Source organism: Dunckerocampus dactyliophorus, chromosome 21 (genome assembly GCF_027744805.1).
Source record: "Dunckerocampus dactyliophorus isolate RoL2022-P2 chromosome 21, RoL_Ddac_1.1, whole genome shotgun sequence".
In the NCBI taxonomy this organism is placed as follows: domain Eukaryota; kingdom Metazoa; phylum Chordata; class Actinopteri; order Syngnathiformes; family Syngnathidae; genus Dunckerocampus; species Dunckerocampus dactyliophorus.
Window position 1 is genome coordinate 12,194,907 of NC_072839.1, and position 72,089 is coordinate 12,266,995.

The 72,089-nt window shown below is 41.2% G+C and overlaps 2 protein-coding genes across 11 annotated transcripts in view; one reads left to right on the plus strand and one right to left on the minus strand.

Annotated features, from left to right (window-relative positions):
* Positions 1–968: 968 nt before the first annotated feature.
* Positions 969–49,105, minus strand: eya1 (EYA transcriptional coactivator and phosphatase 1). 10 transcript variants are annotated; one of them, XM_054766027.1, is made up of 18 exons: positions 48,844–49,105; positions 40,244–40,371; positions 37,618–37,683; positions 35,261–35,338; positions 33,700–33,766; positions 33,253–33,395; positions 32,355–32,492; positions 27,701–27,783; positions 27,217–27,403; positions 25,152–25,294; positions 24,497–24,580; positions 20,090–20,179; positions 10,115–10,173; positions 8,485–8,645; positions 8,251–8,365; positions 6,524–6,645; positions 6,104–6,204; positions 969–3,098 (listed from the first exon to the last, which is right to left on the minus strand). In XM_054766027.1, exons 2-18 carry the CDS (start codon positions 40,365–40,367, stop codon positions 3,018–3,020), a joined length of 1,842 nt encoding a protein of 613 aa, XP_054622002.1. In that variant the 5' UTR covers positions 40,368–40,371; positions 48,844–49,105; the 3' UTR covers positions 969–3,017. The 10 variants fall into 10 exon arrangements, with proteins under 10 accessions (XP_054622002.1, XP_054622003.1, XP_054621999.1 ...); XM_054766028.1 differs by having other exon boundaries at positions 32,355–32,477; positions 33,253–33,398; XM_054766024.1 differs by having other exon boundaries at positions 33,253–33,398.
* Positions 49,106–66,382: 17,277 nt separating this feature from the next.
* kcnb2b (potassium voltage-gated channel subfamily B member 2b) overlaps positions 66,383–72,089 on the plus strand; it is a 154,145-nt gene continuing 148,438 nt past the window's right edge. The window contains exons 1-2 of the mRNA XM_054764964.1: positions 66,383–66,523; positions 70,003–71,568. The gene's annotated coding sequence lies outside the window, so the exon portion shown is untranslated. The remainder of the gene's footprint in view (positions 66,524–70,002; positions 71,569–72,089) is intronic.

The window sequence follows — 72,089 nt, forward strand, 5'->3', positions numbered from 1 at the left end:
ATGCACCTATTAACATCCAATCAGGTTTAAGAACAAATAACAAGGGTGCGGCTTACATTTCTGTGAGCGCCAGACTGCTGGAGAGTGGCAGTGATCAACAAGGGGGTGTCTCAACATGCGACCGAAAACAATTTCATTTGCATTCGCAAGTTCCGAGGTCATGGTGTTTAATTTTGTTTAATTATCATTTATTTACAAGTCATTAACACTGCTTATGACTTGTAAGGACTCGAAAACGTCTAACCTATGACTTTGGACCTGACTCCACCTCTCTTGTCTTGACACTTGACTTCTTGACTTGGACTTGCATGTCTTTACTTGAGATCTGACTCGAAAAGACTTGACTTACTTGAGACTTGCAAAACAACGGTTTTCTCCCACCTTCCTGTGCTACTAATATGAATTGGATTGAATGCATATTGTCAATCGACTAACACATTTCATTGCGATTAATCACATTTTTGTCCATAGTTAACTCAATTAATCTCAGCTAGAAAGTCTTTTGTTTTTTAATCTATAAGAAGTAGGGATGTAAATCTTTTTGTGGTACACGATTTGATACAATAAAACACGATTAAAAAAGGGTCTATTGAAAAAACAGAACAATTCGATACAGTGTCCAAACGAAACGATTAAAATTTCCGTTAAGGCATTAACTTTGACAGCCCTAATGCATATATATATATATATATATATATATGTAATAGTGACAAAATGCATTCAAAGGGTGCCTGTAATTCCAATTTAAAGCCACATTTCGGTGTGGATTTTAAAAGATGGGATCAGCATGCATGTGGCCCTTGCTGTTTGGTCTAGACGCAAACCAGCTCCAGTTTCGATGTGCTTCCTGGAGGGATTAGTTGACTTGTGACACGGCGGGCCACTTAATGGCCATATTAAATATAACAAAAGAATGTTTAGCATCCAAAATATGTGCACTGGCAGAAACAAACATTGTGTACTACTTCACAAATCTGTTTTTATTAATTTAAACACAAATAATAATGTCCAAAAAAAAAAAAACAACAAAAAAAACCAAAACATCTGTACACATATATTGCAGACACAACAATCCGTTTCACAATGAGGCCCGTGTCGCGTGACGCTTTTCCAGTTTGCAACATTTCAAACAAAAAAAAAGAAAAGAAAGTGGTGTTTCGCTATAAAACGTCGCTCTGATACCCTATTATTTTGATCTAGCAGCAACATGTGGTTGTTTCAGATCGCACAGATGGAGGGAGGGTAACACGTAAACATGTGCAAAAAGAAGAGAAAAAACTGTTTTAAGAAATTCACAGTGGGTAGCACATGTATGTTCACCGTAGCGGCTTTTCTCCCTGCGGTCCTTCGCTGGCCACAGAGGAGGAAGGTGGGGGGGGGCAGAATGTATTTATTATTACGCTACATCATACAAAAAAAGAGTGCTTGTATAAAAAAAAAATATTTTCGTCCAATTTGACAATTTAAGGTGTTGTTACGCTTGTCTCATCCGAACCAGATTACCGTGTTAAATGTTCGTTTCTTTCACTTTTTATGTGCTGGTTTTTCCCGTCAAATCCCTGCGAGGATGCAGTTCAAGAGCACACCAGGCCAGTTTTATCGCACCATGCTTGAGCAAGCGTACTGAGACCACTTATTCAATAGACTTTACACTAGCAGGGACATTGCACCAGTTTTTAAACGAAGCGTGGACACAGTTTAAGGGCCTGCATGTGCTGTGCTCCTGCTTCAGCAAGCCTTCAAGTGCTTGAATGACACTGGACCAAATAAACGGCACTAGCAGAAAAATCGCACCGGTTTTAGCCGAACCTTAGGGGCACACGAGGTCATACCGTACTTCAGCACAGCCCTTGCACGTGCTTGTCCTTGAGCAAGTGTGCTGGGACTGGCTCTATCAGGGTGTATTCGAGCACACTTGACCAAACGAACAGCACTAGCACAGAAATTGCACCAGTTTTAACCAAACCGTTCACGTGTGAAGACAGTTTAAGGGCCAGTTCTACCATACCGTGCTTCAACACGGCCCCTGCATGCGCTCGCACATGAGCACTGCTTGATCGGTGCTGCACCAGTGCTCCAGCGATAACCGCACTAGCGGAGAAATCGCACCTGAGCGCAGCCTGGGCCTGTTTTATGGTGCCGTGCTCGAGCATGTGCTGGAGCAAGCGTACAAAGACCACTTCTTCAAGTTCAGCGCTCGAATTGTAGTCTTTGCACCAGTCCAGTCCAGTCCTATCGTACCGGGGTTGACGGCATGTGCTCGTGCTCGAGCAAGCATACCACGAACCATGACTTTGACATCACTCTTAGCTGATCGTACTATGAGCTATGAGGTGGGAGGAGCGTCCGTGCTTGTGCTTATGCGTGAGCAAGCACACCAATTTTGGTCTTGACAAAACACGAAAAAGTCTCATTATCTACATTTTTTTTTTTCACTGAACAATCCTGGAACACATCAACACTTTGCAAGCTTTTTTTTTTTGTTCCATTAAAAAAGCCACCTTTGAAGAAGAGCACATGGATATAAGGAAGGAAGGAATAGTCCAGTGATTACAAACTTTTACACACGCACAAAAAAAAATCCTCTGTACACGATTGTCTCAGCTTTGTAAATAAAGTCTTAAATTATTAAAAAAAAAAGCCCCCCATTATTCCTCCAGCTGGAAATGTCTTGCCGCCGTGGAGGCTCCTTCTCACAAAGTCCATAAATAAGAAGCCATGGAGGAATCACCAGTAGTTGCCGTCAGTAGTCCAGCTCTCCTCACAGGTGTCCATTCACAGGTAGCATGGCTGGAAAATTCACCTCTCGTCGTCGACAACAACAAAAAAAGCGTTAAGACAAAGTGTGACCGGGTGTCAGCACGTTGGTTGTTCCTCTTCCTGGGAAGACAAGACGCCAGTGGGCCTTTTTTTTCGGAACCATCAGGGGGTGGAGGTTTGCGAGCAAGCGTGGTGGGACGGATTCTGGAAATAAACTGGAGCAGGTTTTTCGTTTTTTTTTTTCAATACGATGTTGGCTACAAGTACTCCAGGTCCAGAGCGTGGTGGAGGGCCATGAGGTCCGAATGGCTGGAGATCCTCCAAAAGGGCATGTTGTGCTGAAATCACACAGGAAATAATGTCACTTCCAGGGATCTCAAACATCCTATTCACAATGTAAACTCCTGTTGCGAGTTGAGCGTCCAGCTTGTACACCAAAGCCTGGTGGATGGAGTGAGGTTCCCCATGCATGAAAAGTTAGCGCATCAATACATCTGCCTCCTCTCCACTTTGGCACCTTGAGAGATGATATTTTATAGCAGCTGTCGCTTGTTTACGATGTCACATTGGACTTTAGCTCTGAGCCTCAGCTTCCTCTCTGCTGGCCTGCAGTTACCTGTGCATCCACAATAGGGAAACCTGAGTCGCCCCAGAATGAAAGGTGCTCGTCACAGGTGGATTGGTGATCTCCTCTCTCCCCTCCGTGGAGACCATTAAGCCCCCTAAGCTTTATCAGAGGTAAGGCCCCCTCTCAGGCACATGTTCCGCTTAAGAGAGCCTGCATTGACCCTTAAAAGCTCCTTGGCTTTTTTTCTTGTTTTGTAAATTGTCTTTGCTTTTAAAAGTTGAAAAGGCAGGAGATTTTATCTGGGCCGCCTTCTCCTGCGCCAATCGTGTTAAATGACGGCAAAAAATACCACGATTTAATGAAAGGTGTGCACTTTTTTCAACATTTTTTTTGTTATTATTATTATTATTATTTACATTTGTTGAATTTTCATACAAATGTTAATAATGATTTGATAAATTACTATTTTTTTATGCAAACAAAGTATTTAGAACAACTACTACTTAAAATAATAATAATAAATAATAATATAATAATAAAAATAATTTAAGAAATAGATAAAACATTATCAAATAGCACATACGTTATTATTATTAATATATATTATTTTTTATGTCACTATACCAATTTGATATCTATTTTATATCAATTTTAATAATCTTATAATGTTCTATTTTTATACAAACATGTACTACCACTACTATGACTACTACTATTACTACAAATTTATAAATAATATAATATTTTCAAGTATATAATAATAATATAATGATATAAATAAAAACAATATCTTAATAATCGTAATAAAAATGCAAAATTTGTCTATGTAAATACATTTTGCAGACAAATATGAATCATTCTTGTCATTTTCAGTTTTTATTCAAAAGAACAGTATTTGCTTCTATCACTATGAATAATCATAACAATAGTGCAGCTGAATAATAATAAAATAAACCCCCCCAACATGAAACAGGTTGAGTAAGACATGTCTGTCTTCATGCATGTTTTTCCTTCCAGTGATTGAAGTCTCCTTTATGTGGAGGCCTTCAACATGACTCAAAGGGGCCGGTCTAGCGTTACATGTGCAGCTTTCACACAGCTGAGGGTACGGAGCAGGAATATATAATTATGTCACCCCCCCGCCCCCCACTCCTCCCTCCACTACTCTGTAAACCTGAGATGGCGGAGGAAGAGCGCTGATTACACACTACAGACTTTCCCTCTTGTACTCGGATGCCCTGTAGGAGGATACATGAAGGGAAGTAATGGTGGAGGAGGAGTGTTGGCGACATCTGACAGCTATGGCTGCCGTCTAATCCTTCATGAAAAATTCCTACGTTATGGGCTGAGGTTTACTCGCCTTGTTTTAGGTTGGTCCTCCACTTTAAAACAACAAATGAGGAGAACGAGGATCTCCTATATTTACTTCTCGGCAAGCGCATACATTTTATCCAAGGGGAGATTGAGGGCAGCTTGAAAACGCAGCAAAGGGGAGATTGTGGAGTCTAGTACACCAGCATCCACAGTGTAAGCTAACATATTTATTTTGGGTTGCTTTGGTTATCCTCAAATGTTACAGCAAGGTGATACATTTTATTCAAAAGGACACTGAGGGCAGCTAGAAAAGGCAGCAAAGGGGAGACTGTGGAGTAGAAATTTGCAGCATCTACAGTGAAAGATAACATATTTATTTTGGGTTATTTTGGCTATCCTCAAATGTTTTGGCAATGAGAGATTTTATCCAAGAAGAGACCGAGGGCAGCTAGAAACCGCAGCATGGTGGAGACTGTGGAGTATAAAACTGCAACATCCACATAGTAAGTTAACGTGTTTATTTTGGGTTATTTTGGCTATCTTCAAATGTTACAACAAGGAGGTACATTCTATTCAAGAGGAAAATGAGGGCAGCTAGAAAACGCAGCAAAGCGGAGACTGTGGAGTATAAAACTGCCACATCCACATTGTAAACTAACATGTTTATTTTGGCTATCTTCAAATGTTATGGCAAGGAAGTACATTTTATTCAAGAGGAGACTGAGGGCAGCTAGAAAACGCAGCAAAGTGGAGACTGTGGAGTATAAAACTGCCACATCCACATCATGAACTAACATGTTTATTTTGGCTATCTTCAAATGTTATGGCAAGGAAGTACATTTTATTCAAGAGGAGACTGAGGGCAGCTAGAAAATGCAGCAAAGTAGAGACTGTGGAGTGTAAAACTGCCACATCCACATCATAAACTAACATGTTTATTTTGGCTATCTTCAAATGTTATAGCAAGGAAGTACATTTTATTAAAGAGGAGACTGAGGGCAGCTAGAAAATGCAGCAAAGTGGAGACTGTGGAGTGTAAAACTGCCACATCCACATAGTAAACTAACATGTTTATTTTGGCTATCTTCAAATGTTATGGCAAGGAAATACATTTTATTCAAGAGGAGACTGAGGGCAGCTGGAAAACACAGCAAAGTGGAGACTGCGAAGTCTAATCCTGCAGCATCCCACAGTGTAAGCTAACATGTTTATTTTGGTTATCCTCAAATGTTATGGCAAGGATACATTCTATCCAAAAGGAGACTGAGGGCAGCTTGAAAATGCAGCAAAGGATACTGTGGCATCAAGCACTGCAGCTTCCAGTTTATTTTGGATTATTTTGATTATCCTCAAATGTGACAATCTGCTCGACCAATGAGTGACGAGCAGTGGTCTCAAGCGACCTTATACGGTATTGGTACCATGCAGGGGAAAAGATGCTTCCATCTGAAAGTTTCTCACCTTTTTTGAGCCTTGCTCCTCCTCCACGCCGTCTCCGACCACGATGTAAACAACTTTCCTCCCGAATCGTTGAACGACTCTCTCGAAGCAGCTCTCTTTACCTGCAAGGGCAAAGCGGCGGATGAGCGCGACGTTGCAAAAGCAACGCAAATGGAGGGCAAGGGGTGCTGTTTATTTTGCATTTGAAACAGCGAAGCAGGGAGGATAGCGGAGGCGTGGGGGGGGGTGGAGGATTGTCGGGGTTGCGAGGGCTTTCTTGCTGCGGAATGACATAAATGTCTCCAAGTGGTTTCATATGCAGAGGCCTGAGGAGGCCCGGCTCCAAGAAAATAATCCCAGACTGATGAGGACGACTTCTTCCCAGACGAGCATCATCCCATCCATAAACTGCACAACACACCATCAGAGAAACAAACGTACCTATTTTGGTTGCGCTATAAATATTTTCGATAGGAAAGACGATGCCCAGGCCGTAGAGCAGGACCTTGGCCAGGGCGGGGATGAGCTGCGTGGTGGTCACCAGGATATTCACGCAATTCGACCTGCAAGAGAAGAGCGCAGATGTCAGCGCTACGGTTTGTTTGAAGAATGCTGGTGAGTATGGATTGATTTATGACAGGGGTGTCCAAATTGGGGCCTGGGGGCCATTTGCAGCCCGCAGCACATTCTAAGAATTTAATTTCACAAGAAATACAACAACAATAGTAAAATAGTAAAAATGGAAAAACAATACAACAATAACATCATTTTAGACAAAACAAAATACAGTGGTCATTTTTGGACAATTAGGTTGGGAAAAAAGTTCTAAAGTTCAAAATGTTATGGGAATAAAGTCATAATATTAGGAGATGAAAATTTACCAAAAGAAAGTTGACATAGTTGAAAAATAAAAAAAAAAACAGCAGAAATGGAAAAAAAAAAGCTGTAATTTTACGAGTCAAAATGTTAACAGAAAAAAAGTTGAAGCACAACTTTGAAATTTTAAAGAAAAAATATGTTTTTTTTAAGTCGTAATGTTATGAGAACCAAACAAAACCAAACCAAGTTGCCATTTTTGGAAAATTACATTGGGGGGAAAGTTATAATATTACGGGAATAAGGTCAAAAATATTCTCACAATGAAGTTTAATATTACAAGAAAAAAATGTACAAAAAGAAAGTTGAAATAGTTGGAAAATAAATTTTAAAAAAACAACAGCATAAATGGAAAAAACAGCTGTAATTTTATGGGAATAAAGTTAAAATATGAAGACAAAAATGTCAAATAGTAACGAGAAAAAAAGTCGCAATTTTCCGAGAACACACTCGGAATATTATGAAGAAAAATAATGTCATTTTAGTAGCATAAAGTTGAAACATTAAAGAAAGAGATTTTTAATTTTTTTTTAAGTTGGAATATTCCGAGAAACAAAACAAAATAAAGTTGTCATTTTTGGAAAATTAGCTTAGGGAAAAAGTTAACTAACAGTCAAAATATTATGGGAATAAAGTCATAATATTCCAAGAAGAGAATTTTCAAGCAGAAAGTTGAAATGGTTGGAAAATTTAAAAAAAACAACAACAGCAGAAATTTTGTAATTTTATGAGAATAAAGTTAAAATATTAAGAGAAAAAAGGTTAGTTTTACGAGAACAAACTCGTAATATTACGAGGAACAATAATGTCATTTTAGTAGTGTACACTTGAAATATTAAAGAAAAAATATGTTTTCAAAGTCCTAATATTATGACAAACACACAAAACTAAATAAAATTTAAATTTTTGGAAAATTAGGTTGGGGAAAAAGTTATAATATTATGAGGAATAAAGTCAAAATATTACGGGAATAAAGTTACAAAAAAACTGCAAATATTATTGAGAAAAAAAGTTGAAATATTTGGAAAAAAACCCCGCAAAAATGGGAATAAAGGGGCAAAGGCGGGTGTTGATAGTAATAATAAGCTTTTTTACGTACAGTGTATCACGAAGCTGAGATATAAAATACATACCGTATAAGTGCTTAGCAAATCTGCATGTGCTGCTTTAAAAAATATCAAAGTGGCCCTTGCATCCTTTCATTTTTTTCACGGTGGAAAAAGTTTGGACACCCCTGATTTCTGCCACATGTATGCGTGGTATGGCTACAATTTCCCTCAGTGGACTTTTACCTTGAGTGGATTAATGTTAGTGCTTTCAGTGCCAGTGTTAACCAGGAGTCCGTCAAGGCTTCAATTTCTGCTCGCAATTGCAACCAGGCTTCCCTCTTGGCCGGGCCCAGGAGACCTGAAACGTATAGGAACATTGTTTAGCTTGGACCGGCCCTTCAAATACCCCCAAAATGTTCAAAGTGTCCACAAATACACTGAAGGACGGCTCTTTTTCGACTTATTGGGGGGATTTACCTCCGACGTTATTTTTGTAGGTGGTGTAGATTTCTTTCACCCGTCTGTAGCGGAACGCCAGCTTTCTCATCCAGTCCACTCCGCCCCTCACACCTGTGGCCAGGCATAGGTTGGCGCTGGTCGCCGCTGCGTGGAAGCCGTCTGCGCCGAAGTTGTACGTACTGAGGGGAAAATTAGAGACAGGGTCTGTCAGCGCCATCTGGCTTATAGCGGAGCGATAAACACCGTCCGTTCTGTGAAGCTGGTTGACTTCTACGTTGTTCTAAAATACATTTTAGACACGAAATAATGTCACGTGAATTAAGTGTACCGTCAAAAACAATTTTTGAGTAACATTTTAACATTGCTAACTGTCATATAAGTGAAAAGAGCAGTTACATAACTAAAATACAGTAAAACTGCTCACCGTTTGGTGACACATGATACAAAATTAACGTAAAAAAATGTTCTCAACTAACAAATGTATATTCTAAAATCTGACATTATGCTTCTTAACATAAGAGAAATAAAATAGAAGTTAAATACTGTACAATAAAAGTAAAACTGCACACCCCTTGATGACACCTGAATCAACTATGCATTTTAAACTAACAATGTATAGTCTAAAATCTGAGATCGTACGTCTTAAAATAGGAGAAGAAAAAATAGAACAAACAAGTGACACCATTTAGTTTGTTTTCAGTGTAATTACTTTGCTTATTTTATGTAACATATTACTTAAGATGAGCAAATTGGTCTCACGTAGTCTGAAAAAAATACATTGTGAGCAAAAAAGCCCATATTAGCAGTTTTACTTTATTTTACTTTTATTTTACGATGTTTAACTTTCTTCTTCCATTATTTAAAAAAGTATATTTTCAGATTTTGGTCATACATTGTTGAAAATACGTATTTTTGACCTTAATTTTGTGTCAGCTATCATTAAAGGATGAGTAGTTTTACTTTTTAAAGTTTTATTTTAGAGTATTTCATTTCTCTAGTCTTCTTCCGTTACTTTAAGAAGTATAATATCAGATTTTAGTGTATACATTGTTGAAAATACGCATTTTTGACCTTAATTTTGTGTGAGGTGTTATTAAAGGGTGAGTAGTTTTACTTTATTTTACTGTAGTTTTATTTTACAGTATTTGATTTCTCTTTTCTTCTTCCGTTACTTTAAGGGGTATAATTTCAGATTTGAGTCTATACATTGTTGAACATACGTATTTTTGACTTTAATGTTGTGTAAGTTGTCATTGAAGGGTGAGTAGTTTTACTTTATTTTACTTTTATTGTACAATGCAGTGTTTCATTTCTCCTTTTTTCTTAAAATCGCAGATTTTAGCATATGACTTAATACACATGTTTTACCTTATTAAATATGCATTTTGAGGATTTTTGGTATTAAATCTGGCTCGGATTTCAGTGTTTGCAGTACAGGAAAGTAAAATGAGTTTATGTGTGTTATGTGGTGTAAACACAGCCAGACGCTGACCTATGAAGTCCTATGACGTTCCATTTGTGGTTCTATGGTTATCACCACACTTTTCTTCTATTGCAAAAAAAACCATGTCCTTTTCGGACATGTTGAATTGTGTAAGTGTAAATGTGATGTATTTTCTGTTGAAAGTAAACTAAAGCAGTGGTTTACCTGAGATCCTGGCCGTTGTCATCAGAGGAGACGTCGTCGATATGTACCTGGTCACATTCCTGGTTACATAAAACAACAAAAAAAAAACATACCATGTTTAGTGGGACTCCCCCTACAACCACACCCGACCGAAGCAGCGTTCTATTTTAAAATTTGCACAGGCTTCATTTTTGCGTGGAAGAAAATTGGCACTCCCGAGGACACATAAGTCATTTTTCAGCAGAGAAAACACAGCCTGGCATCGCTTGGACGCCTTCATGTTGAAAGGCCTCATCCAGCAACGTTCTGAATCAGCACATGCCGTAATTCTTCCCATGTGCCCTCCTCACCAGCGCCGTCTAAACAAAAACTAACCTCATCATCAGTCAGGACGGGCTGAAATGCAGCTGTCACTAGGGGGCGGTCTGGAGTCGACCGCAACTCTTAAGAGCATTTAAGCGCACTGATGTATATAAATAAAGCAGACTGTACGTATAAAGGGCCTTGGCTGTAATAGTCCAACATGTGTGCACTCTAGTCTTCCCTTTGGCTCTTCTTGGAAAGCTCCACGGATTCTTCAGCTCCTCGCTGATTCCGCCGGCACGCCGTAACACAATCCAGACTTTCTGGTAAATGTAACCTAGTAGAAAAATTGAACCTGATGCTAACCGCCAATGAAATTATGACCCCTGATTGCTGCCGCACCACACACCATCACAGCCCCCAGGGCCAGCCGGCCAGCCAGCCGGCCAGCCAGCCGGCAAAGGAGTGCAGGCTAAAAAATCTGCTATTAGTTTTCCATTTATAGGAGAGTGGTGTGCTAGGGCCTCAACTGGCCCCCCCATCATCTTCATATAAGTTGTTGTCTACCATCTAGAAGTGACACAGGAAGTGATCAGTAAGTGACGTGGAGTAAGGGGGGGATTAAATAAGCTCTGCTTCTTCCTACTCCTTTTCGGACATATTGAATTATGCAAGTGTAAAGATGTCATGTTTAAAAATATAATTTTGTTACTCATGCTCAAAAATAAACTGATCCATTACCATTAACTGCTGTAAATAAGCTCAGCTTCTTCCTACTCCTATTCAGACATGTTGAATTGTGCAACATGTGATGTTCCGCACGATAACTTGGTTAAGCATGTTCCAAAATAAACTATACTCACAGTAAATCAGCTCAGCTTCTTCCTACTCCTTTTTGGAAAGGGTGAATCGTGCAAGTGTAAACCTGTAATGTTAAGCATGTTCAAAAATAAAGTCAACCATAATTACCGTGAACAAGCTCGGCTTCTTCCTACGCCTTTTCGGACATGTTAGATTGTGCAAGTGTAAACGTGATGTAACTTTGTGAAGCACGTTCAAAAATAAACAAAAGCATTAGCATAGCCGTGAATTTACTGCAAATAAGCGATGCTTCTTCCTGCTCCTTTTCGGACATGCGATGTGCTTCCTTGTTCCAAATAAACTAAAAACCAAATATTTAATGCTTCCTTGGTCCACCTGTTTAAAGTTATGTGCAAAGTATTAATTTTGCATGTAATCCAGAAAGGAAGGCAAATCATTTCCTCCTGATTTTTTACGCTTTAAAAAAAAGAAAAAAAAAAGAAGTTTCACCCGGCTGTTAGGACACCCAAACACTTCCTTGTTTTCAGTCAATCTATGTGCGCCCCTACGCTGACGTTACTGCATTCCTCGCTAGTGCTAGAGCAGGGTAAGGGTAAAGGCTTTCGACCGTAAACCTTTTTTATTTTACTGGTTCCCCTCCGAACAAATTTTTCATCTCCCTGGATTTGCGGGGAGGAGGGGAGGGAGGGGGTAGCGAGGTGAGGAGAAACTCAAACCAGCTGTTCTTTTAACAGAATTAAAATCTTGACCCCCACCAACCCCTGCTCTAATGCAGCAGTTCTCTCGCCAAGCCTCTCCCCGGCAAGATCCAAAGAGGAAAAGACTTTGACCCTGTGACCCCTTCCCCCCCCCCTCCTCTCTGGGGCTCCCCGCACCCCGATAAGGTAAAGGGGTGGAAATGGAGGAGAGGAAAGCCAAAGTGACCTCACATGGAGCCTTGCGGTCCACAAGAAGGACTACCGATAGAGATACGTACATGGGGCGGACCTGTTTCCTTCTACCTGGCAACATTTGCATTAGAAATGAAGGGAAATGTTCCGGAAAAATAAGGGAAAATTAGGCGATTTTTTTTTTTTGGTGCTCGTACTGTGGTGCAACTGTGTTATTTTACTGGTTGAGAGGATTAAAGTTAAACTACGGGAACCTGTTAAAGCGGAAGGACGCCGAGGCAAAATTCGAGTAGTTTTCTGGTGAAAATGTGAGGGTTGATCGATTGATGCTTTCCTTAAACTAGGCAATTTTTGTTGTTGGAGTAATTGCTGGCATAAAGTACATTGCAGATATCCTCAAAGTTTTATAATCATTAGATAAATAAATAGTCATTTTACGGGCAATTAATTAGGTGCCTCTGCAAAGACGTTTTGCTTGATGGCGACCATGTTTTTCGACCAATCTTGCTCAGATTTTACATCCGCGTGCTTGTTGTTCCCCGGAAGAGGTGTACCAAATTTTGTGGTGATTCAACCAAACAACCCGAAGTTACAAGCGCATTATTCCGTGTGAGAAACTCCAACTCAATCCATCTCACGGGGTCAAACTTCGGGGGTTTTAAGCGTCGGAAAATAATAGCACAGGCACCACAGTAGGGGTACATCCAAGAGTTAGCTTTCACAAAGAATCCCAGCATACTAGTTAATGGTTTTAGCAGCAGATGCACGTTTAAGAAAAAAAAACAACAACAGCTCCTCAGGTTCAGCACCTCATAAAGCCTCCATTGAGAGACCTCCCGCTCCTTCTCGGACAACCGGAATGTCACAATTAGCCAGTAATTAGCTACTAATGAAGCAGGCCCAATCACAAGACCACTTATCTGGTCGGGGATGATTCTCAGTTTGGAGTGAGGAATGATTCCTACGTTGATTGGCTGACTTAGGATCATGCTTCATGCCCACTGTTACACTTCCCTGCTGGGCCGAGCATGAACCTCTGCACCGGCTCCCTGGGAGGAAGCAAATGCAGGAGGTGGTCGTGAGTAATGTCGTACAGTAACATCTTACGCATACTCATTAGGAGCCACTTCTGAAGGCCTCGTAAACACCACACAGCCAGGCATGGATGTTGTGCTTGCAGGTTCAGGCCAGTTAAGTACAGTCGTATGCTGGGAATTTTACTGACTGATAGCCTCGGTGAAATGTCGGGTGGACTCTGAAGGAGGTAATGCCTCCCTGGATGCCAATAAACGTAGCACATAAGTAGCCTCAACAATGGCGGACTTTCTCAGAGCCTTTTGAACATCTCTTTTCCATCCATGAAGCCCCGCACCCGCCCGGCCGCTTTTCACCAAGGATTCTCTAAATCCTACAATCACCATTAACGTATACCAGATGTTCCTACTGTACTCGGCTACGACTTGACTACTTTCTGCGAGGTTCTTTGTGCAACAACGCAAAGGAACGAGGAAAAAGCACTAATCATTGACGGCAGGATGCCTGCGAATGAATCAGTCAACCTCTGTCTTTCCACTCGTCTGCTCAAAACTTTTCAGCAGGGAGGAAGCGATCAGAGCCTTCTTTGTTCCCCTGGCATCTGTCATCGAGCAATCAAGTGATGACGGCCCGAGTCTTCCTGTAGAGAGAGCTCCGAGCGGGGACTGCAGGAGCGCCGAGAACAAAGCGAAGGTTAATCACCAATGCGTGTCAACAAAACACTGAGCCTATTTGTCCCGTTTCCTGTCGTTATTTCCTAATAAATTCATGTCTAGCCTTTGTCCCCGTTCGATCGGTCGGGTGTGCGATAACGCAGCCGTCATCACGGGATTCCTAATGCCATGTGAAAAAGCCTCATCCATGGTTCGCAGCCCTTCAATGCTGACGCTCCACCGATAGAGGCTGTCATTTACCGACCCCCACCCCCTCTACGCCCCGCTCGGTGACCCCCAGCATCTTTCCCCCTGTCCGTTCCCACCACAGGTATGGCAGGGAGGCGGGTGGGGGCTGTGATTATACCTAGGGGTCAAACACAGGATGTGGGGAACAAAGGGAGAGTTCTTCGGAGCTATTTCATTCCGATCTGTGCTTGAACAGTTACGGAATTCAAACAATGGGGCCAAACAAAGTATAAGGGGCGGGCGGGATGCATGCTGGTTGGACAAATATTCACAGAATCACAGGAGAAGAGGAGAAACACGTCCTTTTGGAAAACAGCATTCTGCATTTTCTCTCACCAGGTGAGCTCCGTACCGCAAAACGTGTCTTTTCCAGGCGCCCTCGACTCCTGCTGGTGCCTAAACAAACAGCGATGGGACGCTGAGATGAGGGTGGTGGGGCGAGGTGGAGCTCCTTCCCACCGGGTTGTTGTGAAAACCTAATTTTGTCTCTCTGTCGTCGTTCCAGAGATTCAATTTGAAATTCGAACGTGATCACACCGAAGGAAGCCAATCGTCGTGAAAAAAACACATCATTAGAAACTCTTCTACTCCTGAACCGCTGCACGTAAAAGGGTGAAAATTTGTCAAAACACGCACCCCTACTGTGTTGCCTGTGCTATTATGTTTCGTACAAATACACCACTTGGTGGTGCTGTTATTAAACCCTGTAAATCAGATTGACTTGAAATCTCGGTGCTCTACAAAACACCCACTGTAACTTTAAGGCGTTTGGTCGAATCACCACGAAATTTGGTACACACCTTTAGGGAACGGACAAGCACACGAATGTCAAATTTGAGCGAGATTGGTTGATAAACATGGCCGCCATCAAGCAAAACGCACCTAACTAATCGTCCATAAGTCACTGACTGTTTGTCAAATGACTACAAAACGTTGAGGATATCTGGAAAACACTAAAATAATTCTATTTTTTTCGTCCACGGGAATTTTAACGCAGACACTTCAACTTTAAAACTGATTTTGAGTGTTTGCGCAATCAAACCGATTCACCGAGAAGCGCAGCTGGTCCTTACTGGGAATAAATTCCCAAACAGGCCAAAAAACACAATAAAGCTCCCACTAATGTGGAATCGCAAGCACGGGATTTAACTAGACGTAAAACCAACAGACTGGCCCGGGCGCTAAGAGACTCCGGAGGCCTGTAGGAGGAGAAGCTAACCGTGCAATTCACAGCATCTCTCATTAACAAGGCAGAGTGCAGGTTTCCAGCTATAAAAAGCAGGCAGCTCATGGAGTCACAGGGTTGTTCCACGGATGTGTGGAAGTGGCCTCCGCCATGGGCCCCGGGTGTGTGAAGCATGCTTGGAGCGCACATGCATGAGAGTGTGAAGGGCTGTTGTGCACGGCACAGAGGCATCGGCGGACTAATTGAAAATGTTCCCACCTTTGGAGACCTCTCCCTGCCCCCTTTTCCACTTCCCCGTGAGTGGTTTGCCCCCGTGCCCTTTTATCCTTCAGACCGGGAGTTGTTTTCTCACCCGGGGAAGGAGGGGGAGATGGCCGCCCATGTACCCCACTGAGAGGAGAGCACCGGGGGGATTGGCCAACACTAGATAAGGCCCCCGGTTCCCACACAGAAAACTGCAATTAATTGAATTTTTGAAACAATTTTAATATTTGTATTTTATCTTTAATTGGGCGATAATGTTACTGATTACCAAACAGGAACACTATTTCTTTCAGGGCTTTGATTCATTCTTTGGTTTATGCACAGCAAGGGCCATTTGCAGCCCGCGGCTGTTTTTTCATTGGCCCATGGCACATTACAAAAATATAATTGAACAAAAACAACAACAAAATAAGTAATATTAGAAGAATAAAGTCAAAATATTAAGAGAAATAAAGAGAAAAAGTCGTAATTTTGCAAGACAGTTGTGTCAGTTGTGATATTATGAAAAAAAAATATTATAAAGCCGTAATACTATGACAAACAAACAAAACAATGAATAAAGTTGTAATTTTTGGAAAATGAGGTTGGGTGAAAAGATAAAGTCAAAATATTAAGCCATAATTTCGAGAAGAAATTTACAAGAAGTTGAAATAGTTGGAAAATTGGGGAAAAAAACAAGAACAGAATTTTGAGAATAAAGTCAAAATATTGTGAAAAAAGTTGTATTCTAACGAGGAAAACGTCACAATATTACAAAAATAAACTTGTAAAATGATTAGGAAAAATTATGTCATTTTAGTAGCATAAGGCTGAATTTTCTTATTTTTATATATATTTTTAAATATATATATATAATACTATATTTTTTATATATTTTTTAATATAATGAGAAAAACAAAACAAAAAGTTGTCATTTTTGGAAAATTATGTTGGGGGAAAAAAGTTACTATTAGTTAATATGACAAGAATAAAGTCAAAATATTATGGGAATAAAGTCATCATATTACGAAAAGAAAATTTGCAAATATTATTTAAAAAGAAAGTTGAAATACGTGTAAAATTACCAACAAAAAAATACAGCAAAAATGGGAAAAAAATAGCAAAGACCAAAGTTTATTGTATTATATTGTATTATTATTATTATTATTATTATTATTGTATTATATTTATTGTTTTATTGTTTTGTATTAATTTTACACACCTTTAATTATATTTTTCTAATAAATACATACAATGCAAAAATGTAAGAAATTCTGAAAAATATTTTCATTTAAAAGTTGCTTGAGTACATTTCACATTTTTTTGTGAATCGGAACAAAAATGTGTAAAAAAAAAAAAAAAAAAAAAAAAATTCAGACTGCCATTGCTCTTAGCCGGCAGTCAAACAGGAAGGTGCAGCAAAATATAAAAAGAGATCCAGAAAAGAGGTGAAAAGGGAGCGACGTCAGGCTGAAACTGATCCCTGTTGACCCCTTTGGCATGCCCCCTTTCTTTTTATGACTTTCCTCTGCGTCGTCACTCACCAGCTCCATCAACACACACGCACACACACACACACACGAGTGCACACCGGCTAAAAGTAGACTTCCGCATGCAGAGTACAATGCCAGTTATGCTGTGCCGATCACAAAAATAACACCCAAACGAGGTTTAAAAACGTATAATGGATTTGATTTGTGCACTGGCTGCGGCCATATTTAATGTTCCTCCACATTGGCTGGCAGGACACCAGTGTTAAGACTTAGATGGACCCCCTCGCGCTGCACTGTTAGGCCACTGACTCTGCACCTGTGTTTCTGCACAGCCTCTGGGGTCTCCCTTTATGGCTCCGACTAAATTAGATGGACCATATGCATTTCTGCACATGCTTAAATACATAACTGCTGTTGGCTGCGGTATTTATAGTCGCACTCCGTTTAGCTCGATCCACCGATGGACGACTGTAAATCAGCGGGAGAGGAAACACAACTGGTTAGGCGTTGCTGAGATGTGGCACTTAACACTCGGAGCGCCCCGGCTCGGTTTAAGAGGAGAGATCGATACGACTTCAACAGAATGTCGCTCCTCCGGTGCAAAAGTCTCAGAAGAAAACAAGAATGCGTTCGGTTTCTTGGGGAAAAGCACACCAATAACTTGCCAATGTGTCAGTTTGATCACACTTGAAAGGAATCCCAACACAGGACAGCTGTTGAGCAAAGCCGCATTCACAGACGGAGCCCTTTTGAAATGCGCTGTTAAAGAAATTGATTGTGGGCCGCATGAGGGAATATTTAAGCAGCCAATTGCAGCCAATGAACTTGATCATGACGTTTGGACTCGGCGCACACCATCGTCGACGTTCTCGCTCTCTCGCTGTGCCGGGTTTGGCTCCATGCGGTGCTGACTAATGAGTCCTGGCACGGCGGCCGCACATCTCTTCGCACTTTAGTATCAAACAAAACATTTCCTCTCCCGTGAGGTCAGCAGAATGCGGCATGAGATCGCATTCACCGGGACAAAAAAAAACGACTATAAATCACACAGCGGCTACTTTATTAGGTACACCTGCGTGTGCTTATGCAATCCAGTGCGATCAATACTAATTCTGAATTTTTGGGAGGGTTTATAGCATGCAGCACTGTGCCGCAGTGCAGTCATTGAACACATTAGCCACAAAAAACCCATAACTTATTACAACACCAGTAATGCAACACACATTTTTCAAAAACAAAAACGCCGGTTGTTAATGAGCCATGGATGGTTTCTACATTTGCAGGATTGTTTTTAGTACGTGGGAGACAAATGTCGAGACACGGAGACAATACTGCTGCACGTAATGCGCAAATAATGCTAAACTTGGAAAAAAATGCTACTTGCAAATAACGTGACTCGCTGGGTTCCTCACATGATGTAAGATCATCTTTATTACTGTTGTTCGCGACATCCGAGTAGCACCTGGAAAGACTCGCATTATTCTGAGGTAGGTGCTGCTGTTCTGGCTAACCTCATTACCATTTCAAACAAAACAGGAGTATTGTAGGGAAATAGAGGCAAGTAGCAAGAAACACTTTGCAACCCCAAACATCAACATGGGAGCACATAGCACGCAAATAACTCTACTTGGAAATAATTCTATTTGCAAATAGCGCAACTCGCAGCTTGTAAAACAGCGCTATTTACTCTCCTGAACATAAAATTAGAAGCACATAACATGTAAACAAAGCTTCTTGCAAATACCTCTACTTGCAAATAACGCTACTTGCGCATAACGCTATTGCACTAATTGTTCCCCGAACATAAAAATGGAAACACGCAAATAACGCTAATTTCAAACAACACAACTGGCTACTTGAAAATAACGCTTGTTTTTCCCACGAACATAAAAATAGACGTCCATAACACGCACATAACGCTACTTGCAAATCGCGCTGAACATAAAAATGGACGCATCGGCCACACACGTGACGCTACTTGTAAATAACGCTGCTCTCTACTTGAAAATGACGCTAATTGCTGCTCCGTAGGTAAAAATGGCCACACCAAGCACACACATAATGCTACTTGCAAATATCACAACTTTGTGGGTAAGACGGTATCTCCACATCACGCAAGATTATCTTCGTTATTGCAGTTGACGACATCTGAGTTGCACCTGGTAAGACTCCGCACATTATTCTGAGGTAGGTGCTGCTGTTTTGGTTAACGTCATGAGCATTTAAAGAAATGTAGGACTATTGTAGAGAAATAAAGACAAATGGCAAGAACCACAGAGCTCCCCCGAACATAAAAATGGACACGCATAACACGCACATAACGCCACTTGCAAATAACACTATTTCCAAATAATGCTACTTGCAAATGACACTACTCGCTACTTGCAAATAATGGTCATTTTCCCCCCCAAACATGAAAATAGATGCACATAATGAGCAAATAATGTTACTTGTAGATAACACAACTTGCAAATAATGCTACTTGCAAATAACGCTACTTGTTATTTGCAAATAATGCAGATTTTCCCCCAAATATAAAAATGGACGCACGTAACACGCACGTAATGCTGCTTGCAAATAACGCTACTCGTTAGGTGCCAGCAACAAACATAAAAATGGATGGACATAGCATGCGCATAATGCCACATGCATAAACATAACGCTACTTGGAGCAACTGGTAAGACCCCACACGTTATTCCGAGATAGGTGCTGCTGTTTTGGTGAACTTCATCAACATTTAAAGCCCAGTTCGAGACGCTCTCGTCTTCGCTTGGCCTGCAGACGAGACATCGAACGACACACACGTGCAACAAGCGCGAGGGAGGCCAAGAGATGTGGGAAGCAACATGTGGCGTAGGTGGACAGCGACACCAAACACACAGCATGACATGCAGACAGACAGACGGAGCGGCCGCACAAAACACTAAAGCCTGACAAATTGCGCTCGCCCGCTATGCGAGTGGGAAGGAAGAGGGGGCGGGGGGTTGGGAGACTGACAGCCCATGTATAAGTCGGTGTCCCTTGGGGTGGAAAAGGTAATGCGTCTCCAATATGACAGGCTTTTCCTAATACGCTTATGGACTTCACTAAATCATAGCAAGGCAAAAAAAACACGTCTCACCTCTAAGTCGTTAAAGAATAAATGCGTGTCGGCCAAGTTGAAGATCATCTCTTCCATCCGTAGTCCTAATGATACTGATGATGGTGGGTCCTGGGGGGAAAAAGATACAAAAGCAATCATGCCATATGTGTCTTGTCACGCATTTTTTAAATTTGCATTTGTTCAACACAAGCAAGTTCGCTCCTTGTAAGCCATTCAAATCATTTCCCGGCAGGCCTTTCTCATAAAAGAAGACTTGAAAGTGTGTTTACGACGCTGCAGAAACGGACCAGGATCGTCATCAGAAAGGCCACAGACTGGAATGGACGCAGTAAAAAAAAAAAAAAAAAAAGCATGACTCTTCTCTGGAGGGGTGGTCGAGTCAGGAGGATTGCGGGGGTCGTAAAGTCCTCCTCCGCATTCTTCAGTCACTCTTTGCCAGTCGCAACTTTTGACAAAAAGTGAACGAATGAAATCATGCAATGCGACACGTGTAAGTAAGACGGGGGGGGGGGCTGAAGTGAATGTGTTATGAATGAATGAATTATGAAGATACAGTATATATTACATTGTCACCTCTAACACGCAGCTAAAATGCCAGTGTTTTATTCAGCATATATTGACCTACATTGAATTGCTTTTAGCATCTTTGATGCACAAAATGCATCAAAGTGCCCCCCCTGCTGAGAGATAAGACCTGGAGAGGAGCAAACGCGATTGTAAATGTGTGAAAAAATGAATAACCAACAGGCGCGTCACTGAAAACCCCCTTCAAACTCCAATTAGCAGATTGCAGCGGATGCACCAAATGCCGAGATGCAAGACAGTTCTCTTTTTCTTTTTTTTCTTGCAGCTGCGTCGGGAGTGAAAACAGGCCCGGCAGGAGCAGAAGCAGGGATTACCAAGTTAAACCACCTGAAGACACACCTGAGCTTTCTACTGATTAGCTGTCGTAGCCTATAGCGCTTAGGTTTTCACTCAAGATGACAGCAGAGCAGCCACACAAGAAGCTCAATCCCCTTCCACTTCTGGAGGCTTTAGCGCACGGGGTGTGCAAGGTGCGGCCCGGGGCCCATTTCTGGCCCTGGGCTTGTTTTTTTTTTGTGTTAAAAAATGTAAAAAATGAAATCACAAAGGAGGATTATGTTGATGTTTACACTGGAACCTAATTTCTTGTTATTAATTTGTTCCAAAAGGTTAGACGAAAACCAAAACATACAAAACCAGAGCCAATTTTTCCCATAGGAAATCCAATTAATCCTTTCCAGACGCCCAAAAATAGATTTTATAAGGACTAATTATAGCTTTACATGCAGAAAACAATGTGAAATAATTATAAATGATGAATGGACGGCAGTTATTTTTGATGCAGACTTCCTGTCAAATTCAATCGATAATAATAACCAATAAGAATAGACGTAAGACGCACGTAATGCTACTTGCAAATAAAGAGACTTGTAAATAGCTCTACTTGCAAATAATGCTAATTGCTCCCTGGAAAATAAAAATGGATTCATATAACACACAAATACATTAATGCTACTTGCAAATAACGCTGATAGCTCCCCCAAACAGAAAAATGGACGCACATAACACGGAAATAACGCTACTTGCAAATAACAACACTACTCGCTAACGGCAAATAATGCAAATTTTCTTTCAAACATAAAAAAGGATGCATGTAACATGCACGTAAAGCTACTTGCAAATAATACTTCTTACAAATAACACTTGCAAATAACTCACATTTTTCCCTCCAACCTAAAAATGGACGCACGTAACACGCACATAATGCTGCCTGCAAATAACGCTAATTCCAAATAACGCTACTTGCAAATGCAAAACATGCAATCTTATTGTTGATGCGGACTTCCTGTCAAATTCAGTAGTGTGTCACCCTCTTTATCAAATTGCTGGCACTCACAACTTTCTTTGGCCCCATGGCGGGTTATTTCGTGAGTCAGCAATGTGTAATGTGCTGGGTTTGGCTCACTCGGATACGGAAAAGGGCAAACGGACTGTTTCTGACATTTTGTGGCATGTACGGAGCATGAATTAGCATGAATTAGCGCCATTGTAATTTCTTTAACGAAAAAAAACTGCTTGCTGAGGTGAAATCTAAACAATCAGCGAGGAAATACAAGCTGGTGGTCCTCCGGCACCACCTGCCTCGAGTCGTCAGTGCCATCCACCGCCCCCCCATACCACCCGCCCCCCCCTCGTGTCCAAACACCCCCGCATCTCCACCTCCTTTAAGCTCCGGCCCAATGGCGTTACAGCTGGCTTTAGCCGTCAAAAGCTTCATGGGGGCGGGCTGCCTTGATGCCAATTAAAAGCGCTGATAAGAACAGCGTGGTGTTTATGTGGCTGGAAGAGGGTTGGGGAGCGGGTGGGGTGGGCACTGGGGGAAGAGGGGGGTCACTGAGTGTTAGGGAAAGTGAGGATACGCGCCTATTTATAGTGATTACAGGGAAAAGTGTTTTGTTTACGCCACTGAGACAGGGATGACACGCAGACAGGGGGTGGGCGTAGGGACACTTTCTGCTCTGGAGTAGTTTCTAGATGGCCCTTGTAGATAGGCAAGAGTGCGCTTGCCTCCGTTATTATTGTTTGAGTGCAATTCTGTTCAAATGGTCAGAAATTTCGAAACAGTGAGTGGGACTCTTGCTGCTGTCACATCCTATATACAAGCAGATGAAACGGGCCCTTATGGAGGCGGGAGCGTTTCCTGCTTCAGAGGCAGGATACCCTGTGTGTGTGCGTGTAGCTGGAGTCCCTCATGGCTGCTACTTGGCATAAGCCTTAGCTCGCTCTCTACCCAGCATGCCGGGCTTGGGAATAAAGTAAATAAACAGTGGAGGGTCGTGGGGCAGCCCCTCTTTCACCCCCAAAACAAAACACTGCCCCCATCATGCCAGAACAAAGGCGAGGAGCGATGGGGCTGCAGACGCTAAGATCTTTGACATATGGAGGAGAATATGTCAAAAAGCAGACACCTCCACAGTCAAAACAAGCCGTGACTAAATAACGTCAATTCATTGAGGGCAAAAAAAAAAGTAAGGAGTGGACGAGGAAAAGCGTATAGAAAGGATGACCTCCAAAGGAAGCCATGAGAATAAGATTCTGCCTTATTTCCCAAATAAAGATTGTTTGGAAAGTTTAAATTTAGAGACGCAATTCACACGGAATAACAAATAACCAACTCGAAAAGTAAACGTTCCATCTCACGAGAATGCATAGGGAAAAATAACCTTGCGCTATAATCATTTGTGAATACAGGAGTAAAAATGGACAGAAAACATTTAATGAATACATAAATACACAATATGGGGCAAATAATAACTTACTGAGTTATACTGAATATATGAATTGAGGGCAAATGACATCAGACAGCAGGGTTCTCAGCACTCTGCCTCTCCTTTGTATTGTGAACATCATGTATTGTGCTGTTAAACTGGCATATTGGTGTGTATCGTTCCATAGTTTTACTCCATATGTTGATAGTGTGCTATAAGTTGTTAGAAATGTTTTAAATGGAAAAAATATCTTCAGTCGTTTCTTAAGCTGACATGCAGATGTTTTAAATGAAATGAAACCTTTAGTACTGCTTCTTAAATTGACATACCAGAGCGTATGGTTCCATAATTTGACTCCACATATTGATATGCAAAAAAAAAGTAAATTAAATGCATAATCGTTTAGCATATCAATATGTGGAGCCAAATTATGGAACCATCTATACTAATATTCAGATAGAATAACATTGACATATTAGTACATGTTATTCCATAATTTTGCTTCACATATGCTAAAATGTTTGCGTTGCTTGAGGTTATCGATACTTAAAATGAATGCATGCATATGTTTTAAAGGTAGTCAGCAGTCTGTGTGTGCAATACTAACAACTTTTAGCGTATCAATACAGGTATGTGGAGTCAAATGATGGAACCATATGTACTAATACTGAAATGCATACAGATGTTTAAATGAGAACTACATTGAAAACATCTGTATACAAAAAAAACCTTTTAGCATGCCAATATGTGGAGTAAAATAATTGACCATACATTTTAATATGACCCAATGTTGTATTTCCGCTCTTTTGTTACGCATGTTGTATATTATTAGCATGCATATGCATCTATGTATATATTCCAATTTAACTGGGGAAGGATTAAGAGAAGCCTCAAGTTTTGTAGCACTAAATTCAAGCAACACTGTGGTACTTTTCGGAGAAAGGGACACTTGAATGTGTCACTAGACATCCTATGTGCAACTGTTGCAAGGCCCCCTGCAGCCGTGCCCCAAGCAGCCCCGCACGGCTGCAACAGCTGCACAGACAGAGCACTGCAAACACTTGCCAAGCCTCGTTGGAGCGCCATGCGCGTCCCAACGCTTGCGCCTTATCCTGACAAAACGTCCACTCACCCGTCCATATCTGTTGGCGTAAGAGCCCGTGAGCAAGGAATGGAAAACGATGATTGTTTCATCCAGGTCCCAGATGAATACTCGCTGGAGAAGCAGGGGGTTCGTCGGAGGAGGAGGAGGTGGAGGGAAACAAAAACAAAGAGAAAAGAGGCAAAATCAATGGTGCACTCTGTCGGCCTGCAAGGTGATCCTCCTGGTCAATAGGCCAGGAGCGTGTATCCGCGCACCGCAGGGACCGTCGGTCCATTTGCTCAGCAGCGCAACACTCCTCTTCCACTCCTTGCCCTTTACATTAGCGTGATCAATAGTGACAAACTAATTAACTAGATATGTTAACATGCAGTGATGTCAGCGCTTCATGGCTGATTGCTTGAAATTCATATCCTATTCATGACAAGGAATTTTGACATATGGTCAGCACAATAAATATACATAATTCACCCCAGGGATGACTCACTTAATGACTTATTAATGAAGCAAGAATTTTATAAAAGATATGTGTGAGTCATTATTCCGCAATGCATCAATTATTCATCCTTCCCATAATGAATGAATGGCAATCACGCGTTAAAGGCAAAGTGTCAGCCATATATGAAGTAGATTAATGTCCCTGGTGCCTGAGCCGTCTGTCGCCAAGGTAGCCAGCTCACCCTACCTCAAGGTCGGAGTCGGGCGGCGGTGATGGGTTGTTGTTCCTTCTCCCCCGGCCACGTGACTTTCCATCCGAGGCCCGGCGCAATCGATCCGAATCTGAATCTTTAATGGGGGTTGATGGACTGTGGATGGTACTGTACTCTCCTGGAGGGGAAGGGAAGACGGAAGAATGATGGTGTGCTTTGGGCAAGGACGTTTGAATCGTCCGTTTGTCTTAAAGTTACCCTTTTACACAAATGCAACATTTTAATGACGTCCTAACCATAACATGTGTCCCTCAAGTCCGTTTATGAGCAAAAATGTATGAGCAAAAATCTCCCTCACTTGTTTGCTTTACTTTTGAGAGACAAGGTGCTCAAACACCCGCTTTTGAAAAGAAAAAAAACCCTCCTTCACCAGGCTTCGCTACACGTCTTGAAATAAAGTGTGGAGCTCTGACAATTAGCCGTCAGTCGGATACAGACGTGGGAGCTGTAAGTTTGCACTGTAGCTCACATAGCTAGCTCGCGTTGCTTACGTTTGGGTCCTCATGGCGTCTATTACATAGGACAAGAGCTACAGAGTATGAAATGTAAAATATGAGAGAAAAGTGCACCATAGCGCTTCTTCCAGGCACACACTCTGTCAGAGACAAGCGTGGGCAAACAGCGTATTAGCGTTATAGCTCGAGACACACAAAACACTTTAAAAGCACTTTTAAACTGTCTAATTTCCAGATTATTTAGATTATGGAACCTCTCAGACTTATCTTAAAATTGTTGGAAAATACAAAAATATGGGATATATCATTTTAACAAAGCAGCAAAAAAGTACACAATCAGTTCCATGATTTCGGAGATTTATGGAAGAACGGTTAAAGCAAGCGTCCTTTATCAGACTTTTAAAGGAAGTCACCCTATGAGCAAAATTAGCAACTTGCAAGAAACGGAGTCTGTCTCCATTTTGCAGCTCTAGCAAGCATGACTGTTCTGGAAAGACTTTTTGGAGTGTGTCGATGACGATTTCTCCCCAGTAGTTGGTATGGATTGAAGTTGGGGTTTTTTTCCACACCAGCCATCCATGACTTTATGGACCTTGCTTTGCGCACTGGGCACACAAGCTGGAAAATAAAATGCATTTTCCCCACAAAGCTGGAAGCACAGAATATCATTTTTCATAATGCCTTCCTATGCTGAAGAATTAAGATGCGGGCAAAGCCAATGATGTTAACCCAACATCAGATATAGCTTTTATCCATATATTGTCACGTGACCTCATTTTATGGCGCCCCCTGTTGGTTGTGCAGCAACTGCACCATTACACCACCAGGGACTCAGGAGTGAGTAGGTCACTCTTGCAAACATGTTTTCTATAACACCTTAACAGAAATTTAAAAAACAAGTGCTCAGGTTTGGGATCAAACCAGCGCCCTTTACCTTACAAGGCAGCAGCTGTACCACTACACCACCAGGGACTGACAAATGAGTCGGTCAATTTTGCCAACATGGATTCTACAACAACAAAATTTGAAAAAGTGCTCGGGGATGGATCAAACCAGCGCCCTCTGCCTTATAAGGCAGCAACTGTACCATTACACCACTCGGGACGAGTAGGTACATTTTGCCAACATGTTTTCTACAACAAATGAACTGAATTCAAATAAAGTGTTCACAGATGAGATCGGACTGACACCCTCTGCCTTGGAAGGCAGCAGCTGTACCGTTACACCAGCAGGGACAGGCGAGTAGGTACATTTTTCCATCACGTTTTCTATCACAAACTAACAGAATAAAAAAAAAAAATGTTCAGGAATGGGATTGATCCGCTACCTCGAAAGGCAGCAGCTGTACCATTACACATCCAAGGCACGCTGACAAGCATTGTGGCAACAAGAGTGGTGCCAGATTACTCGTCTGTTTTTTTTTCTCTCCCGCCTCGGGCGGACTTGGGGCTTGATGCGCATCCTTTGCACATTTGCAAAGAATGCACCCCCTTGCGCAAAATGGGGGCCCTCGTGGACCGTGAGGCACGAGGCAGGAGGGGGGAGCAGCTCTGTATACAGTAACACACATGGGGAGTCCTAATACCTGCAGGGTTCTCTGTGAGAGCCTGGCTGGTGACGCCGGCAGGAGGCTCCTGGAGGGTGTAGGTGGTGGTGGTGGAGGGCGTGCTGGGACTGGTGTTGTTACTCGTCATGTAGGGCGAAGTGTAGGGCGAGCTGTTGTAATACTGCGCGTACTGACCCTGGCCAAAGGCTGGGTAGCTGGGGTACTCCTGTGGGAAGAGAACATTTGAGAAAGATTTTGAACAGAGGGGTGAAAAAAAAGTGGTGGAGTAATGTGAGATATGCCCTTCACTATAGTTGCTACTTTACAGTGGGGATTCCAAAAACATAAATGCAAACATATGTCAGTTCTGTCCCACATCTGGACAACCATTCCTTGTGGCTTTCTTTGCCCTCTGTGCCACAAGACATATGTGAGAGGAGGTAAGCCTGAGTGATTTATGCTTGATGGACGAAATGTAACATTTTGGCAAAGACAACAAGAGATAATCAATAGGCACAACTACCTGTTGCGTGCTGTTGAAGCCCGTGGAGTTTGTCAGGGAGTTGTTCCCGCCGTACAACCCTGACGTCGTTGTGAAAGTCCCACCTAGAAGAGGCAATGGTGATGGTTTGGTTTATTTTGCACATGCTTAACAAAGCTACACTGCAGTACCCTTGCACATTTCATCATGTCCGAAAAGGAGCAGGGAGAAACAGAACTTATTCCATCCCACCGCTTCTCTGTGTCTCAGCATTTGCTGATCACCAGGTCGCAATTTAATTATGGGGGGAAAATAAGGATAAGAATGTGTAAATGTAATAGAGTTTGTCGATAGCTTATTCGGTAATAAATAATAAATCAAAGGAGGAGAAAATGACAGCAAAACGGTATCGTAATAAATAAGTGCAGGATTTCAAATTCACTTTTTAATTTTTATTTTATTCTTGATGCGAGGGCCAAGTCGATATTATTCTTTTTTTTTTACATGTATTTATTTTATTTATTTATTTTATGAAACATGCTAAAAGGTCTAAATACGCTAAGCTATTATTATTAGTTAGTGTCTGTTCATAATGTTTCATGTTTAATTTGATGTATAAAATATTGCCAATAAAATCAACCTTCGCACTTTGGACACCCCCGCCTCAGTTGAATAATAAAAAGAGCCTAATATACATGATATTTAAAAACATAACAAAATACAAAACGACAGGAAGAAAGGCCTAAGGGGTAGCGCTGAATGGTGACCTTATCTTTCCCCTCTTCCTCTCTTATCAGTGCTGTTGAATGACAGTGGGGAGAAAATGTGGCACAAGGGGCTGTTGTGTGGGAGCCACTGGAGGGTAACGTGGGGGAGAGTCTGAATGCGGTGAGAGGAAAAGGTGGGCAAGGCTGACATCCAGCCTGAATTCATATGTATGTTTCTCTTTTCACTTGCTCAAAAGGATGATCCCTCCTGGGTAATTAAGTCATTCAAAGCGGGGGGGGGACTGATAGCATCTAATGGCTTAATAATATACACGGCGTGAGTTATACAGAGGAGCTGTGGGCGCCTCCGGGCTCCAGCCTTTCAGCTGCTCTCCATCTGTACTTCAGCGGAAGAGGAGCCGGCACAGTGAGACGTCACATAAAAGGGTATTCCTTGTATGTGATTTGTATGAAAGCTAAAATCACACCGTTATTTGGTTTGTGGAGCTTGAACTGACAGAAAGTGGCATTTTTATACCCGGCTTCAGAAATGAAAACAATAACTTTCGACATGTGAGACTAACAGCCCCCGCCCCCGAGTGGAAACTAGCATGTTCAGCATCAGCAATAAAGGTTTAATAAATAGAGCATCTGATTTATTTGCATGCAAGATAACGCACAATTTTTATTGCATTTTTTAAATTTCATTTTTTGTGTGTGCGTAGGGTCCCGCGATATATGAGGGGGGCTGCATTTTGCACAAGGGGGCGCATTCTTGCAAATGCGCAAAGGACGCGCATCGCTGCCGTGAGGCATAGAGCACCAAGTGCACCTGAGGCAGGAGAGGGGAAAAAAAAGAAAGGAGTTGCCGCAATGACTGACATCGCGCCCCGATGGTGTAATGGTACAGCTGCTGCCGTTTAAATGCAGAAGGTGCGACTTTCATCCCACAACAGCTTTGTTAAAAATTCTGTTCATTTGTATTTTGCACGAAAAATCATGTATTGAACCATTTGTTTCCCATGTATTTGCATTACTCCAAAACGTGCAAATAGTTTACAATTTTTGTGTTCAGTGTGATTTATTTTAGGTCCAGAATTCAGTGCTCCTGTTTGGGATACTCTTATTTCGGAATGGGGAGTGGGCCTCCAAATAAAATTCTGCTTATTTGCGGGGTGGCCCTGATATAACACATTTTTTACATTTTAACCTGAAGATAATTTAATTTTAAATGTATTTTTCAATGTATTTGTCTTAATTTTTTTCAGATTTAAATCTTTAATTGTTCATTGCAGTCACGCTCCACGAAACAAAAAGCAGCAGTGAAAAGAATAAGGGGAGATAAATGTATCCTGCTCCTAAACGTGGGCGTAATTACACCTTTTTTTCTACCCGGCAACAAACAAGAGGGAGTTCCTTTTATGCTGTGACCATTGGTCCCATCAGCAGTGCCCTCCCACACCGTGACAAACACGAAGCAGGTTTTCGGATGGAACGGGAAGGAAGTAAACGGCGAAAAGGTAGACAGAGTGCAAGTTCACTCGAAAAGAAAGACGCTTTCATTGTGTTTCCAGCGTTTACACCCGTGGATCTTTTCACCTTTTTTTCATCCTGGCCCCTACCGGTTATTTTGTTTTTCAAGGGCTTGCAAGGGTGGGGGGGGGGGGGTTTAAAACAGAGTTCAAAATGGAGTGAAAGTCTGACAGAACGATCAAGAAAAGCCAGAGAGGCTGCAAAGGACAACAAATTAGCCTGAAGCGCAGTTCAAACGGTCATAAAAGTTCTGGCTGGCAGGGTTTTGAGGCTTTCTCCGTGGAGAGCGAGGAGCCACATAAAAGCCGAGGGGACCCCGCTCGGCCCGGCGAGAATGGACTCATGCTGTTCAGAGTGGTGGTGCAGGGGAGGGAGAGCGGGTGTTCTGGTTCCCCGGGGGCATGTTTTCTCTCCCTCCCTCTGTCCTGCTCCAGTTAGCTCACTCAGTCAAGACCAGACATCCACCCCTCCCCTCCTGCCTTCTGGCTCCACAATTGGAAGTCCATTTGCTTTGCTTGATCAGTCTCCTTGCCATGGGCTATGTCTATCATCAGCGCACAATATTTGTAGCAGAAGTTTCTATGCCCCACTTGGGAATAGGCGATCAAGTCCAGATGGGCTCTCTTATTTTTTTTTTTTAAAGAGGCTTTGGTTTGTGGCTCGCACAGACAGAATGCAGGAATCCAATTATTCACCTAATTAGCATCTGCTCAAAACCTCTTTCCATGTAGACTACACCAGTTGGGCAGAGCCCCGCTGCACAACAACGCCTCTGTCCCCTTTTCAGGCGACTTTAGCACCCACACAAAGCGCCGTGGCATCGGACATGAAAGCGAGGAGCAGAAACATGAATCTAATCGTCGGCCGCCTTGACAGCTGGCCACAAGCTGGAAAATCGCATGTGGAAACTGTGCCTCTTTGGTTGGGACACCCCGAGCCTAAGGCACCTAACCCAGGCGGATCAATAATCAGCCAATCTGTCACGCAACATGGCGGCCTACGGGCGCAGATAGCAGCAGACCTAGACCAGGCAAAGAGCATAATACTTGGAAGACAAATGGGCACATAATGCTGTCAGCGTGAGTTAAACCACTAAGAGCAGTGAGCACATACTTCCTTCCTTACTCCTTCCTCAATGTGTTTGCTTGTGAGCCACGGAAAAGAGAGCCTACCCCCGTGTGCCACATCTCTTACTTACTGGAGGATTATCAAAGGCCGACGCAGGTGGAACTTTTGTGGCGTGGTGACTCTGAACTCCATTCCAACTGTCAAAGAAGCGGGCGCTCATCTTTATTAGCTTCAAGGCTATAAATCTCTGCAATCCCGATGCTTAAACAAATACAAATATGATCACAGGGAGAGAAAAACAAAGGCTGGGGAGTTGGGGCTGGTGCCTCCTAAGTGCCGGCCATTTTTCCATCTGTGTTGATTCTTTTAAGAGGGGAGGGAGGATTCATGACGACTGCCTTGATGCGAGAGTCTTCTGGGGCCATGTTGGGAAGGAGTGGGGTATTAAATCAAAGGCAGGGAGGTATTTTCTGTAATCTCCTAAAAATGGCGCGAATTTGCCTAATTTGGACTGGGAGAGCCGCTAAAAGTTGGTGCCAGTATACCACAAATGGTAAAAGTTCTGAAAAAGACAAGTCGCCTTAGATTTATACGTGCAAACCAACAGAGTCATCGAGTTGGCAGTCTGGGCTTTTAGCTAGATGGCTAGTGCTCTTGACTCTCAATCTGCGGATCCTGGTTCGATCCCTGGATGTGTGCAGGGGCGAACAAGGCGGGTTACATTGATCTAGTGACCCGAAAGAGAGTAAGGTTTAGAGGGGTGAGTCAGAGTATGTTGGTAAGCCTCACTCCTTACGACACCTTAAGAGTCATGCTGGACCTCGAGTTGACAGGGTTTTTAGCTATCGACTCTCAATCCGCGAACCCTGGTTCGATCCCTGGATGTGTGCAGGGGCGAACAAGGCGGGTTACATTGATCTAGTGACCCGAAAGAGAGTAAGGTTTAGAGGGGTGAGTCAGAGTATGTTGGTAAGCCTCACTCCTTACGACACCTTAAGAGTCATGCTGGACCTCGAGTTGACAGGGTTTTTAGCTATCGACTCTCAATCCGCGAACCCTGGTTCGATCCCTGGGTGTGTGCAGGTGCGGACCAGGCGGGTTACATTGGTCCCGTGACCCGGATGAGAGTGACGTTTAGAGAGCGTAATGGATGCCAGCTACAGTATGTGATGGTATGTTTGTAAACGTCACTCCTTGACACCTTAAGAGTTGTGCTGGAGCTGACGGTCAGCGATTTTAGCTTTGGACTCTCAATCTGTGGACCCTGGTTCGATCCCTGGCTGTGTGCAGGAGCTGATCAAGCAGGTGACACATTGTGTTGTGCAGGGGACAGACTGACACAGAAGTGAAGATAGAATCAAAAAAGACGCAGGCGTCACACTCCTCACCTTGCATTTGGTAGCTGTAAGGTGCCTGCCCCGTCTGTGGCGTGCTGAACCCGGAGCTGTAGCTGAGGAAGCCGGTCTGCCCCGGCGACTGCGACTGGCTCAGGCCACCTTCCGTCTTGATGCCTGCCCACAATGGACCTAAATCGGTTAGCGACACCAGATCGGTTTGATGCACTTATAACAGTCGGCAATTTAAATTACACTGCAGTACGTTTACATGCACTATTTTTGCACCTTAACTAGATCGTGTTAGACTTTTCGGATTAACATACCTAAATTTTATGACTGGAAACTAGTTCCATCTTGCGTTTATACGCTACCATTGATTAATCACCGGAGTTGGCGTACTTGAAAGGCAGCAGCTGTACCATTACACCACCAGGGACTTAAATGACTTCATGTCAGCATTCGTTTTTACCAATTTGCGTAACAAGTCAACTGGAAAAGTCGTACATTTAGAGCCACCTAGCGTTTCGGAGGCACACGGTGTAAGGCCAACGATGGAATCAGTGTAAAAATAGAAAAGACCACTTAATTTGGGGAATCCGACTAATTAAGTGCATGTAAACATAGTCAGTGAGCTACATGAACACAGTGGAATCAGACCGATTCAGTATTCTGTTGCTCTGTCTTTTTGCATGATTTTATAGCTTATGTGTATCAAAGATGCCTCTAAGTCAGGTGTTTTCAAAGTCTAAAGTATAATGCAGTTGGGGCCGCCCCCATTTTTGTTGTCAGATTTGTTTTAGTCATCTAAGCAAAGAGAACATGCAGGCAGCTAAACAGCGACTCAGCACATTCGCAGCTTAAACAGCTGAAATTATGGGAACACTGTCATGTCACCTTCACGGTACTATGTAAGAAAATCAAGGAGACAAAGTTGGGATGTGTTTCTTACCGTAAGCCGAGATGCCGTAGGGCTGGCCAGGCTGGGGGTAGCTAGCATACGCCGCGGCCTGCTGCATTCCTGTGGTGTACTGCGTCTGTCCGTACGCGGCCATATTTTGGGAGGAAGGAGTTGGAAGAATATGCGGATATGTCCTGCTGTTTGAAACAAAAAGGCACAAGTGAAAAAAGGGGAAGCGGCTGGAATTTCCTTCCCCAAAACCAAAACGCTCAACATTGCTGGCTGACGAATTCGAGCGATGGTATCACACAAGCTAATATACGTCGTGAAAAACAACCACGTTTGCAAGATAACGACAATTTCAGGGTACACAAGCTGCAGACATCCCGGCAAACAAACCCGCACGAAACTTCACAATCTGGCAGAAGGATCGAATTAAAGCTCCAAATGAAGTTAGACGCTGCTTATTTATTTGAGAAATAATAAAAGAAGCCTTACTTGGAGGGGTAAATCTGCGGAGAGAACTGGTGCGTTTGTCTTGGGCTGAAGCCACTGCTTCCAATAGCTGGGGAGAGTTAAAAAAGACAAGAGCACGTTTTAAACACTAAGAAGCAAGGTAAATATTATTTTTCGCCAACAGAACCTCGGCATTCCGAGGAACCAGTAATTACGCTGCATGACTCTATTTATTTCACTAACCTTGCTTAAGGTTGACAAGACGGAGCGTAATAATGAAGTCAAATAATCAGGTAGGAAGAGCAGGGTTTTTTTTTTTTTCTGCTGACTCATTTGGTGGAGGAGATTGTGCTACCATGGCAACCGGTGGTGTAAACACTCACTGAGTGATTGGCGGCCCACAAGCTTGTTGACAAGTGTAGTAATTAAAAAATATATAACTTAAAATAATAATATACTGTAAAGTAATATTAATAATATCATTTAAAAATAATAATTAAACGTAAAATAATAATAATAATGTTTTGCTTCTGAGCCTGCCAATAAATAGTTTTATTCTTCTTAATTAACTAATGTATTAATTAATTAATTAGAAATTAATTAATTAAGTAAATTAATTAATTAGAAAATAATTAATCAATTAATTTAGAAATTAATTAATTAATTAAAAAATAATAATTTATTATATTTGTATGTATATTTTTAGAGCACTGCTTTCTTAACAAAATAAAAAAAAATTATGTCTCTTCTTGATATGTATTTTTAAAAAAGCTTGAAGAAAATGTACAATTTTTTTTTTACATTTTTGAGGGCGGTGGCGGAATAAAATAAATACATGGAAAATAAACTGTATGTGAGAACATTTGCAATTATATTGAATTAAAAATGTCAAAATAGATTTTAATGACATGAAATAAAAGTAACAGCTCAGTAACATTTCCCCTTCACTTGCCGCATTGGCAGTTTTGACGCTTGTGCGTAATTGCTTGAAACGTGCAAAACAATATGGCTGCCCTTAATGTGGCGTCGTTCACGTGGAACGCATGCAGCGACTGTCACGCGGGATGCATCCCCGCTTGCCTGAAAACAGCTTTGAGTTTCCCCTCGTTCGTGGCGGATATAGGATATAAGATTACAAAATTCCATTGGTACCGTCGAACAGAGGGCTGTGTGTGTCACTGCGATGTGTAAAATAGTGAGGAGATGCACACTTTTGACTTGTTTGGCTGCAGAGAGTGTGCAGTGCTCCAGTGTGGGGAAGGAAGGTGTGAAATGTTAGGTAACAGCCCCCGGAGAGCGAAGGCCAATGGGAGGCCTTGCCGTTCCACTGCATGTTATAATTCAGCTCTCACCGGCATGGGAACCAGCTCAATGAACACACACACACACACACACACACACACACCCACACACAAAACCTTATAAAAATGCTGACAAAGGCAAGGAGCAGTGTTGTTCTTAAACAGACATAGACTTTATTGGCAGGGACACTTCCTGAGCTTATCAGTCAGCCATCTACAGGCTCATCTCACACACACACACACACACACACACACACACACACACACACACGTACACACATACAAATGTATCCAGTCCTCACCTGATCCGGAGAAGCTGTCCAGAGAGGTGTCTGCTACTGAGGCGGCTATTTCGCTGCTGCTCATTGGCTCGCTTTTAACTGCAAAAAGTGTGTGTGGGGGGGGAGGGGGGGGGAAGCCACGTTGTCACAAAAAAAAAAAAGCACAACATCTGAAAGTGATTCGAGTTGCACACACACAGTCTCACATTTTCACATTTCAGCAAAGGGATTTGGGGAGAATGAAAAATAAAAACAGACCTGTCGGGGGGGAGGGGGGGGGGTGCATTTCCAATGAAGCATTTATAAGATAGCGTTATCATTTTAATATTATTTGGTTGTATCTAATGATGCAGGCCAGGTTTATATGGAATGATATGATATGAAACTGAGCGAGATGCCACTGAAATACGCCAACCGATATCAAGGAACACCCGTGGTATTAAAATTAAAACTACAGCAAAGGCACGGGTGGGGCACATTTGCAGAGATCTACAGATCATTTATTCTTATTCTAATTTTTTGGGGTGGTTTTACCTCACCAAATATAGCCTGACATAAATACTAGATGCTGTTTTTTAGGACCCTAAGATTGTCTACACAACAGGAGCGCTCGGGTGATTTTAGATTTTAACTCTGGCATGGAGCATTAACTGTTTATAAATATGGCACTTAAGGGGTGCACAGAATTGGGGGGCACAGTGAGCCTCCCCTCGAAGAATACAATACGGTTTACTACGGCTGGGGCGTCCCGTACTCTCGGAAAAACTATTTGGTTTTCTGCTCACCCCGTTGTCTGTTTACTCACTCACTGCAGGAGCCAAAAACCAGTTTGTTTTTCCCTTTAAACAACTGATGTTAGCAGGTTTGAAAAATGCTTTTTCTTTATTTTTCTGTAGCTGCTGCACCTCCCTGATGTCTTGAAATGGCGTAACGCTGGACCGGTGCTTCACAATAGTGGGACGGGTCTTGCCAATATTAACCTGCCAATAAAGACATTTATTCTTCTTTATTAATTATTATTTATTTTTTATTTAATAAATAATAATTATTATTTATTATTTAATATTTTTGTATTTATTTTTTATTACTTATTTATTAGTGATCATTTTTATTAATTATTATTTATTTTATTTTGTTATTATTATGTGTATTTTTTTTAAAGCATTGCTCTGAACCAAATGCATTCTTATCATACAACATCCCCCAAAAATATAAAAACAAATCAGAAAAGAATTCTACATTTATTTACAATTTTTGAGGGTGGTGGCGGAATAAAACCAATCAATTACATGAAAAGGTCTCTTAGTGTCTTTCGTCAACATTGGCAGCATCGTTCAATGCTGGTGCCAGCAACTCATACAGTGGTTTGTACAGATGAATTCATATTACAGATTCTTAATTAAAAAAAAAATTGTCCCCAAAGGTGCGGCATGACAGAAAAGAGTTCAGAACCAACCTATACAGTAATTTATATAGTAATTTGTTGTATGTAAAAGTAACATACTGCATGTGTAGTTGGGCTGTACAAGCAGGCTAAGACAACTTTTAAGCCCGCCATCATTTTTAAGTGCTCGCCATTATGTGGTGCAGAGTGGCCCCATTACATGACAATTTTGTAGTATCTGTTGTGCAATGAAAATAAAGGCTATTCTATTCTATTCTATTCTATTCTATTCTATTCTATTCTATTCTATTCTATTCTATTCTATTCTTTTCTATGATTCATGTGATGTTCCGCAGGATTTGTTTTAGCGATGACAACCAAGCATAACTGAACTGTCAAGAAAATGTATTCGCGTACAAATTCGCTTTAAATGCGTAGCGGCCGCTTCGTGACCTTGGCTGTCTTACTGATGTCACTGATAGATCCGTAAAGAACGATTTCACAGCTACCTGACAGCTCAGGAATCTTTCAAATCGTTCCACTTGCGTGTTTTTTTTTTGTTTTTTTTTCATCTTTTCTTTGCGGGCTAAACAAATTGACAATGTGGGCAAGGCGGTCATGCTCGGCGGAATCCCTCACGGCGGAAGAAGCCGTCGGCTGTCATGTTCTACATGTTTCCGCGGTGCTTGTTCAGCACAGAAACATGCTGACAAGTGGCGATACTTTTGCAAGAAGACGCGGGTGGAAAAAAAATAACTAAAATGGAAGTGCATGCATAAAGTAGCACACGCCTCTTCACAGGGCACACCAAAAACAGCAAATGAAAAGCAATGCTCGCATCAAACGGACCAGTTCAAACCATGCTTGCAACACCACTAAATACCACAGAGGGTCTCAATGAAAGGCACAATAGTTGAAACAATGAGGGCATCATTTTCATCTCTTCTTGTTTGCAAGTATTGTCCTTTCATTGCGTCACCAAAAGTAGACAAACCTGCGGCGGACTGCGAGTTAGAACCTAACAACCAGTCTGCTGTGGTAAGCATTGTGATGCTGTCACCTATGGGAAAGACACACCACGTGAGTCTACAGCATGTCCTGCCTCACCAAAAAGCATTGGCATCAAGATGTTCTGATGAACTCTCCCTGGTTTGTGACACGCTTGTGGATCACCTGAGTCAATAACCACGCGCGTGTGGAAACCTCATGCAAACTGTTACGTCCAAGCATGTCCAGGGATTTGAATAATGACACGCCGGCTTAAATAAACGCGCTGGAAAACAGCGACAGCGACATAGATGTGCACATCTAAGGTCAGGGGTGTCCAAACTTTTTCCACCGAGGGCCACATAGTGAAAAATGAAAGAATGCGAGCGTCACTTTGATATTTTGTAATGAAACACATGTAGGTATGCTAAGAAGTTATGCATATTTCAAGGAAAAAGTGCATCTCAGGTTTGTGATGTAAGTGAAAAAGCCTATTAGTAGTATCACCTTCGCTCTTTGCACTTTTGTTTCCCAATTTTGCTGTTGTTGTTTTTTTTCCCCCCCCAAATATTTTAACTTTCTTCTTAAAGAATCTTTCGAAATTGTTTATTCATAATATTATGACTTTATTCCCATAATATGTTTTACTTTATGCATATAATATTATAGCGTTTTCCAAAAATTACAGCTGTATTTTGTTTTATTGGTTTCTCATGACTTTTTGAAAAATAACACACTTTTTTCTTTAATATTTCAACTCTGTGCTACTAAAATGGCATTGTTTTTCCTTATTTTCTTCATAATACTATTAGTAAAACTGTGACTTTTTTCTCTTAATATTTTGACTTTATTCTCTACAATTACACCTGTTTTTCCATTTCTGTTGGTTCTTTGTTTTTTTTAACTTTTTACATTTTTTTTTAATTAAATTAAATTAAATTTATTTTCCAACTGTTTAAACTTTCTTTTTGTAAATTTTCTTCTCATAATTATGACATTAATCCCATATTTGACTTCATTCTCATAACATTATACATTTTTCCACACCAAAAAAACACAACTTTATTTGTTGCTTGTTTGTCATAATATTATGACTTAAGAAAATAACCTTTTTTTTCTTTTTCGACTTTATGCTACTAAAATGAAGTGTTTTTCCTCATAATATTCCGATTTTATGCTCGTAAAATTGTGACTTTTTTTCTCTGAATGTTCTGACTTTATTCTTGTAAAAATTAACGCAGATTTTTCCATTTCCACTGTTAAATTATATTTTTAGAATGCGCCGAGGGCCACAAATGGACCACAGGCCACACATTTCGGACACCCCTGTCCTAGGTGCGCAACACTGCTGAATGGCCACAATGATGTTAAAATCCACTGTTGAAGTAAACTCTGCTTCCCCCTGCTCCTTTTCAGACATGTTCAGTTGTGAAAGGGTAAACATGTTGCCATTATAGCTGTTTTTGTACAAAAAAAAAAAGGTGACGAACCCAAAATTGGGAAAATTACATTCAAATATGCACTCTAAAATCCGATCCATGTCTGTTTTTTTATTTTGAAGTCAAATTGGGGAATACCGAGTAATTGAGAACCGCTGGTATATGCTGATTGTGTTTTTTTCGTACAATTTGGATATTCAGTATCATTTCAATGAATGCATTAGTCATATGTATACATTTTTTATGTTCCTCCTCATTTCCTTGATAAAGTACCATCAAAAATATCTGTAAAAAGCACTTTGGACATGCAATTAGCTGATTTTTAAACAAATTTTTTAACAAATTTGCTTAGTTTGACTTACATAAAAGTGAGTCGCAATTTCGGGATCCTCGGAAAATGTGTGTCCCAAGTTAAGGCCATTTGAGAACCCTTGGTATATAGCACGATAGCATGTAAATGGTCAATGGACTTGCATATATACTGCCTCTCTACCTTCAAGGCACTCAAAACCTTTACCTGCTGTTGACGCAGTATCAGGAGCAACTGGGGGTTCAGTATCTTGCCCAAGGATACTTGGACATGGTCACAGGAACACAGAGGATCGAACCAGCAACCTCCAAGCTAGGAGACGACCACTCTGCCACCTGAGCCATGCCACCCCTTGTAGATGTACCGATGTATAAAAAAAGCAACGCAAAATGTGTCATAAACATCTGTGAGTGCCATAGGAGAACGCTCTGGATTGTTCATTTTAACTTTAATCTACAGTGATGGAACAAAGAACTTCTCCCCCCCCACACACACACAAGGGATATGGAGTATTAGCATGCCTGGAAGCGACGGAACCATATTTTAAGTAGCTGCTGTCATCATTTCGGTAGCTTTATTATCTCCCGGTTATACATACTGGTTTGACACCAATGTGACGTCGGAGTAAAATGAATTGATAAAAAAAGCACACATTTACATTTAATGTGACATACTTATTTGTAAAAATGAAAAAATATAATTACAAAAAGGTGCACATTTATTGATTTTTCTGTTGTGTGTCCTTGGACCCGTACTAGGCTGCGACCAGTGGCTAGGGAGCGTGCGCATGTCCAGTTTTTCAACCAATATAACACTTTTCCCACTTAATTCTCACGAGACCACGTTGACCGGAGTTAGAAAAGAGCTAAGCCAAGCGTGCATACCTTCAGTGCCATTGGGTGTCATGGAATTGTTATTGATGTGGGAGTTGTCAAGGCTGGCACCGGTTGGAGATTCACTGCTTCCACTTACTCGGCTGTGAGGACTGGCTAGATCCTGCATTTCCATAGACCTGCATGGCGGGGAAAAGCAAATGATTATGTATGGATGACAGGGGATGTCTCCTCGACGCACACTCTGTAAGAAAACAGTGAGTAGTAAACATTTGTGACAAACAAAGCAGTTTGTCATTCCTATGGTCACGCCGAGTCTCCACTTTGCACCCACACCAAACGCTCGCTGTCAGTCACAGTCGTGATGCATCTCCAAACAAGAAACGGCCTTCGTTTTTCATGACTGCTAACAGATGTTCGCTGGTTTGGGTGGGTGGTGGTGATGAGGGGTTGGGGGGGGCGACGGTTTCAAAGTGAAACGCTTGATTGTAAGAGGCTGCGCGCCTCGACGGACGGGCAGACGAGGAGGCTTAGGGAGGCATGTGTTTGCTCTGGCAAGCGCCTTAATTGTTGCTGTGTTTACATGAAAAGACCAACACTGCAGAAAACAAGTGTGCGCTCGAGGGATTTGATGGAAGCGGGAGAGACAATGGAGAAGGGACGGGAGGAAGCGCCAAAACTGACACATCTTGCTGTAATGGAGAGTAAATGATAATGGGACATGGTGTTGCAGACTTTTAACTGCCAGTCTGTGAACATTGGCCTTTTTATGCGAGGCCAAAGCACTGGAGTAACCCAGAAAGACGGCTTCCTGAAACATTAGGATGCAAAAAACTGGATGGATATACAGGTTCGGCAAGGAAGGGAACCAGTTCTGGGGTGGCCAGAGCAAGTCAATCGCATGTTTAATTCATTCAATACCAAAGACGTAGTTATACATTGTCATAAACGCAAACGCCCGATCCAAACAACCTATTTATACGTCTTTTACGTTTTTTTTTTGTCATGACGCAACTCTCCACTAACGCAATTTCACTTGAGAGCAATTTTAAGCCTTAAAAACAGCCACAAGGTGGCAGAAGTGCATTTCATAAGCGCTCGGCAGGGATCACGTAGATGGAAAAATCACACGACAGGAAGGAGGAAGTGAGGAGTGGAGGAGCGTGCATGTGCACATGCGCGCACGCGTGTGTACATGCATAGTTCAGTTCCAAATTTGAAAATTGTAAATACTTCATGGTGTTATATTTGTCAATAAATTGTTATTTTGATGTAAAATAACCCCTTTTTTGTGTCGTTTGCGTTGGTATAGTTGAGTGGTTCTCAATGATTTTCTGTCAAAATGTACCACAAACGCATCACATTGCATCCTTGCATCAGATGATGTTGTATGTTTAGTATGGTCCTAGCAGCTGGAAAGAGTACTCAAATATTTTACTCAAGTAAAAGTATAGTTACTTCGCTTAAATTTAAATTATACTCAAATGGAAGTAAAAGTGCATGTCTAAAAATCTACTCCAGTAAAAGTAAAAAACTGCAACTTATATATCAAAATACTGTCGTCCCTCGCCACTTTGCGGTTCAAATTTCGAGGCTTCACCCTGTTTCGTGGCTGACTACGGCCTATCATTCAAAAAAACCATGCATTTTAAAAAATCCAATTTCACATATTCATGGCCTAAATGAAGCATTTTCAATGGCTATATGAACAAAAATACAAATACAAGGCATTCAGAAGACACGTTCAAAGATGTAATATGAAGTATTCTACATTGGTCACTAGTAATGTTACATTGATGAGAAAATAGCCACCGCAGGAAGCACTGAAACGTGTGATGTCGCGTCTATGTTATGTCTTATATATAGGGGTGTCACGAGACACTCGAGATGACACACGAGATTGTGTCAGAGAGATTTTATATTGACTTTTAAGAAAAGTACAATGAAAAGTATTTTTGACAATATACTGCAATCTACTAATATAATTTCTACTATGTTGTAGTCTTCTGCACTCTGTGCGTACGCTAGCGGCCCCGCCTTCAGACCAAAAGACTATATGACTGACAAAAGGGCTCACTCCGTTCACGCCAAAACACCCCAAGCTGCTGAAAGTAATGCACAGAGTGAACCCTCCTCCCGCCTGTTTGGAGGAAAACAGAGCACGCATGCACATGGCAACATATTGAGGCCGACAAAATTATCCAGCTCATTTTCATTTATTGTGTGATTACTTCATTTATTTCATATCGTCCCAGGCCTAGTACCCACGTTTTCATCTCTGACACGAGATCTTGTGACGCCCCTACTTATGTACGTCTAATAGATCTTATTTTCTGTTATTATGTCTACTATATCGGGTTATGCGAGTGCAACTGTGACTGTAGGGGTGTTATTTCATATCTCGAGGGCTCTAATAATGTTAAAAATCATATTTAGAAGGTATTAAACAGGTTTTCTATGCTCTAACTACAAAAATATTCAATTTATAAATAAGGAAGCTTCTTGGAAAGTCACTTATCACGGTCGGGTGTGGAACCAATTAACCACAATAAACAAGGCATTACTGTAAATACAATATATAATTGAAGATGCGCTGCCTTTAAGTTAAAGTGGGGTGGCAGATGTTGTTTTTTTTTTTTGGCGACGAGTTGCCGCAATAATTTATTGAGTTGACCTTGTGACACAGTTCGGCACACAAAATGAATGGTACAGAGCATTTTTGCTATGGAATACTTTCTAATACGCTTCTTCTGCCTTGGAGACTGTCTGTAAGTAATGTTCAATTATAACGACCTGTGTGGACGGAAATGTGGTATTTTAGCCAGTAGTGTTGTTTAATTAGGACACTATTGAGGTTTAGCTTGGACATTCTAGCTGCTGTGTCTCACTGGATACCTATTTTAATTTATTTGTGAATATAAAAACAAAGTTTTGCTGTTGAAGTACATCTGTTTGATATGTTTCTACACACCGGGATGCGTCCAGGCATCATGTCTTGTATTATAAGTGTTTTCTTTGAGAATACTCTGATGCATTTTTTGACTTTTAGTCCAGAAAACACAGTAATTATATTTATATTTTTACTCAAGTACAAGTCTAAATAATCTTCGGCAAAAGTAAATAACAAACTGAATAAAAATACACTTTTACTCAATAGTAAAAGCTACTTTTAAGGGAGAAAATGCAGTACATGCCTCAAACCATGTGTTCTTTAATGAAGCAACACCATTTTTGGATTAAAGTGAACAAATGACGGCATCATCGTCTTCCTGCAGAATATACCAGCAGATGGCCGTACTGTCCATCAAATACAATACTTTAAAGACAACATACTCAAGTAAAAGTCCAGGTATAGATTTGAAAAATGACTTAGAAAAGAAGAAATACACACAAAACAAGTACTCAGTTACATAAACACGCATAAATGGTGGTTCTCCACCCTTAAAATGAGCCTTCAGGACGTCTTCTCTGAGGTTCTCACTCTTACCTGCACCCCAAGCCCTGTTCCTGTCCCCGCCTCCACCGGCCCCCCAGAGAAACAATGTCACTCCTTGTTCCTGCAACTCTGTGTCACAGTCCAGAGCCATCCATGACACAAAAAGCCTGGTCTCTGAGAAAACGTTATTGTTGAATGGGAAGACGGGGCCAAGCCAACAGAGGCGGACATTGTCTCCCCGAGCGAGAAGCAGCAGCCCGTTGTTTCCTCCTACAGGTCCTCCCCCGAGCAGAGAGGGGAGTGCTGCCAAATGACGGAAAGGTGATTCATCATTGGTCTACGACAGCTGCAAACTGGATTAGCCCTCCCCCAATCAACATGCAAAGCGACTTTAGCCAAGGTAAGCGGGAAGAAGGGGGGGGTGAAGGTAGGCAGAAGGAGCTAGAGATCACACGGTGCAGGGTTTTGGCGAGGCAGATGGGACTTGTTGAGCGGCGACAAGTGGAGCGTGACAGCACCGAGCATCTTCAGCACATCTTTCATGTGCAATTGACACTATCTGAAATTTATCAGCACTCCCCCCAACTCCGGCCTACTGACAGCTCCTAATGAGCGTCAGGGCTGCTTCCCGTGGGCCTGCCCCAGCCTGGGGCCGTGTTGCAGTGCACACAAATACACTTCAAAGCCCATTCACGGTGAGCAAAGAGGCATAGAGGGAATAACATACTGTATGGAGATATATATGTGCATTGTAAAACACAAACTCATGCTTCAGAGGCCCCTCTTCATGATGCACGCACACTCAGGGCACTTAAGAGGCCCCCAGATCAGTGGCGCATCTCAGACAATGCGGCAAAACACAGAGAGCATATGGAACCACATATGTTTCCTATGACAACACCAATGCCTCTATTACTCTCCTTCAGCTGACAGTTACATTCTGCCCGGTCGCCTCCAGAACATCAAGCGAGGCACGGCCATAACACTATATTAGACCTGACTCGGGCCCACCGTGGGGATACAGGGGTCTAAAAAGGGTCAAAAGCATTAAAGCGGAAAAAATAAAAATGACAGATACAGATACAAGAATTAGTTGTTTTTTAAATGATGTGTCACAGTATGCCAAAACATCATGAATGCTATTCTTTCAGGGCATTGCCGGCGGTAGGCAACCCATGGCACATGGCCTATGTACGGCCCGTTGAGCATTGAATTCGGCCCGGCATGCAAATAAAAAAAAATAATAAATCAGCGCACCTTTTATAAAACACCCTCAAACACTTAAACATTTACCCAACTTGCATCATATCTTTTCATCAATTTGATCATTTTCTGATCCAATCATATTCTTTTCCAATAGTAAATAATGAAAATGAAAGTGATGTATTATTATTATTTTTTAAAATATATATTTATGTAATATTTGTCTTAAAAATTGTACAACCTTTAGGGTATTTCCATATGGAGAATCCACTTGATCTTTAGTCATATTTTTTCATGAATTGCAGGATTTTAAAAAAATCATATAAAATAGGAAATACATTTTAAAAATATATATCTTTTTATTGCATTTTTAATGTATTTATTTTGGTTTAGCTGATTTTGAAAATTGGATCCAAATTGTGCAACCTCTGTTTCCATTTGGAGCATCCACTCGATCATTGCATTATATGTTTTTCATAAATTGCAGGATTTGTGCTAAATCATAGTAAATATGAAATAAAATAAAATGAATAGATGTATTTATTGCAATTTTTAATGTATTTTTTTGATTGAGCTATTTTTTCTAATTTGGTGTCCAAATTGTACAACCTTTAGGATGTTTCCTTTTGGAGGTTCCACTTGATCTTTGCTTCGTGTTTTTTTTTAATAAATTGGAAGATAAAAATATATATATATATATATATTAAGTATGACATAAATAAAAAATGAATGAATGTATTTATTGCAATTTTTTATGTATTTATTTTTGATTTAGTTGAATATTTGTTTTGAAAATTGGTGTCCAAATTGTACAACCTTTAAGGGGTTTGCATTGGGACGCTCCACTCAATCCTTGTGTCATATTTTTTTCATAAAGTGGAGGATTAAAAAAAAAAAAACATAGTAGATATGAAATAAATTTTAAAAAAGCAATTTTTCATGTATTTATTTTGATTTAGCTAAATATTTTCCTTCAAAATTGGTGTCCAAATTGTTGTAAGCTAAATATTTAGAGGTTCCACTCGATCCTGTCATATTCTTTTCATGAAGTGGACAATTCAAAAAACAAACATTAAAAATGAAATTAATAAAAAAAAAGGAATTGGTGATTTTTTGTGTTTTTTCAAAAGTATTTATTCTGACTTTTGCTGAATATTTGTCTTGGAAACTGCTGTCGAAATTCTACAGCTTTTCGGAACTGTTCGCAATCGGCGGTATAACATGGAGAAGGGATGCAAGACTGCAAAACTGTCACTGCAAAGCAAGCAAAATAATTCACAAAACACTATTTGAGACATATTTTCTCCCCCAAAAATGCTTTCAGAAGAGTTTCACTGTATTATAATACGAAGAATGGATGCAAGACAATGGAGTCCAGGTAGGTGAAAACCATAGAGATAAAGCAAAAAAACTTTAGCAAGGAGCAAGTATGGAGCCTGTGTGTGTGTGTGTGTGTGTGTGTGTGTGTGTGTGTCTGTGCGTGTGTGTGTATGTGTGTGTGTGTGTACAATGTCATCCATTGCAAGAAGGTGAAAGCATCCAGGTGAGGAGAAGGGGGGCGTGAAGAAGAAGAAGAAGAAGAAGAAGGGATTTAAAAGCCTTTCTTCTGTGCCGCTAAATATTTGTTGCTGCTGGGGCAGGAGGGGGGGTAGGAAAAAAAAAGAAGGAGCATCTTTCATGTGCTTCCTACTTCAACCTGAACTGCTGGTGTGTCTTTGAAGAGAACAAAGCGGGCGCTGGATGTGTCATCATGACGGTGGGAGAAGACGAAGACGAAGAAGAAGAAGAAGAAGAAGAAGAAGATGTCACGGTTGCTTGCAAGCTTGTTTTGTTTTGAAGGTAAACAACAACTTTTAGCTTGGAGCGTTTCTGCATGCATGGCTGCAGAAAAAAAAAAATGTCGAAACATTTTCTGCACGACACTCCTTAACGTCAAGAGTCCACATTTCGCACGTGTTTTGATTTACACCTCTTTAAACGGCGCTTGAATCAAAAATGGAACCTTGCAAAACAAGTAATCCCCACTTAAGCCGGTCAGCTGAGTCCACATGGTGGCCCAGGAAAAATAAATCCGCTGGCAGAAGAATGTAGATGCAGACAACAATTGGACACAGATGTGCGTGGACGGACGCGGGCACGGGTTACATGACGCTTCGCTTGGCTTGAACATGACGAGGAATGGCGCCTGCGAATGCAAATTCAAATAGCTGCCGAGTGACAGCACCTGCATGTTTGGCATCAAATAAACCCCCACATGCATATTTCAATGTAAATAATGACCAATTAGCACATATTTGCACTTTACAGGACCTGTCGTGACTTGTGCAAATAAACGCCGGCAGCTGATTAAGCGTGGCACGTATAAAAGCGTGCTGGCCGATGCTCTCAGGGTGGCACGACGACCGGGCTCGGCGGCTTATTAAATCTGTTAATACCGTGCTCTTCAACCTTCAAAATCATTTCCAGGAGGCCCAAGCCTCGCCTCGCCTTTGAGGGACCATCAATCAAGATTTAAGGTGCACGTTTTTTTCGCCAACCACGGTGCAAAATGAGGCCCACCAGGACAAAAACCAGAGCGGTCACAAACATTAATAGAAATGTTATCACATCATAATCATCGCTCCAAAAATTTTAATTGTGGTAGTCCTCATTATTTTAAAAGTAAATCCGTTTATTTATTTTTTGTCAGTTTTCTTCTTATATTTACTTATTGTTATTTTTGTAACACTTAGACATTTAAAAAAAAAAAAAAACATTTTAGCCGCAAATTAGCTCGGCTTCTTCCTGCTCCTTTTCGGACATGTCGAATTCCCAATGTCAGCTATATCTCGGCACTACAATAAACAATGTGTGCAGTGTTTTCGCAGCACTTAAAGCTCATTTCCTGCTTTGTCAGCCCCAAACAGTGATGTGTTCACAAAGTAACACCCCCACACTATTTAGTAAACAACCCCATCCCACTTTACAAGCAAGTACCCCGCATCCTTCTCCCATTCTCGGCCCCCTTTATCTGACCGAGCTGCAACAAACGCTTTTGCACACAGCAGGCATCATCAAACAATGCCACTCCTGCTTGTGTGCACACTGCATCCAGCAGCATGAGGGCAAATACGCAATGCAAACAGCCCTCCCAAATCGGCCCCTGCTCATTATGGCTTAATGGGATAAATAAGGTTATTGTGCGAGTGAATGGAAGCAGGCGCTCGCACACGCTGGTCATGTTTGTCCACGCAGAAGCTCCTGGTGTGTGCTGTTGTACGGGAGCAACACACACCTTTCACGGGTTTGACGTTGAAGTGGAAGGCATCAAAGCATCCCTCGGTATAGAGGAGTCATCTTTGTTGCAATTGAGGGCGACTGGGAAGCGGCGGACGGTAAAGTCCGGCCTTCCTGTCTCGGGGGCCAGACGTCGAGGTCTCCTCACAGCATTCCACGGCCGCAGCAGATGGCGTAAAATGTCAACTGGTAACTTTCAGCTAAACGGGCCGGCATGTTTTTGCCATTTAAATATTTAGCACAGCTTCCCAAACTTTACGGAATGCATTGAAGTGACTATTTGACAACATTTTAATTTGATTTTTATTTTTTAACAGTGTCAATTATTTGCAGATTAAAAGTGTTATATTGTTTGTGGGACTAACCACATGTTGGAATTATTGCTAAAATCAATGTGGATATTTGTTCAACATTTTAAATGTATGTGTAGTTTTTAAATTTAGCTATATATTTTTTACATTTTGTGCTAATCATCAAAATATTTTTTACTTTCATTGCAAATCATTAAAAAAAATTTTGATGAAGACTGAACTTGTTTTCTCCTGTTATTTAATTACATGCCATCAACATAATTGGTACTATTTTTCATAGTTCAAAATGACTTTGGGTATAGTTAATACAAAAATTTGGCCCCAAATTGTTGCACATTTGTGATTATTTTGCATACACCTATCCACTTTAAACAGAAGCAATTATTCCACACAATAACAATCCAACCATGAAAAGTCATACTCACTGCAATTATGGTTGAATCCCGGCGTCTTTATCCCTTCTTCTGTCTTTAAAAAACACAAAAAATTCAAAATGAAAATCTGCAGAAAGAGTGCAGTCCAGCAACTTGGACTGCAAACTTTCTTTAAAACACTTCTTCCGGATTCTCTGTCATGGTCGACTCAAAGTGCCTTTTTCGCTTTCATTTTACGCCACGGAACCCATTGGAGCCCCCGTGCTGTCGTATCTCAGGAGACCCGGTCCTATAGTGAGGAAAAGAGAGTTGTCCGATTACTGCTGCAGGCGGTGTGTGTCTGAGAAAGTGGTGAAAAAAAGCCAGAGGAGAGACAGAGAGAGAGAGAGAGAGAGAGAGAGAGAGAGGGAGGGAATGGACTAAAGGGAGGGAGAGGGAGGTAGTGGCCAAAAAAAAAAAAGGCAGAAAAGTTGCTCTCTCACTACGGACAAGGAAGGGGGGTTGCGGCTGATCCCTACACCAGCTCCCTATATGTCACCCACGGCTTTAAGCAAGCAGGTCTTCTCCAGATTGTATCAGCTGAGGCTATGACCCCCGAGGGCCGCCACCACTAACACACAACCCCATTTTCTCTGCTCTTTCTCCCCCGTGTCGGAGGTCACTGTTGGATTTCTCTCTAAACAAGGCTTTAGGATATTAGCTTCTCGGTGATGGGGAGACGGAGGTCTAACAGCGGATCAGCCTCTCGGTCCGTCTCCGCGGCGAGCCTCGCGGAAGTCTTCCGTCAACACATCTGTCTACTCCGGGGGTTATAATTTCAACTGCGTTCAAACAAGGCCTCGCTGCTACCGATCAGCACTACACTGCTGATTTCCTTGCTACTTCTTATCAAAAAGGAAACATTTGCTGATTAAATCCATGCATACAACAGCACTCACTTTTGCTGCCAGGAAAGCTGGAATCGACCATTCCTGATGCTAAAGAGGTGGTGACGGAAGAAGAACACCAACGGCTAAAAGAATGGAACACTGTGCCGGTCGTCGGCCTCCTGCTCACGGGTGATGATTGCATTTAAACCGAAGGCTTCACTCTAACACGTTTACATCAGCTGAAAGCAAAGAAAAAGCGTAAGGGATAGTAAAAACATTTGTGCTAGGTGTGCAACGAGACAGGTACGGTCTGGACCTCGGTATTGGGACAAGAACTTTTTTTTTCTCCCAAAATTCTGAAATTCTGAAATGAAGTTTAAATCAACTGGCAGGTAATTCTCCAATAAATCAAGTAAAAAATCCAAATATTGATGTACCAGACAGAAAAATGTAAGTACTGGTGACAAAGCAAATGAGTGTACTATCTAATAATATATCTCATTAGAAAGAACAAAGAAAATGGCCCCTTTTGGACAGTGTTTCTTTTTAGGAAGGTGCAATTGCAACTGTAAGAGTTTGAAAAGGGTCACGATTCTTTTATTTTTAGAAAAGTTCCTTATCAGAAGTGCAGCGTCCAGAACAGTTCTCATCTCTGCTGAACAACGGCAGCATGCTGCTTTCATCTTATGCACTTATCTTTGTATATTTACGGAGGTAGAGTGTTCAAAAACAGGTGCACCGCACCTCACCGTTGGAACCAGGGGCCTGTAGGCTACTCTTCGATATATACTCAGTCCTATACTCTGTCACCAAATGCCTCGCCGTTTTGTCTACTTTTAGGCAGATTGTCCCTCACTTGAAATATGTAGTGTGGGAAATGGGACATTATGTCGCGGGGAGGGCTTTTCGCCAGGCTGGACAGGCACGAGCACGCACACACACAGTGCAAAATCTATCGAAAAAACGCTAAAAACGTCCATAAGGTGGATTGTTCCACGCAGGGCGGACCTAATTTGTGCACATTTTGTATGCACATTACTAACCATAACTCAAATTCGGAGAAGTCCATGAGGCAGTTGTGCCGAAAATCATTTGGACATGCTAGCATACTTGCAATACAGATATCCTCAATGTTGTATAATCATTAGACAACTGGTCAGTGACTAATGGGCAACTAGTTAGGTGCCCCTGCAGAGATGTTTTGCTTGGTGGTGGCCACGTTTTTTGATCAATCATGTTCAAATTTTAAACACATGTGCTTCTCGGTCCCATAAAGTTGGGTACCAAAACACCATAAAGTTACAGTGGATTTTTTGTCGAGCGGAAGAGAAATTTGGAGTCAATTCGTCTCACGAGGTTTAATAACAGCGCCACCATGCGACACAATTGAGGTGCATGTTTTGACAAATTTCCTCCCTTTTGTGAGCGCTAGTTCAGTAATAGACACGTTCTACCATGAACTGACAGACAACTGGCAAAACCAAGTCGGGATCAGACGGAAATAGATTGAAGCGACAATGCGGACTAGCTGGAAGTGCAAAGGCGCAAAACAACCCCCCTTGTTTCCGTTTCAGCAGCCGGCAGGTGAATCCATGTAAGCTCCGGTTTCTGTGTGCGAGTAAATGGCGTTTATTGCGTGGTGAACAGGCTCTCGGTAACTCAATTGACTGATGGAAGCTCTCAAGTAACTACGCTGCGCACGGGCCAAATGAGGCGCTGCTTTTGCACTCACCAGGTTGAAGAGAGAGCTCGTACAAAATTGACTGCGGTGCAATTAGGCGCTTGTTTTAATGGCTCGCACACTGATGCATCTACAGTGCGTTCCCTGCAATTATGAACATCACCTTAAGATTTATGAATTGCTTGGACTATTTCATAATTATGGATCACTGAGGGGTTTTCATTAAAAAATAGGAATAAATACACAGACTAAAAATAGGAGTGCTTGGACCTTGCAAGCTAATCTAATTATAGTTGCAAGTGTGATGAACCAAATACAGTGCTACCCCGATTTTCGTTATTAAATTGTTCCAAAAGGTCAGACAAAAAAAAACAAAACCTACAATTTAGGCAATTTTTCCGCCTAAGAAAATCACAGTCGGCCCTCGCTATAATCAAGGTTCGAACATTGCTCCCCCACTCTATCGTGATTTTTCCAAAATGAATTACTAAATGATCGACAGAGAAGACAACGTTTCCAGAAAGTTCCTTACCAGAAGACATTGGAGACGTGTGCTATGAAGCTGATCTTTATTAAAGGTTATCTTGATGATTAACTGGGGTGCGGCGGAGAGCATGTAGCATTTAAAACCAGTTCGCCACTGCATTTAAATCCCAATGTCCGAGCCCTCTTTCAAGCCAAAAAATGGAAAGTGCAGGGCCGCCCCTCCCTACACGCAGAACACATGCTGTGGAGGGGGTGAATTCTCTGCAAAATCGGACGAAAAAGAGTGATGAGCCATCAGACCTTGTGGCAAATGGCACAATTCACACACACGTCTGTCTGTCCCTGGTGGTGTAATGGTACAGCTGCTGCCCAGAGAGTGCGGGTTCAATCCCATCCTTAGACTGTATTTTTTTTTTTATATAGCTTTTAATGCATCATTTAGGTCCTGGAGATGTGGTGACCACAGCTGCCCCAGTGGGGGCCCATACAGTCATTTTGTAAAATTCTGCTTAGGGCTCCAATTTGGCCTGGGGAAGCCCTGGGAAAGTGCTTGCACGTTGAAGTGCAATTGAAGAATTTGAAATGTTAGATTCTGAACATGGACATGTTGGAGCTGACATGCCTTGACAATGTTTACATAAATTGTGCCCCCCAAAAAAAGAAGCAAAAACGGTGTGACAAGGGATCAAAATAGTGCGAATGAAGCGAAACGCTAACACCCACCAGTGACACGGTTGCAATATTTTCTTATGTATATGCTGCAAATCTGTTTGCTTAGAACCACTGCTGTGTTTGTTCAGTGTCACACACATCGGGGGGGAGGCCTGGGGGGGGGGCGGGCACGGCGTCTCGGCAGCAGGGCGTTTAAATGGAAAGAACCTGAACTTGGGACAACTCAGGATGAAATAATGATCTATTTACACAGACATTACCTGGTTAAGGGGAAGGCACAAGCGGGGGTGTTAAAAGTCGCGGGACGGCAATTTGTCTAAGTGCTCTCTGCAAGTGCGAGGTACTGGATATTCTTGCCGTATTTAAAACGCTTCCTAATGAAAACAAAAGTTCTACACGGAGTGACACATCCTCGGTGAAGCGAAGCAGCACTGATGACAAAGGGAAATTCAAGACCAGTTCCAATTCGATGTCATAGCGCCTTCATTCTCCCTGTTTTATTAAGTTCACGTCTGACAGCTGCTGCAATCATTCTGATGGGGAAAAAAAGCAGCACGCAGGTATACAAGCTGTCATTAGATTCTAAAGACGCTCTTTGATGATAAGCTGTCGCCACAAAAAAGCGCAGACAGATCATTCTGACGTCCTTCAAGGTAAATTAGAAGCAAGTCAAGTGCTTTCAAGTGGCGAATGAAAGTTCACACTGAAGCCCAAATCCCCCTTCCCCCCAAAAACATAAACATCAAGTCGGTCTACCTACCTCGCGATAAAAGTAAACATCTCTCCAGCTCGGAGGAAATGGTTAACCTCGGACGGACGTCACAAACTCTGCTGCAGACATTTTGCTTCCAAACAAAACAAGGAGAACATGTTCTGAATTAAGTCCATTTCGATGTGAGCCGTACTGAATAATGTTCGGCAGAAGCTGACACATTTATCCAGCGATGAGGCAGGCTATACTTTACGACCGAGACGCACTTAGGAAGAGTCTATCAGGACCTTCTGACACATGGTTTACTGCTCTCCAATGGCTCTAAAAAGGCTAAACAAGCACACTGTGGAGAGCCGTTACTCACAATGAGCCAACACTATGACAGGAATTATCACTACATGTACAACATTGCCACAACATGTAACCCATTAGACTGGGAGGTGTCCAAACTTTTTCCACCGAGGGCCACATACTGAAAAATGAAAGGATGCAAGGGCCACTAAACCAACGCATGAAGATATGCTGAGGCGTGATATATATTTCAACAAAAAATAAATGCATTTCAGCTTTGTGATGTAGGTGAAAAAGCAGCATGAGTTTTGGTCTTTGCTCTTTTTCCCCCCCCATTTTTGCAGGGGTTTTCTACAACTATTTAAACTTCCTTGTTAAATAATCTTTGTAAATTTATTCCTGTAGTATTTTGGCTTTATACCCATCATATTATAGCTTTTCCCCCCCACCAAATTTTGTTTGTTTCTCATAATATTATGAATTTTTTTTTTTTTTTTTACTATTTTAAATCTATGTTACTACATTTTTTTCTCATCATGCTTCAAGTTGATAAATGTCTCTTAATATTTTAACTTTATTCTCATAATATTACAGCTCTTTTTTTTTCAACGATTTAAACTTTCTTCTTGTAAATTTCGTCTTGTAATTTTTTTCTTGTAATTTTCTTCTTGTAAACCTCTCGTAATTGTGACTTTATTCCCATAATATTTTGACTTTTATTCTCATACTATTAGAACTTTTCCCGCAACCTCATTTTCCAAAATGACATTTTTTATTTTGTTTTTTTCTCCAAAAAAATGTATTTAATATTTCAGCTTTATGCTACTAAAATGATGTTATTTTTCTCAGAATATTACACTTTTATTCTTGTAAACTTACAACTTTTTCTTGTTATATTAAATTTTTTCTCTTAGTATTTTGATTTTATTATTGTAAAATGACTGGTGGTTTTTCCATTTTTGCTGTTGTTGTTTTTGTTTTTTTTTTTTAGTTTTCTTGTTAAATTATGTTTTTACAATGTGCCAATAAAAAAACAGCCTCCAGCTGCAAATGGCCCCCAGGCTGCACTTTGGACACCCCTGACCCAGCCATTAAATACAAGGGTAACATTGCCACCCAAACAGGAATCCAAAAAATGTTTATTTTGTTGCTAATAAGCCCAAACATAAATTTCAGTGCTATTTGCAATCTTGTGCAATGTGTGTCCTGTCACGTTACTACTGATTATAGTGCATCGCCTTTTTTGGTGCGGGTTGGTTTCCAGCTTTTTCAGTGTGCTTCTTAATATCCTCTATTAAACATGCATGGAATTTTGTTGCTGGATCCAGCTTTGCGTCTCTGATGCAGATTGTGCAGTCAGAAAAATAAACTTTGTACACATTTACAACTTTATTCCGGTTTGCTGGTCAGGCATCAACTAGGAATGCCCCCAAAACCAAATAAGCTGCACCCTAAAATACAAATATGTCTGGTAATAAATTGTCAACACCCCTCTAATGGCAGCATATGTGACCCCAACTGGCTTTTGATTTGTGCAACGAGGACGTTCAGCAATGCGGCACTCCCCGCCGTCTCGCCCACAGCTGCCTGTGCAGTTGGGCCAGGGTCAGCAGAGCTCCGGGGGCCCCCGACTGCTGCTCCCGCTGCTGCTGCTGCTCAGCAGGACTGTATGTATAGAGTCTGGACATCTCAAGCAGACTCCTCGGGGCGTCCCACCCCGCCATCCCCCCGAGCCGCCAAACCCCCAGTAGTGCGGCCACTGAGACATTTGCGAAGCCGGGAGTCCACACAACAAAAACACATTAGGCAAATGTCTGGGGTCAAACGTCTGTTTGAATTGGCCTGATGGAAGCCACTCACGTTGGGCTTGAGCCAGTCTGCAGTCCACCGAGGTGTTTTTTTTTTTGTGTCTTATTGCTTCTACGTTCAAGATAAGGCACCAAAGGTGTAACAGGGCAATGCACAGAAATGCTTGCAGGAATTGTACGCCGTAACAAACAATCACAGAGATGCAGTGATGAACAAAATACAGTTTTACAAGACTAGAAAGGCTGCTTCTTGTTCACACCTCAAAAACATCTGTTTTGGACAGCAGCGTGAGCTAATTTCAAACGACTAAGCTTCCCCAATCACAATGATCTCGGAGGGACATGAATCAATGGGATAATCATGATGTGGAGGGAGTGTTGATGTATTTCTTCCAGGAAACTACTTCTGGTGTTTGTTAAAGTCATTTCTATGAATGACAGAGACATCCTTACACGTATTGTTTTCTTTAGCCTAATACTGCTGCGCTATCAATGGCTACTAGACAGGAAGGACTGTCCGCTGCACTTTTCGAGACGTGAAACAAAGATTTTACACCAAGCACGGTGGGGGTCACTAGACAGGACACTGACTACAAACACAAAAATGACAGCACAAGATGTAACAAGTAAGCAAGCACACATAGGGCAACTACTACTACTACTACTACTATGGGGAATAATGAACAACAACTATGTTAACTCTAAACTTGAGCAACTTTTTACTAAACAAGTGCCGCAAGGCATGCTGGGAAGCACACTCAGTGAAGCCAAGTGATGCCTGCAGAACCGTTGGTGTTCTGAGCTGCCCTTATTAAAGATTAAGAAGTTTGGCTCAGTTGTACTTTTTTTTGGAATACAGTCATCTCACGCCACTTAGCGGTTCCAATTTCACGGCTTCACTCGATCACGGTTTTTCTAAATGTGCTCTAAAAATGATCATTCATACAAAAATATGCATATTGGAGCAAATTTCACATATTTTTTTCCTAAATTAAGCACTTTTAATCCTAAAAATGTCAAAATGAACTAAAATACAAATACAAGGCATTCAGAAGACACGTTCAAAGATGCTGTAAATGATATGTAGTATTCTACACTGGTCATTAGGTGACCGTAATGTTACTGTAATGTTCGGTGATGTTACGAGCAGTCAGGTGGAGATCCCAATATGCAGAGGCAGACACAATCCAGGTCAAAAATACTGTCTTTAATTTAGTTGAGCAGGAACCAAGTAACAAAGGAATTGCAAAAAGTCTAGAGTCCAAACTGAGATAGAACGGTGCAACTAAGGTAGTAAAACAAAAAGGCACCGTGGAAAAAGGCAGAAATTCACTGATGAGCAGACGGCGTCACAGGAGGCAAGGAGCACGTGGAACAGACTTTGAAATAAACACAGCAATCTTAAGGCCAAGAGCACAGGAGCAAACAAACTGGTGTTCCGCGGGCAGCATGCAAACCAGTAGTACAATCCCACGTCCTCCTCCTGCAGCCATGTGGCTCAAGAGTCCTTGATAACCAAGTGGCTACAGGTGTGCCTCGTGGCGCCGCCCACTCAGGGAGTGAGGGGATCTACAAAGAAGAACACAGGTCAAAAGGTGACCACACCAAAATGAAACAGAACCCTAACAGGTGAGACACACAAGCACCAGACTTGATTGCATTGATCTCACAACAGGCACAATGATCCTTAATAAACATCCCTAATGAAACCACAAGCTACTGTTGCAGCCGTAACCCACGGCAAGCTAAGACTCAACTCTGAACGCCCGACATCACTTCCGGTCCATGTCATGTCTTTGGGTCCAAGGCAGTGGTTTCATGTGATTTCTGTGTTGGTTTAAAATGTCTAAATAAGTTCGTAGTTGGTAAATAAATAAGTTAAAAATGTGGGGTCATAAAGTTCGAGTGAGACGTGTTCTCCAAAAACGGATAGTTTCAGTGACAGCAAGAGTGAGTGCTCTTCTTGCCATTAGACAATCTTTGACTGTGTTTTCCTCTCTTGGTGAAGCGCAAGCTAGAAACTACAGCTCTTAAACATGCTGTATTTGCTCAAGAACGTTTGAGCCTTGGGCAGCCTTCGTCTTTGTGAATATCTGTGTGTACAAAGCACCTAAAATATCGATCACAAATGTTCCTTAATTATTACTGTAAAAGGAGACCTATTATACTCATTTTCGGGCCTTTCTATTGAGTTCTGGAGTCCTATAGAGCATCTACACATGATAACCCGCACAGAAAGCTTTCTAGCTCTTCCAGACTCTGCACCTCTTCCTGCAGTGTTTCCTTGGGTTTCCTGCCCAAATGGTCTGTGTAATTTACCCCACCCGCGGCCCTCCTCCAGGTATACCTCCTCCCGAGCCCACTCCGCTGTGATTGGTCACACTCCTAAGCGCTCCCGAGGACTTCCAGACAGCTGCCGAACCCATTTTATCCCATTACGTACACAAAATAAACACGTGCTAACACAGCGAACAGAGCAGAGCGAAGCAGAGCGGGAGGAGGGCAGGCCTACAGTGTGTGCCTGGGCATGCCCATATAAGGAAGTCCGGGTTTGAACTCTATAACACAGCATGCAGAGCCGTCCAAAACTGCTTTCTGGTCTCACTTCCAAATGCGCAAACCTCATTATGTGATGCGTAGGCATCATTTAATACAAGAATACAACATTTGAAGAACATTCATAGGTCAGAAAAGAGGAAAAGCATAATCGGTTCCCTTATGTTTGTAAACTAGATGTGTGCTGTTCACTGTATGTCTGCGTTTTGGCTAGTTACTTGTGTTTAGCATATCTAATCGTATTTGTTTGTATGTTACAGTTACCGCACGCAATGTCACAGACAGCTTTGTGTTCGTAGTTTTCTCTATTGGTTTGCTTGCTGTTCCCCCAGGAACCCATTTACATCAACACACACGAGCACGAGTCTTATTTATCTCTTAAATGGCTTATGTACTTTTATTATGTCCACTATATTGGGCAATATGAGTATAAAGGTGATTATAGGGGTGTTATTTCATGTCTAGAGGGCTCTAATAATGTTAAAAACCAGTATTTAGAAGGTCGCAAACAGTGTTTCTATGCTCTAGTTCCAAAAATATTCCATTCATAAATCAGGCGGAAATTCACCGTGATGAATGAGGGTTTTCTGTACTTGAAATTTTTTTTTTAGTGGAATACTTGCCTTACCCAGCCCCCAGGCAAGTTGAGTTTGGGACCCTTGCAGTTAAGGGAATCACTCAAAAGCCAGAAACGACTCAAGTGATGCAGATGAAGTGTGCAGTCGACAGACAATTTGAATAGACATTAGCCTGGCTGCCAAATCATCCCTTATGGGAGAGATCCTGGAGACCTTCTGACATGTTTTTTCAAAGCACCATGATAAATAATCAGTTTAATACAGAAGAGTCACTGATGGACCTTTTGATACGGACACCCGCTGCGTGTTTGATTCGCCAGTGCCAGAAGCTCAGTGTGTCGTTGCTTTAAAAAAAAAAAAAAAACACGAATAAAACCACAACAAAGAAATTCCATTCATCCAGTGCATTGGCCCCACACTCCAACATAAACATTACATTTTGCTACAAGGGTCTGCATTGACACAGAGTCAGTCTTGTCTCGCTGACTCAGTGGCGAGCAGCTCCAGGTGCTGATTCGGAACGCAAGTGAGACTTTCTTTTACATTAATCAACTGAAATGCTCTCCATGCCCACTAGCAGCAGTTAGAGAGTACACCCATAAATAGCAGCGCAGCCTGCCATGGAAACAAACGCCTAGCTAGCCTCCGGATTCGGTTACAGGAGTAGCAACTTTTTTATAGGTCAGAAAAACTTCCAGTTGCCTGGGAAACAATGTGGGAGAATAGCGCACGGAACAGGTAATACCGGTCAGGTGCAATTGGAGGTCACTGAATGGGACTATCGGAGAGTAATTGAGGGGTTTGTCCCTTGGTTGGCCTCACTGTGGGAGGCTGCAGCTGCACCTTCAACAATGCAACAACGGAACGATGTTGTTTTCTGTCTGAAAATGGGACTTTCCGGTGTGAAGTTGCAATGGAATGACATTTTAGCTGTTTATGATGATGACCTAGCGAAGTAGCAGGGAAACATTTACAAGTGACCCTTAAACGTGAATGAAAAATGCAGTGTTCCCCCCCCCCCAGGATGGTTTTATGAGGGTTACCATCTCAGGGATAACTTTAGCATCAAAATGCAGCGATTGTGCGATCAACCTTGGATGACACTTTTCCTTGCCTAATAAAAACATGAGAAATGAAATAACTCAATGAAAAATATCCTTTTCTCACATATTAGCATTCAGAAAATATGCTGATTCTTTAACTTTAACTAAGGGAGAGAAACAGCTTTTTGTGAAAAGATGCAATTTCAAGCATAACTTTCACTTTGATACAAATATTTTTATCTAAACAACCACACCACAACATAAACAACACCAAAAATGGTTGTTTTACATCAGAATAACAATTTATTTACAAATAACTATTGAACTATTTACAATTTTCACATTTTAAACAGAACTACATGTGTGCATGTGTGCGCGCGTGTGTGGATGCGTTAAAATTTCCCTAAAATTTCCTTTAAAATTTCTCTGACGCCAAATGCATGAGCAAAAAAAACATAAAAGACGTATAAATACGTTGTTGGAATCGGGCATTCAGTTTTATAAAAACGTAGAAGTACTTGTCTTTGGTATTGAATGAGTTAAGGGTGTCATGTATTACTACACCTATAGGGGGTGACAAAGCTCTGTGGTGAAACTTATTTGAAACCCGCTGTCCAACAACAAGACCAACAACATCTGTCAGTAGTCGACTGCCGTTAAGATGTTGAATGTGCCACTCCTATCACTTGTTGAGCCTTAGAACGTGTTTGCGTTCCTCAGAACCTGTTTGGGTTTCTGTATGTTCAGCAAGAGATAATGATACCATATATTTTGCTCCACCCCCCCATATTGCCTTTGGAACTACGGTTTGAACTTTTCTTTTAGCGACACATAAAACTCGGAGGCGAGTCCAGCAGGAGCGTGCCCATCCGTCGCACGATGACTATGCAATTTACAAAATTACAAGCCAGCTGAAACCCTGCCCTGCAGAATCCCCGGACTCTGCCTGAATTATTAATGGACTATTGATGAGGCCCCCGATGCACTCTGCTCGCAAACCCAATGACATTCTTGTCATCCTGACTTGAGCCACGTGTGCCATTCTGCTGTCCTGCAGCTTTGGCTGTCTGCAGCACAACAACACCAAATGCACGCTTCCCTGCCAGTTAATTACAGTTCCACCCTGCGTGACAGTCGACAGTCTTCGCCCATTTTGTCTTGGAATGAGCACACACGAGGGGAATCAACATAGCAACCTGATGGCAGCTGCTATAAATTGGATTCCTTCTCTGCCTTTAGGTGCTCATCTAAAATCTATCAAGTGCATTTTTTGTCGTTTTGAGGGATATGTAAGCCCTGCAACATTCCTGCCAAGATTTTGTAAGCCCATCCAAGGAATGCATGCATGTGTCTTTGGAGATGCTAATTAATCAATACGATGCAAGGTGTCGAATGACTCTCAAGCACTTCAGCATGCACTTCCGACTCACCCCTGGGCCCGCTCCTCCGTATCTCCACCGCCATCAACTTTGGCAGATGCAGAAGCACTTAATAAATTGCACCTTGAACAAAAGGAAGAGGCGATGAATTGAAAAAGGCCTTCCATGCATTATTTATGCTGCCATCTCCCTCAAATTGGCCACTGGTAAATAATTAAAATTGATCTCATTATGGGAGTTTTCATTATTGGATAATTGAATTAAATGAAACCCTAAAGGGACCTCTGAAGGCTTCGAGATTCACTAGGGCCAACATTTATTGGTAAAAGACACTATAATGTGGTCAGAGACAAAGAATACCGACAATAAATAATAATCTGATCATAGAAGAAATAAAACAGCAATTAAAAATCATTTTAAGGGAAAAAAAATCATAATGTTTAAATACTAATGTTGTAATATTATGAAAAGCACTTGTTATTTCAGGATTTTTTTTTTAAATAAACAAAAATGTGTCATTTTATTTAATAAAGTTGTACTATTACATGAAAAATGTCATATGGCAGTAATAAAGTCAGAATATTCCGAGAATAGAAAAATTTAAATACTATTACAAAATAAAAATAAATACAAATAGACAACTTGGAACATTACATAGTCATACATATATATTATAATATATATATGTATTTTAAGCAACAGTTGTAAAAGTTAGTTGTATTAAGGCATAATATTGTGCGAAAAAACAATAATTTGAGAAAAAAGTTGTAAAGTTATGAGTAAAAACTGCAATATCACAAGAAAAATTGCTCATGCTTACCTAAAGAAATTCAGGATATTACAAAAAAATTCATTTTAGTAGAACCAAGTTGTACTATTTCAGGAAACAATAATTATACTATGAGAAAAAAGTACTATTACAAAACGGAGAGACAACAAAAGAGAAACAATAATGCTGCAAGATTATTTTTCTAATAATAGTTCCACTTTATTCTTGTTAAATTACTTTATTTTTAAATTATTACTACAACTTAACCTCTTTTGAACCAAATTAGTGCTTTATTTTTGTTGCATTTTTGTTGTTTTTACTACACAAGACATTCATATATTCATCAAACATTTTCTATGTGTGTTTTTTTTGTTTATTGTGTTGTGTTTATGTATTGTTTTTGGATGTTTTGATATGCACAGAATTTGTATCGTCAATATATCATTGGTTATTTTTCTAAAAAAAAAAAAAAAAAAGAACCTCCTTTATCAGTTTGTGAGACTTTCATGAGTGGTTTCACCTGGTTTCTGGTTTTGTCAAGCTGCACTTTGTCAGCCAATCAACTTGCTCGCATGCTGTCACCCCCCCCCCCACCCAAGCTGTGGCTCATGAGTCTATTTAGCACCACTGTTTCGCCCCGATGTGATTGGCTTTGCTTTTCTCTCATGGCTTGTTAGTCTTTCGTGCAGAGCAACTTTGCATGTTTAAATAAGAGCCACATCAGCTTTGCATGTCAAGCAGGACACCTTCAGTATAAACATTAGCATTTTGTGGGAACAACCCGGTAATTAGTTTAAGGTGTAATAAGCTCGGGGTAGGCACACAATGAAAGAAAGCATTCTGCCTTTAAAATGAATAAGAATTGATTGTGTCCCAATAAAAAACGAATTGGCGGAGTGTTAACTAGATTGCGCATAAACGTCCGTAGAAGTCCCGGGCCACTTTATTGTGTGCTAATGCAATAGAGAACACTTAGCAATAAATGCTCCTCTCTGATGAGCTCACAGAGGGCTTTCCAAGATGGCCTGATGAAATTGGAAAAATTAGATTTGAGCGAGCTGCTAATGACTCCTAAAACAAAGGAAAATCTCCAAATAGAATTAGCCTGGCCTCCTCCACTCTAAATACATCATATGTAAATTACTGTCATTTGGAGAAATATACTTGCCTGGAAGGTAAAGCCTTCATTAGAGAGCTCAGTGGGTTTGGGACTTGGACTAGAACTCCTCCAGGACGTTTCAGGAGTTTTAGTGCAGAGAAGCTAAATGTATTGTTCACTTATCGCCGTGCAGTGCAGAGATGCTCTGTAATTTACGTCTATACTGCATATCCGAGTAGGAATACACATGCACAGTATTGATTGTTTGGCTATATCATCACATAGCACCGATAAATAAATGCTGTAGTTCCATACCATGCACACAATTCTCAATTTTGCCTCAGACTTTTATAATTATTATTTTAAAAAGCATTCAAATATTATTATATAAATAGTCATATTTTTTTAAATATCCCGATATTTAAATAATGATGCTATAGGTGCATTTTTTGCTGTTTTTGGCAGTTTTATTGCAAACCAAATTTCTTTCTTTTTTTTTTTTAAAAGCTGCACGTTTGCTCAATATGCATTTAACACGTTTTTTATTTGTGATGTTCAGAATTAATTAAATATAATAGATACATTATATTTATTACTTTTTACTTTTACTTTTTTATACATAGCAAAATATGTACTGTATGTCAATTTGGTCACCTGATGATTTCATTATGTCTTCATTATTTTTGTTTTCTGGAGAATTTGGGGATATTTATTTAATTAAACCAAAAAAAGACTTGAACCACATAATATCAGTATTTGTATTTTTGCACCTCCACTCCTGACGCAATTTTCATCCAACTTAATCCTTTTTTAAAGTAAATGTATTTATTTTGAGCAAATAAAATAGAATTTAGCGGCCTCATAATTTGGTTGACTTGAACCAAACCGTGCAATCAGCATGCTGTGTTTAATGTGTCTCTTTTGCGCCACCATTCCAGTGCAATTTTCTGACATTTTAAACGGCCATTTCTTCATTACTAAAAAGAAACGTTTGCTTTTAGCAACCTGCTCGTTGGCTGGCTTTCAGCAAATTTGTTCAACTTTGCATTCAACGTGTGTCAATGTTTCTATTTTGCACCACAACTCTAATGCAATTTTCTGTGGCTTTTATCACTCATTTCTTCATTTTTAAACAAAATGGGTCAATTTTTAGTCAAAAAAATAAAGGTTTGCTTTTAGCAACCTGCCCAATGGTTGACTTTAACCACCATTTGTTCCACTTCCATTTTGCACTCCCATTTAATGCACTTTTTTATTTAAAAAAAAATGGAAAAAAAAGAACTGAAATGTCAAATCCAAATCTCTCCACAACGAACAATGACACTTTGTCGACTAACGGTTCCAGACGCAAATCCTGCAACCAATTATTTGCCCTGCTGGAGGATCCTCCACTTAACCACTCCATGACCTTTCACACTCTCCTCCGCTGTTTGCGTAGGGCAGCAAAAACAGACATTATATGACAACTGTGTGGGAATTACACACCAATTAAACGGGATAAGTCGTTGCGTTTGCAGGGGGCTGCTTCCGAATGCAAACAATGAGCCTGTCAGTTGCCTATAGCTTGGGGAGGGGGACACAAGGCCTTGTATGTTTCTAGCAGGTAGGTAATTGACTTATCTGGGCATTGTTCTGGCTTCATCCCTGTTGAATAACGCGGCTTTGCTTTGAGATTTGTCGAGCTTTAGGTAAACCTCCACCAACTATATGCACAGACCTCACAGGGTTTCCCTAAATAAAGCATGTTAGTCAACGCAAAAGTTTCCGCTGTGTGTTTAAACGCATGCTTGCTGGACAGCTGATGTCCCTGCATGCATGCATGCATGCATGCAGGCTGGCTACTGTACGGCAACTCTGCACTGGGAGCGAGCTCTAAGTATTTTCTGAGCATTTGACAGCAGGCTCACATATGGAGCGACGGCTCTGCTGCAGCTGTGGGGTATTTCCACTATCCATAAGCACCTTCCTATTAATGGGCTGGGAAAGCCACCATGCATTTAATTCGCTCAACAGTCACTCTGTTGTGTTTGGCTCGCATTAAAACCACTTCGATACATAGTAGAGATATCAGCGTAGAGATTTAATGTCATTAGAGCAGCAAAGATGGCACATCTCGCTTCGTGAAGGCGGCGGATTACAGTAATTGAAAGTCCATACTACGACATAAATAACCGTTCTCCCACACCAGGCTAGACCCGCTGGTGCCGCTTGCTGTCTGTTGCCGAGAACTAAATATATTTTCTGCATTCTGAATCGCATTCCGCCCGAACGCAATACATGCCAGTAGTTAACAGCGCGCGTGAATAAATAGCTTTCCTCAGGCCGGGCCTCGAGACGTGTCAAAGCGTGATGCTAGTGATTTGTTTGCGCGCAATTAGACGTGATGTGCGTGAGCAGCTGCGGTATTCTTTGAGCGCGATCTCCATTTTGGTGGCTTTATCACATGAGGAACAGGTCGAGGGAAACAGTCAAGGCAATAACTCCTCTTGCACAGCGAGGGCCCGGCTCCTAAGGAGCCAAACACGGAGCCAGAATTATGTCACTCCCACCACCTGTTACTGTGAAAAAAAAGAAAAGAAAAAAAAAGAACGTCACCAGCCTTAAGCAGTTCCGGCATGCATCCAAAATGTGAACTTCTGAACCGCAGCGCTTACTCTCATTTGCGCAGGAGGGCAGCAGCGTGTAGCAACAGCCCATCTAATTTCGTAGGACGCCAGGACGTGCCCGTCACTCAATCTGCCCACGACTGGGTAACACAGGACTGTTGTCGTTTCCTTGCACCTAGCAGCTAATCGTTAATTCCAATAATAATCATGGATTAGATTTTCACACACCGGATCTCCGACGAAAACATGACTGCCAATTTGCGCCAAAGGCCTCCCGACCACCAAGTCAAGGTGGGTGAAGTGTCTTGAAGTGATGCTGACGACCTGCTCTGCCTGACTATTTTTTCATGGAATTTCTTTACTTTTATCGTACAAACCGTACGAATCAGTGAGGACTTTTGCCTCGAAAGGACCGGTTTGACCCCCCTCCCCCACAAACAGATTGAGCAGTCCAGAGTCTGTCTAAAGCTTATCAGCCAGGTCAAGCCACCGGGATGTGGAGCGGCGAGACCCCCGGAATAACTCCGGATGCCTTGATCCCCCCCCCCCAAACACAATGGCTTTACTGTAGTGTTAGTTGATTTCGTCATTCTGCTCCCCGCCGTGGACCACTGTTGCTGGAGTACTCCATGTGCATACCCCTATATAACTTTATATACAACACAATTCTGCATAGTACAGTAGCTTGGGCATGCAAGAGTGATTCAGCAAATTAAAAAAAAAGAGAAAGTCACTGGCATAGACTCACAAATGATGTAAGCAGCAGCGCCACCCTACCAGCAACTGCATGTGTGTGGTCTGCAGATGCTGGCTCAGCTATTTTAGCAACGTCCAAAACAAAAATACTGAAGTTTTTCTCTCCGCACCAAGAACAACAGAAGTTACACTGAGCACAGCTCTTACGTGAATGGCACCCCCCTAGTGTACCCATAATAAATAAAAATGAATAAATTAACTAATAAATTAGTTAAATTAGTCAACAAACAAACACTTTTGAATTGGTGTTTAGTGGTACTAGGGTGTTTTCATTACGTTTTCACAGGCAAATTGGGTCAAGAGGGTTGTTTTGAGTTCGCATTTGCAGTGCTGTTTGTCCCTTCAGACTTGCCACAGAGAACTCGAATTATTGTTCCTGTCCAAAAACGCTGACTTTCTCCACTAAACCTGTTGAATTGGGAATCTGTAAGTATGACACACCGTCCTCTCACTGAAGGTGTTTGCTTAAAATTACGTTAATAGCATTAGTATGTCAATAGCGATTTCCAGTTAGCATCGTGCTAAAGGCTTCGTTTGTGGCCTACACTTGTGTTGCTATCTGGTGACATATTGTACACCGAATAGCTCAATAAATCAGCTTTGTTCTAGTGTTTATTTTTGTATTTTGACCCAGTTAGCCTCCCGCCATTCCTGGGAAGTTAGTTCTTTATATTTTTAAACATTACGCTAATCGCGTTAGCATATCAATGGCGATTTCCATATAAAGTTGAGTAATGCTAATGCTTCATTTGCGGCCTACTTTTGTGTTGCTATTTGGCGACATTTATGGATATTGTACAGTGACATATCTCAATGAATAAATATTGTTGTGCACGTATGAACGAACCTATGATTGATTTTAGTGTTTGCTTTTTGTGTTTAAAATACGACAAAATAACCTACCTAGGTGCCGTCTGGCCGACGTTAGCTAGCTACCAAGCTAGCCACCTTTCTATTATTGAGGCCAGAATATGGACTAAAACGTAATGTTATTTCTTTTGTAAAGTTTAATATAAAGTGATGTATTTGCACAACCAGCTAAGTTTTTCATTGGAAAGATTATGGCAATAAATAGGGGAAATGTCACAGCCCTCCAGTACAAAACAGTAAGCAGTGAAATACGTGGCTCCCATTTGCACCATAGGTGTCTATCATCTGCGAAACAAGCTTATTTTCTACAGCCGTGCCTTTTTGACTCTGGTGACATAATACTAGAGAGACTCTGTAAACTTTCTCTCATTTCGAGCAGTGAGTTCAGCAGGAAGACGTAGTAAAACGAAATAGGCAAGACCGCCAGTGTTTCATAAATAATAGGTAGCGGGGAGTTCGCAGTGACGTCAAAAGATCAACACGGTATAAAAAGCTGGTCGTTCATTCCCGGGGAGAAAAAGCCAACGCTATAAGTCATGCCTCTCACAAAAACAGAAATTAGAAAATAAACGCCAAGCTTTTTATAACGGCTGATTGCATTGCTTTATTTGGACATCATTGGTAACTCAGGTGGTCCGCAGCCCACCTGCATGCATACTGTAAATTACTCGCCGGGCCTAATTGCCCATGTCCGATGTATTCCTTTAACCCACCAGTGCAGCGCTAACTCTATGGTCCGGTACTTCATCAACGCCGCTAGATTTATTTCCTTGTAGCCCCTCTCAGGAAAAACCACCAAAAGAAGGCTGAGTAACAGGATCTTTTCATTATTTTATTGAAAAAGTGGAAATTAACGACCTATCCTTAGCGAGAGCCAGGCTTGTGGAAATGATAACAACTGTGTTATCAACCAACACCATGGGAGACCAAGCCTGCATTCAGGGAGTTGCATAATGCATTATAGGCCCAGATGTTGCCCCCGTGTGACCTTACCTGGGGGGTACGGTGCTATTATGCCAATCAAACACTGTAACACTTGATCGCTCACAGGCACCAAGCAGGCAGAGGAAGTCAATTATTCTATTGAGCCTTAGACATGCACAGCAGAGCGCAGGCAAACACGTGGATGCGAAATGTAGCTTTTTTTTTTTTTTAATTTGTGCTTACTGTATTTAACAATTATCTAGATAGAGGATGACCTAGACCTAGATTACCTAGATAGAGGATGAATGGCGTAAAAAATTGGATGGATAGATGGATGGATGTTTTAATTTTGTTTATTTTTTTATTATATATATATTTTTTTCCTATTCATTTTTTTTTTTTTTTACATTTTCTTAAAAAAGATTTTAATTTTTAATCCAACTGAATAAATTACCGTACTAGAGGTTTTTTTGCTTTTTTTTCACTGGAACAAAATTTATTTACTTTTATTTTGTAATTATTTTTTTGCTACTTTGTGAATATATATATATATATATATATATATATATATATATATATATATATATATATATATATATATATATGTGTGTGTGTGTGTGTGTATGTATTCTTTTTTCCATTTTTTTTTTACATTTTCTTCAATTTTTTTTAATCCAACTAAAACAAAATTAATTTACTTTATTTTGTAGTATCTTTTTTAGCTATTAAAAAATAAAAATAAAAAATATTTTTGACTCAAGATTTGTATGTAAGTATGAATAATTTTTGGACTTTTACATTACATTTTTCAAACAAAATGCAAAAAAAACTTTATATATTTTTGTGTATATTTACAAAAAATGACATTTTTTTTTCTTTCGCTCATTTTGCTAAAATTACATTTAAAAAAATATTTTACAATATATTTTAATCAAATTTGGACATGATTTTCAATAGATTGACAGTATACTTTATTTCGTATGACATCTCCAGACTGTATTTCGCGGAAGTTACACTTGAGCCTGTGAGCATGGAACCCAATTGTTCCTTACTGGTGCTTTAAAATAGCGACGGACCATTTGTTGCATGATAAGTTAATTTTGTATCTTAGTAGGGAAATGTTTTACATCATCACAAAATAAACTGGACCTTTTTTTTTGTAAGACTTTTGAAAAACTGAATGACTGATGGTCCAGGAGAGGTGGGGGGGTGGGGGGGTGGTCTACATGTCAGGACCATAATGGCCAGCTGAGTCATAGGTTATAAAATGGTGTCATTAGGGATTTCTTGTCTTCAACAGCTCATCATCACACACGACCTGTGAATTATTTATTACTCTACAAACTCAAGTGGCCTGTTGCCACCTTGTGTAATGGTCTTCTTTATTAAAGTATCACTTAGGATAAATAATTGGACCACTGCATCAACAATACTGTTTGGTATTAAGTTATATACTACAGGGTTGGCAGGTTTCTAATGTTTTAGTGCTTCAGTGTGCTACAGGGTCTAAGTTTTTCTTCGCAAAGTCAGTGCAAATCAGTGCAGGCATTTTTTCTCCCCACATTGTTTTGTCCTCGCTGTATGAAAATGGTTAAAAATCCCAAGGGTCAGGGAAAACGATCCCTCCTACTTGAGTCGCCTGCTCAAAGTCAGCCAAAACATTCCAGACTTCAAACGGAGAGTTTTGCCATTTCTGTGCCCAACCTCCATGGCCCAGGAGGACTTGGTTATTTGGATAAATTAATTTCTGGAGTCTGCCCGAGTTGCAAAAACAACCTCCTGCTTGACAGCAAATTAGTCTCACTGAAAAACCCTTAAAAGTGTAAAGAAACACACCTTCTGACTTAAAAAAATATTAATCTTCTGTTTTACCCACTGATTCATGTGTTTATTTTGGTAAACATAACTCTGGTAATAAAATACAGTGAAATATACCGTAACTATAGTACCTACGCAGCACAAAGCTGACAGGTTGCAGCAGTGCGTCGTGTTAAAACACATGACACAAAACAGAAACGATACTAACATTTATGTCTGGTAAAATATCCCAGACGGCAAATTATGCAAGCAGATGAAGACAATCCAGATCTAATGGTCCACGTCTTTTTCAGGCACTCCGAGACATCCAAGGACACCTTTGGGGAGACTACTCACGGAATTGGAGGAGCGTGGAGCTTCAAAATGAGTCTTCATGCAAACATGAAGCATGTGTTCCATACAGTAGGAAATCTGTGTGAATGGAGCTGGTTGTGGTCATTGCAGCAGATATGAGGAAGCCAGAATTGTGTGGGAGTGAACATAGCAGCGGCTAACAAACAAATGACAATAGCCCCTTTCACACAGCTTGGAAAAGCCACCATTTTATGTGGATGGCACCCAGCAGAACATTTTCTGCCTTTGGTTATAATATCAGAGTCAGAATGGCGCCTGTGTGGAATGGGATGGTGGAAATCTGGACCCAGGGCTGTGAAGTTACACACTTCTCCTGTCCTGTTGTGTTGAAAACAATTATCACTGTCCGACAAGTGTTTTTACTGACACTGACGCTGTCACGCACCAAATGATCTGATTCTGAGAATTCATATCATTGGACCTACCGTCTTAGCAGATTCTTTGTTCAACCTGCTGTGAAATATTCCTAAGAGTCTTGAGTAAGGTTTACAAGTTAATATTAAAAGGAGTAGTTACAAGCATTTGTATTGCCAGCGCTGTAGAAAACGCAAAAGTGAAATTGAGTTCCTCAACAGGCTGCCTCTGTTCCAAGTGAAAGGTCTTCTGATTGTGCTGTCTCTGTGTTGTCGATAAGCACATACAGTACATGTCGCAGTACCCATCCAGAGCAGAGTGAGGAAAATATTCCATTCCTGACAAAGCCCACACAGCTACAGTTTTGTATGAAAGGTACAGGTGGATAAATGCTGAATTTACTGTCGTTGTGCCAGTTTTGCGGCATCTCTGTGTGAAATGGGCTATTGAAAATAGAGATAAAGACACTAAATAATAAGGTTAAAAATTGGTCCATATTTCAACCATATTTTAAACATACTGCTTAATAGTCTCTACATACCGTGTGAAGTGAAAGATCCAATTTTGTAATAATTTACAGCAACTTCCTGCCTGTTTGGAGGCAAGAGACGAGGAAAAGAGACACGCACGCACATGGCAATATATTGAAACGGGCAAAATTATCGAGTGCATTTTCATTTATTGTGTGATGAATTATTATTTATTTATTATCGTCCCAGGCCTAAGGTGCCCAAGACACTTTTTTTTTTTCTGAACGAGAAATCTTGTCACGTTTTAATCTCTCGAGATCTTGTGACACCCCTAATAATTAATAACTGGCAACTAAGAATGGTGGCATTATATGAACACGGAGTGGAGACGCAAATTCCTAGAAGTCAAGGAGTTCGTCAAATCCTAACAAATCAAGTCCGCCTATGTACAGTAAATCTCCGCTTATTCTCGGTTCGGCATTTTCCTCTTGCATATTTGTGGATTTCTTTTCTCTGCTTTAAATTGACAATTAGTTCTTTTTTTATTGTAACTTAAATAGAAAGTGGTTTGATTGCGCCATCTGCAGGGAGGAAAAAAGAGTGCTGCTACTATGAATACAGAAGAAGGCACAGTCTCAGAAGTCCATTCACTCAACATTCTCCAGCAGGAAGATGTGTTTTGTGAGTACAACCGTATGCCTGTGATTGTTTCATAATGAGTAAAACTGAATTTAAACTGTCTTTTATAGTGAGAGGCATAGTATAGGATTTAATGTATCAAAAATGGGCATATGTTTTTTTTTATTGCTGCATCCATTATTCATGGGTTTTTTTGCCATTTGTGAAGGGTCTTTGAATGTAACCCCCATGAATAGCGGGGATCTATTGTGTATTGAAATAGTAGCAGCAGCAGCACAGAGCCATTATACAAGAATGTGTAACCACTAACCCGAGGTGAGCAGCTTCATATGATGTAACAAGGTGCTTACATATACACTAGAAGCATCTTGAATGGACATTAAGACGGTGATGAACTTCTATTTGACAGCTTGTTCCTCCTTTTGGACAAAGAAAACATCCAATCAGGGAGGTCCAGCTTTATCCAAGCTGGATGTATTCTATGTACGACGGTAATCTTGATGGCATATCTTCAACAAAAGCAACACTTTTGCTATACATCACCCAAATGAGCAAAAACGAAG

Coding starts and splice junctions, on each gene's coding strand:
- eya1 (XM_054766024.1), bottom strand. CDS start 40,367: ATGGAAATGCAGGATCTAGCCAGTCCTCACAGCCGAGTAAGTGGAAGC. Junction 27,404..27,700: donor GCTTCAACAGCACGCAACAG/GTAGTTGTGCCT, acceptor CTCTTCCCACAG/GAGTACCCCAGCTACCCAGC. Junction 24,581..25,151: donor CGCCCGACTCCGACCTTGAG/GTAGGGTGAGCT, acceptor CTGCTTCTCCAG/CGAGTATTCATCTGGGACCT.